Here is a 72,089-nt window from a genome sequence, read left to right as displayed (position 1 = left end):
CTCTGTAGCTCCAATGCCTAACACAATACCATACTCATAGGTGGCAGAATGAAGGAATAAATTAGCACTCTTAATAGTTTATGTTTTCCTTTTCTTTCCTTATCTTGTCATGTTTTCCTGTACCTTCTTGAACATATAGAGCATACTTATAAAAGCTGTTTTAATGTCCTTATATTCTATTTCTATCATCTCTGTGATTTCTGGGTCTGTCTTTAATGGTCAAATTTTCTTGTGGTTATAGATATATTGTCTTGCTTTTTGCTTGTCTGGCAATTTTTGATTAGATGTTGGATATTGTGCACCTTTATGTTGTTGTTTGCTGATTTTGTTTTCTTTTATGTAGTACTGGATTTTGTTTTGGCATGCAGTTAGATTACTTGGACTCAGATTGATTCTTTTGAGGTTTGCTTTTAAGTTTTTTTTTTTTTAAGGGCTAATCAAAGCATCCTTTCTTTAGCCTAAGGCTAATTTTATCCCACTACTAAGTTAATATTCTTTTGAGAATTTTACCCATTATTACACGTATTAAGAGGTCTTTCCATTCTGACTGGTGGAAACCAAATCTATACCCAGCCCCATGTGAATCCAAGAAATTTTTCAATGCACTCTTTTCTGGTAGTCCTTTTCTCCAGACTTCAGCTGTTTTCCCTCAAGCATGTGTAGATCAGTGTCCAGCCAAAGACTCAAGACCCTCTTTGTTTCATCCCACAAATTTTAGTTGCCTTGGCCTCACTCAACTCAAGGAGACTACTTAGTTCTATTTGGATTCCAACTCCCACTCTGAAGCCTGGAAAATGCCTCTAGGTAGCAAGCTAGAGCAACTGTAGGGCTCTCCTTACTTGTTTCTTTCTCTTGATGATTACAGTCCTTAGTTACCTATTGTCCAATGTCTGACAAAATGTTCTTTTAGATATATTTGTGTAGTTTCCTAGTTGTATAAGGCAGAAGGGTAAATCCACTCTTGGTTATTCCAAATTGGCTGGAATTGGGTTTAACTTTGCTGTTGCTCTGTGCATGGGCATTTCTATCTTGTAAGAGAAGTGGCTTCCCACTGCTTTCATGTTCTTGGCATCACCAGTTTTGTATCTCTCTGACACTCTGGTCAGGGTTTCTCAAATTTGACACTGTTGGCACTTTGGGCTGGGAATTTCTTTATTGTGGAGTGTTGTCCTTTGCCCAGTAGAGTGTTTCACAGCATTCATAGCCTCTATGTAGTAGATGTCAATAGCACATTCTACAGCCCAAATATGACAATCAAAATGTTGCCAGACATTGCCAAATGTCTCCTAGAGGCCTAGAAGATATTTGATAACTATTGCTCTAGGCTGTTGGTAGCAAAGCCCTCACTCATACTCCCTATGCAGCAGAGAATTTTCTATTTCCTGAATCATGAAGACATGTGCTCTTCCAGCCAAGGGTTTACCTCACCAGGCAGAGGTTTTGTTGGATAACATATTTAGCTATTTTACTATGATTTTTAATGTCTTTTGTACTAATGACTTTGGCAGAGAACAAAGAAGATGCTGATTCTGAAGAGTGAGGTTATTATTTACCCATTAGTTTAACCTGAAGAGAAGATGATTGAACGGGTTCATTTTCTCAGTAGGAATGTTTTCTCATGGGAGTTTCATAGTGGAAGCATCAATAAGTATCAAGGAATTGGCATTCCCAGTGCTTTTTGTATGTTTGGAACAACAACAACCAGTTATTGAATACTGACCCTTGCAATTTACATCTGGAAAATATGCAATTAATGCTAAGAAAAAACAGGTTTATCTCTGTATTCTGGAGGTCAGTCCTCTTTTAGAACAGATCAGTCAATATAACCATTGCTGTAAACATGAGGACAAACAGAATATTGCTACCAGTTAATAAAACTCAAGAAAATTCAAAAAGTTATTGACTATTAAATAGAAATGGATGTCTTTTTTTTAATGACCTGCCTCAAGCCTCTTCTGTGTCTTTAATCTATTGAATAGTTAAATATTTTTTTATGTTTGAAAAATCACACAATCCATTTTCACTTAGGAAAAATTAGTTCAAGAGAACAAAAAGGAAAATATATTAAAACAAATACTAGAGATAACTGTCTTATCACTATAGTATACATCCTTTTGGAGAGCCTTTTATCGGTCTCAATCTCTATACCTGTGTCTATATCCATTATCTTTTCTTTTTTTTCTTGAAATTCAGATCTTTATTTCTTTTTTTAAAGAATATTTATTTATTTATTCACACACACACACACAGAGAGAGAGAGAGAGAGAGAGAGAGAGAGAGAATGAGAGAGAGGAGGGGGGCAGAGGGAGAAGCAGGCACCATGCAGGGAGCCTGACGTGGGACTCGATCCAGGGTCTCCAGGATCATGCCCTAGGCTGCAGGTGGCGTTAAACTGCTGCACCACCAGGGCTGCCCTCCATTATCTTTTCTTAAAACAAACTTAGATACTGTCAATTTATAGGTCTTATAACCTGTTTTTTTTTCACACATGATACTATATTATAAATATCTTTCAACGTTAATAAACATAAAGCTGTATGATTTTTTAAAGAGGCACAAGTTTCCATTGAATGAATGTAACATACGTCAATCAATTTCCTACTACTAGACTTTTATGCATGTCATGAATTTTATCTCTATAAGTCAGAGAGTGATGGACATTTATTCGTATACATTCCCATATGCTTTTTTATTTCTTTAAGACATTGAAGTCTGTATCTCTGTTTATTCTCAGAGTAAGGTCTGTTTATAAGGTATACTTCTTTTAAAATAGGTTCAGTGAGTGTCAGGATGAGACTTTCTGACTTAGTGAGGGCCAGAAAGGAAGTTTGTGAAAGTGGGCCAAGAGCCAGGAGATTGAAGAGGACTCTGTCGGCTCAGAATGTCAACCAATAGCATATATTTTCTTTAATAATGCTTTATTCCAAATGGAGAACTTCAATTTTGCTCTTGGTTTGTTAGTGATACAAGTAAAACAATTTTTAAAAATAGGAAACAGCAAAGCAGGTGACTGTCACCCATTGTATTGGTCTTTAATTGGTACATCACAAATTGCCATGAACTTAGCTACAAGAACACAAACTTATTGTCTCATAGTTTTGTTGGGTCAAGACTCTGGGCACAGCTTAGCTGGACTCTGACTCAGTGTCTCTTGAGGTCACTATCAAGATGTTAAGATGTTGTCTATGCTTTGGTTCTCATTTGGTGTTTGTGGTCTTCTTTCAAGCATATTCAGGTTGTCGGCTAAACTCAGTTCCTTGTAGTTATAGTATTAAAATCCCTATTTTCTTGCTAAATGTTAGTTGGGGACTTCTCTCAGCTCCTAGAAGCCATTTATAGTTCTTTGCTACATGATCCTCTCAGGCAGTTCATAGCGTGGATATCTGCTTTCTCCCAGGCCAGCAGGAGTCTCTGACTCCCTTCATCTCCAAACTTCACATCCCTTTTAAGAGCTCACCCAATCAGATAAAGTCAGGTTCACCCAGAGTAATCTTCCTTTTGATTAATCCAACTGATTAGGGGTCTTAATTATACCTGAAAAACATCTCTCTTGCCAGATAATAGAACATAATCATAGGAGTGATATCCCTCATATTTACAGGTCCTGCCTCATGGGCAGGTGATTATGTGAGTCATGGCTCCAGGTGGTAGGATTCTTTTTTTTTTTATATAAATTAATTTTTATTGGTGTTCAATTTACCAACATACAGACTAACACCCAGTGCTCATCCAGTCAAGTGTACCCCTCAGTGCCCGTCACCCATTCACCAGCACCCCCCGCCCTCCTCCCCCTCCACCACCCCTAGTTCATTTCCCAGAGTTAGAAGTCTTTATGTTCTGTCTCCCTTTCTGATGTTTCTCACACATTTCTTCTCCCTTCCCTTATATTCCCTTTCACTATTATTCATATTCCCCAAATGAATGAGAACATACACTGTTTGTCCTTCTCCGGTTACTGTGGCCAAGTTCAAAAAGGGTGTTGCCTGAGTTCTCCTCTGGGATTTTGATGGAATCTTGTCTCACATTTAGATCTTTCATCTATTTTGAGTTTATCTTTGTGTCTGGTGCAAGAGAGTGGTCCAGTTTCATTCTTCTGCATGTGGATGTCCAATTTTCCCAGCACCATTTATTGAAGAGACTGTCTTTCTTCCAGTGGATCGTCTTTCCTCCTTTATCGTATATTAGTTGACCATAAAGTTCAGGGTCCACTTCTGGGTTCTCTGTTCTGTTCCATTGATCTATATGTCTGTTTTTGTGCCAGTACCACACTGTCTTGATGAACACAGCTTTGTAGTACAACCTGAAATCTGGCATTGTGATGCCCCCAGATATGGTTTTCTTTTTTAAAATTCCCCTGGCTGTTTGGGGTCTTTTCTGATTCCACACAAATCTTAAAATAATTTGTTCTAAGTCTCTGAAGAAAGTCCATGGTATTTTGATAGGGATTGCATTATACGTGTAAATTGCCCTGAGTAAAATTGACATTTTCACAATATTAATTCTGCCAATCCATGAGCGTGGAAAATTTTTCCATCTCTTTGTGTCTTCCTCAATTTCTTTCAGAAGTGTTCTATAGTTTTTAGGATATATTTTGAGAACCATTTGAATGGTAAATGGTTCTCCAACCTTTTATTTTCAGGTTGTAGGTGTCTTTCTGTCTAAAATGAGTCTCTTGTAGACAGCAAATAGATGGGTCCTGTTTTTTTATCCTGTCTGAAACCCTGCGCCTTTTGATGGGGTCATTAAGCCCATTCACGTTCAGAGTTACTATTGACAGATATGAGTTTAGTGTCATCATGATATCTATTTAGTCCTTGTTTTTGTGGATTGTTCCACTGAACTTCTTCTTAAAGGGGAATTTTAAGAGTCCCCCTTAAAAGTTCTTGCAGAGCTGGTTTGGAGGTCACATATTCTTTCAGTTCCTGCCTGTCTTGGAAGCTCTTTATCTCTCCTTCCATTTTGAATGAGAGCCTTGCTGGATAAAGTATTCTTGGCTGCATGTTCTTCTCATTTAGTACCCTGAATATATCCTGCCAGCCCTTTCTGGCCTGCCACGTCTCTGTGGAGAGGTCTGCTGTTACCCTAATATTCCTCCCCATGAAAGTCAGGGACTTCTTGTCTCTTGCTGCTTTAAGGATCTTCTCTTTATCTTTGGAATTTGCAAGCTTCACTATTAAATGTCGAGGTGTTGAACGGTTTTTATTGATTTTAGGGGGGGATCTCTCTATTTCCTGGATCTGAATGCCTGTTTCCCTTCCCAGATTGGGAAAGTTTTCAGCTAGGATTTGTTCAAATACATATTCTGGCCCTCTGTCCCTTTCGGCGCCCTCGGGAACCCCAATTAAACGTAGGTTTTTCTTCCTTAGAGTGTCATTTATTTCCCTTAATCTGTCTTCATGGTTCTTTAATTGTTTATCTCTTTTTTCCTCAGTTTCCCTCTTTGCCATTAACTTGTCTTCTATGTCACTCACTCGTTCTTCCACCTCGTTAACCTTCGTCGTTAGGACTTCTAGTTTGGATTGCATCTCATTCAATTGATTTTTAATTTCTGCCTGATTGGATCTAAATTCTGCAGTCATGAAGTCTCGTGAGGCCTTAATGCTTTTTTCTAGAGCCACCAGTAGCTGTATAATGGTGCTTCTGAATTGGCTTTCTGACATTGAAGTGTAATCCAGATTTTGTAACTCTGTGGGAAAGAGGGCTGTTTCTGATTCTTTCTTTTGAGGTGAGGTTTTCCTTCTAGTCATTTTGCTTAGTGCAGAGTGGCCAAAAACAAGTTGTATTGGAACACGGGGGAGTATCACTGGTCCGTCCAGCTGGTCTTCTGGGGGAGGGGCCTGTTGCGCTGATTTTCAGGTGTTAGCACTTGGGGGAGCTGCTCTGCCCCTGCCTGCTGCCGGGCTCAGCGGGGGTTATTTACCCCGTCAGGCCCCAGGAGGAACAGCAGCAGTTGCTATGGCAACTCTGGAAGCCTGGAGTCAGCCCCCGCAGGAACTACGGGGCTCGGGGCTCTCGGTTCTCCGTCCGCAGGGCCTGGAGGCTCCGGGGCGGGGCCGCTGATCTGCTCAGCTCGGGGCAGGAGCGTCCTCGCTGTCCTGGGCCCTCCGGCCTCTGCCTGTCCCGGGGGAGGCCGGATCCTGGGCTGTGTCCCGGCGCCCTGTGCTCCGGGGCCTGCGCTGGTGGATTCGCGCTCCCGCCCCGCAGCCCCCTCCGCGGAGCCGCCGCCCGAGCCCCTCCGAGCTCCTCCGGCCCCGCCGTGCGCGCTGCAGCCCTTAGGGAGCTCGGCGCACTCTCCCGGGGCGCAGGTGTCTGTTAGTGTCCCCGGGAGCCCGAGGGCATCCCCGCCCTCCTGGGTCCTGCTCCACCTCCCTGCGAGCCCCTTTCCTTCCGCCCGGGAAGGTTGGTGCAGCTCCTGCTCCTTCGGGACGGGGCTCTCCTGTCCTGGGGACACTCGCCCCGGCCTCAGCCCGGCTCCTCGCGGGGCCCCTCCCCCTCGGAGGCCTTTTGTTCCTTTATTTCTTTTTCCCCGTCTTCCTACCTTGATAGAAGCGCGGACTCTTCTCACTGTAGCGTTCCAGCTGGTCTCTCTTTACATCTCAGGCCGAATTCGTAAATTTTCAGGATGGTTTGAAGGTTATCTAGGTAAGTTGGTGGGGACAGGTGACTCAGGGACCCTGCTCTTCCGCCATCTTGCCCTCCTCTCCAGGGTAGGATTCTTGAAGGTCATCTTAGAATTCTGTCTACCACATCCATCTTAGTACCAATCTCCTAAGAAAACTCTAAGTAGTTCTTTAAAAAATTGTAATTATAGTGTTCAATCACCATCAGATCTTTTATTCTCTTCATAATGTGCCAATATGTTGCTGTAAATTTTTTTTAAAGATTTATTTACTTGAAAGAGAGAGAGAGAGTGAAATTTGGGTTGATATTTGTTAGACTAAATGTTAGTATTCCCCTAAAATTCATATATTGAAGTCCTAATCCCCAATAAAACGGTATTTGGAGATGAGGCCTTTGGGAAGTAATTAGTTTGAGATAAGGTCATGAAGGTGAAGCCTGCACCCATGATGCGATTAGTGCCCTTATGAGAAGAAGAGAAACCAGAGCTCACTCACTCTATCATGTGAAGACATAGTGGCAGGTGGCCATCTGCAGACTAGGAAGAGAATCTTCACCATGAATGGAATCTACCGGCACCTTGATCTTAGGCTTCCAACCTGTGGAACTGTAAGAACAAATACCTATTGCTTAAGCCACTCAGTCTATGGTATTTTGCTAGAGCAGCCCAAGCTAAGACAATATCATAAATGGCATTTTTCTCCTATTATATTTTCTAATTTACTTATTGTCATTGCTTGGATTTCAAGAGTTTTTCACTTGATTCCTTTGTCATCTAGTCTTCATTATGGATGTCAGGGAACATATGGGGAGTGGATTTCTATTCCTTTTTCTATTATTTTATAAAGGAGAGCTGAAGCTCTAGAACAGATGAAGAATGGCTTCTCTAACAGACTTTTTTTCACCAATGAAATATTTATGATGATGTGTTGCCTAGCAATGGTCACCAGCTCTCCCTGTGTAGGAAAGAATGACACTCAAGGGGACATTTCCCCAGGAGACACAACAAAGGGAAAAACCAGCCTAAGGAACACAGCCTGTGTTTCTTTGATGAAATCTGTACTAGTTTCAGGCAAAGAAAATGTTTATTGGGGAAATGATCATGTTGGCTGGAATAATTTAACAGTTGGGCTTGAGGAGAGACAAAAGCAGGAAGATAGTCAGGAAGCACTTATCTGTCATGTAACAAAATGTTCTATTTTTTGTCACTGCCCACTGACATGTCTTCTGACAACATTGTTCTTGTCCCTGTCATCTTGCTGGGTTCTGGCTGTCAGGCCGCTGGGCTCATTAAGGTAAGCCAGGCCTCCTGGGTTGAATTCAGGAGCAATTCTTTTTCAGGGGTGTTGACTTCCAATGGTTAGAGTGTTTCACAAAGAAGGGGCCTAGGATGGAATTTCATTTAAAATGTATTGTGTTAGAATATAATTCTTTTAAGGGAGAGGGTGTTGTTCCAAGACTATAGGTTTCCTCAGAAGTCATGTTTCTCTTCCCAGGTGTCATCATCAAACCACAGAACACCGATACTGGGAAGAAATGTTGAAATAACCATCAGAGGCTTTTTCTTTCTTCCTTCCTGCCTTTCTGCATTCCTTCTCAACTCCCATTTCCTTTCTTCTCTCAATTTGCCAAGGATATTTTCCCTCCTTCCCACAAACCTCATATTTTGAAACTAGAATCATCACATCAAGTAAATATGATTCTAGGCAAAAGCAAAAAAACTTAACACCTTATTAACATAGGTAGCCTTAACATGGATAAGTGTGCCATTTCTATTAGATATTTTGCAATATGAAAGTAGCTCAAAGACCCCTTAATTTCCTTTGTTGATGCCAAGGAGCAAAGCATTCTGAGTTGGAAATCATGAATCTATCCTCATCATTTTCCAGATGAGGAAAGTTTCTAAAACCCCTCAAATTAACATAAATTACTGGGAGGACTCATGGGTACTAAGTACACAGGATGGGGTAGCAATATCAGAGAATGATCCGAGACCACGATGGTACATTAGAATCAACTGAATGGCTTTAAAAAAAAATACCAACACCCGTATCCAGAGTTTCTGATTGGTCTGATGTGGGGCCAGGACATCTGATTTTTATGTTCAGCTGAGATTAAAGAGATCACACTTGTTTTCAAGCACTGGGAGTAATCAGTTACATGGATCTTCTATTGAAGAGAGCTAGTCTCCCCACTCTCACCCCACCATTCACTTTTCTAAGAGAAGAAGGACCTTAATTCAGAAATGAAGAAAGAGATCAGCTGGGCTTTCAAAGGGAGGAAATCCTATTGGCTTATAAAAGCCACACTGAAGACTTTTGCAGAGATATTGTAAACAGAATGTAGTTGCAGGCAGAAGCCTGCCTGAGGCTAGGAAGGATGGAATAAGGGTAGTAAATTGATATTGGAAAAGGTGTAAGCATCTCCAGAGGTCAACTTGCTCATCTGCAAAAGGAGTCTTAGGAAGTATTGGTCTTGCTAGATAAGAAGCACGTAATAGAATAGGAAACAAGGGAGACTGGCACACTCGAGACAGTACCCCGGAACGAGGACAACCCACTGTATCATTGCAAGAATAGGATCCCAGTGCCGGAAGACTGCCTAATTTTTAAAGGTAAGCCCCAAATTCAGACTTTTATGTGATATCTTCCGAATTTTACGTTTTGGCAACACATTCAAATGTTTTAAATCTACTTCTGGGGGATGGTGTTCGTTGGTAGCACTCAGCCTGTGGAGGACGGCAGTTTGTAATTTCTGACTCACGTTATTTTTAAGTTCTAGCCCTAATTTCCTAAGAGCGCTTAGTTGGGCTAGATTTGTATGAGAGTTGCATCAATCATGATAAGCCCTAAGAAACCCACTTGGAGAGTCACTGTTCTTTGATGGTTGAAAAGTTCATTTTTGTCTTGGTTCTTGTTGGCCCTAGCTACTGTAGCCTGCTTGCTGGTAAGTGCCCATAAACAGGGAGACCAGGTGCTGCTTGATCTCCTCTGGTTCTTAGCGTCTCCCTACTCTGAAATGGGAATGACAGCTGAAAACTGTGAGCAAAAGCTCTGGATGAGCATAAGCAGCACACTTACTGCAAGCTGTGACAGACGCTCCTGGAGGTAAGGGAGCACCCAGCAATCAATGCAGGGTCCTCTCCCCAGAGCTGAGGTCAGAAGATGATTTCAATAGGTTAAACTGCTTGTCATTGTACCTAAGTGCAAAACTAGATTCCCCTTTGCCCTTTCCTAGCTCGATTAGGCTTCTAAAAATACCTCCAACTACAGCATACTCTATCTGATGGGCTTGACAAGTTACAGTCATCAAAGTCAGTCCCTGCTGTTCAAGCAAGAGGAGTCTGTCCCTGGTCAAAATTTCATTTTCTTGAAATCTGTCACCTTCCCCAGGCCAGTGGAGAACTGATGGGTCTTTTGTTCGATGTAAGACCAAATGTTCAGCAATCCAGTCTGACCAAACAGCAATATATCTACCAGAGTACCTTCCTCTATTTATGATCTGGGCTTTAGTAGGGAGAGACCCCACTCTACATTTCAGTCCTTAAGCAGATCTGCGGAGAACATTGTTTTCTACCTATTGGAGAAGCCTGAAGGTGCATTCCCCAAAAGCTGTAGGGTGTGTTTATTTGTATAACACTTCTGGGAAATATTTGAATAGAAGGATCCAGATTCTTTAGGAAGTTTATATTGTGTAATATTTAGTGAAAATGTAAAATAAATCACTCACTGTTATCTATGTAATCTATTAAGTTTCAGTGGATTTCTTTCCATTCCTTAAAACTGACAATCTCTGGCTGTTAACATGACTATGTATGAATTTTAAATGCTTTATGCTTTTTCTATATTTACCAAACAGTTCAAAGCAATGTGAATTAACACACTTCTTAAATGTTTTTAATAGTTTATATCAATTAGAATTTTTAGTTTTGTGTGAAAGTTTGGGGTGAAATGTTCATAGAATTCTAAATTTTAAAAAAAATTTAAAAGATTTTATTTATTCATGAGACACAGAGAGGCAGAGACCTAGGCAGAGGGAGAAGCAGGCTCCCTGTCGGGAGCCCGATGCGGGGTTTGGTCCCAGGACTCCAGAATCACGCCCTGAGCCAAAGGCAGATGCTCAACCACTGAGCCACCCAGGTGCCCTGAGTTTAAAAATTTTAAATGCTATTTTGCTTTTGGCTGGATAACATAGTAACTTCTGATAGCAATGGATAGTTTATTCTTTAAATTATACAAAACTGCTTTAAATCCTGGGGATCAGTTCTGCAAATAATAACCTTTCTAAATATTTATACCCATTTGCTCTGGATAGTTCTACTTCTGAGAAAGTTTCCTAAATAATATTAAATATAGAAAACATTATGCATGAAGATACTCATCTCAGTATTATTTATTAAAAATGGAAACAACTTTAGTCTTTAAAGGCAGTTTAAAGTATGTCCAAAGTAAAAAATATGAAGTCATTAAAGATACTACAAAAATTTTAGTGAAGTGGAAAATTGTTGTTTTAATGTTAAAAGCAAAAACCTGGGAAACAATTGCATTTATGGTATAATCACATATGGAGATTATAAATATTACTACCTTGAATTATGATAATGTAATACTGTATTTAATCCTTACCAAAGTACTAGACACATTGTAGCCCTGAATAAATGTTAGCCCCTGAGTTTTCTATACAGGTGTGCCTGTGTATACTAAACAGACTAAAGGCAAGGTTAGCCAATAACTTAATTTTGGTGGTGTTATGGTTGATTTGCAGGAGGAGTTTCTATTTTCCTGTATTTTCCAAACACAGTAATGAACCAATATTCCTTTAAGCATGAAGAGGATAAAATTATCTAAACAAAAAGAAAATAAAGGTCATTCCATGTTTGAATTCCCCACTAAATCAACACAGTGATAGTGGGGAGGGAGAATCTTGTGATGCTTGTGCATGCCCACCTGATCCAGCTCCTGGGTTGATAGGGTGGCAGCAATGGCCACAAGCCAATGCTTAGAAAATCCAGCAAAGATTAAACACATATGGAAAGACTGAACCTTCTCCTGTGAGGACAAGAAAGGAACTGTCTGAAACACACTTAAGGACAGATCGGAAGAACCCTCCAAGGATTTGCTTCAGCCTTCAGAAGTGGCTGGGCACAGAGTAGGACCAGCCTAGATGGAGAATTATAAACTTTTCCCATTCTGGGGGTGCCTGATGTATTTTTATCTCCATAAATCAGCCAAAAGCCATCGGGTGTCAACTCCATGTCCTGTAGGATTCACCCTAATCCAATATCTAGCAAATGGCCTCTCATAGCTCTGATGGGCACCATGCAGGGATGAGTGGGAAGAAGAGGTGGTCGTGGTGAGTAGGGGCCTAATACTTATTCAGGAAAATGGATTTTTTAGAAGAAACGTCAATTTAGTGTTCTGGGGGAGGGGGTCTTCCCGCTGTGGCTTTTATCCTCCTAGCACTTCCTATCTCCTCCCCAGGTGCATGTGTACATAAACTACTTGACTCTCCGGGAGCCTAGTGCTTGGTAAAGCTTTGTTAGTTGCATCATTTTGATGGACATGTTCCATTAAATGATCTATTTCCACTGGATGAGGTAAGGTATCACGGGTGAGTCTACTTTAAAAGGCTTCTTAGGATTTTGATGGATTCTTGTCTCACATTTAGATCTCTCATCCATTTTGAGTTTATCTTTGTGTATGGTGTAAGAGAATGGTCCAGTTTCATTCTTCTGCATGTGGATTATTGGGACTTCATCAAGATAAAAAGTTTCTGCACAGCAAAAGAAAGTCAACAAAACTAAAAGACAACCTACAGAATGGGAGAAGATATTTGCAAATGACCTATCAGATAAAGGGCTAGTATCTAAGATCCATAAAGAACTTATTTAACTCAACAGCAAAGAAACAATGCAATCATGAAATGGGAAAAAGACATGAACATAAATCACAGAGGAAGACCTAGAAATGGCCAACAAGCACATGAGAAAATGCTCCGCATCACTGGCCATCAGGGAAAAAGAAATCAAAACCACAATGAGATACCACCTCACACCAGTGAGAATAGGGAAAATTAGCAAGGCAGGAAACCACAAATGTTGGAGAGGATGTGGAGAAAGGGGAACCCTCTTGCGCTGTTGGTGGGAATGTGAACTGGTGCAGCCACTCTGGAAAACTGTGTGGAGGTTCCTCAAAGAGTTAAAAATAGATCTTCCCTATGACCCAGCAATTGCACTGCTGGGGATTTACCCCAAAGATTCAGATGCAGTGAAATGCCGGGACACCTGCACCCCGATGTTTCTAGCAGCCGTGTCCACAATAGTCAAACTGTGGAAGAAGCCTCGATGTCCATCGAAAGATGAATGGATAAAGAAGATGTGGTTTATGTATACAATGGAATATTCCTCAGCCATCAGAAACGACAAATAACCACCATTTGCTTTGATGTGGATGGAACTGGAGGGTATTATGCTGAGTGAAGTAAGTCAATCAAACGAAGGACCAACATATGGTCTCATTCACTTGGGGAATATAAAAATTAGTGACAGGGATTAAAGGGGAAAGGAGAGAAAATGAGTGAAAATATCAGTGAGGGTGACAGAACATGAGAGACTCCTAACTCTGGGAAAAGAACAAGGGGTGGTGGAAAGGGAGGTGGGCGGGGGGACGGGGTGACTGGGTGACGGGCACTGAGGGGGGGGCACTTGACGGGATGAGCACTGGGTGTTATGCTGGCAAATTGAACTCCAATAAAAAAATTAAAAAACAAAAAACAAAAGGCTTCCCGGCACAGGCTTTGGGCCGAGCAAAATCTCCATGTTGCTAGCTATTTGTTACGTGATGGCCAAAGATGGAGGTCGTCTTCCTACATATCCTTTTCTGCATTGGATGTAAAGACTTGGATGGGGAAGGGCAGGTGGCAGGAGGTCTTTGCCATCCATCCAGCTACTGGCACACCCTCCTGGAAGGGTTTCTTCTCTCCAGGCACATGAGGGATGCTTTTTTTTGTACTGGGGCTGCTGGAGGTGTGTACTGCTCTGCCTTGCCTTTCTGGATAGCTTTAGGTGCTGTCTTCTGAACAAAGGCAGAGTCAGTTTCTTACTCGCCCATCTTATCTTTGTTTCCACTTGGATTCAAGGCTGAGGAACTAATTTCCTGCCTTGTTGCACGCAGAACCCGGAGGCAGTTTAACCTTTGATGACTGAGTTAAACTCTCAAATAGGCTGAATAATCATTAGGATTTAAATTAAGGATTAAACACTCCACAAGGCTCCCAGTGTGAGTGCATTCTGAGTACAGGCTGCTTCTGTGGCTGTCAGTGTAGAGGTGAAGACTGTGTGTTCAGGGTCTCTGAAGGCTCAGCTTGGGCTGGCAAACACAGATTTCATTCCTGAACTTGTAGTGTAAATTCCTTGTTCTCATAAAATCCAGGTGCTTCTATAGTAACCATGTGACAATTAGCCCAGAAATCTTGGCAGGTATTTGAAAAATCAGATCTCTACCTTGAACACCTCTATAGCTGGTCTACTGTTACTCTACTTGTCATGCTGTGGTTCTGGTTTTGTATTTGCTACTAACTTGCTGTGTGATGTTGGGCCAGTCACTCAGCTTCCCTGGGCTTGTACGATGAGACAGTTGGAGGAATGGTCTCGTTCAAACTTTGACTATTTTAAGGAGAGACATCAGAGTTCCCACTTTCTTCTTGGGTATGTTTTCATGAAATCTTAACCTTGAATGCCCACATCTGACTACATAAGAGATACAGATAAAGATATATAGGTAAAATGTCAGAAGAGCAAACTCTTTTGAACTTCTGCCATATAGGCAAAGCACTTTAGAAACTTGAAAATATGCCACAGTCTCTGCCTTCAGGAACTGTATTCTTTAGGACACTGGTTCTATAGTGAATACATTTTTTGGGAGGAAAAGATGCTTGGAGTTCAGTAAGTTTAGTTAACACTGCATCTTTTATCACCCTCTTAAAAATGTTCAGTGAACACTAGCTGTATGGTTTGAAACCTTCTGTTTAACTTAACCCACATTTTTAACCAGAATTTTCCAAACTATTCTATCATGATGATCCTTTGTCTGCTTGGCTCACAACTACTTGCCCCACTAAGCTCCCTTTACCAGAGCAGAGGCCATTTAGCAGATATTTTGGATAATGTGACTCACTGCCTAGCAACAGTGATTAGACAAGAGATGGGTTCCTCACCCATACTGAGCCAATCAGCTCCAGTGGTCTTCACCTGCAATGTGCACTGAAGTAGCAAAGCACAACAGTCTGTAGACAAGCACAAACTGAGCAGATGAGCAAAGATGATTGGAAGTCAGAGTATCTACATGGCATTCCTGATCCAGTTCATTCCTTGGGCCCAGGTGTGTGTGCGTTCATAGGATACTTCTGCTTCTTTGTAATAGGTTCTGCTTTTCTGCTCAAGTCATGGAGTAGTTTCCATAACTTAAAATGGGGGGGGGGAAGGTGATTTAAAATCTTTTAGGAATGCCTATTAGCATTTCCTTGAATCTTACAGAATAGTTTGCTATAATTTCTTCTAGAGTATCTTGGGAACTGGTGAGAGTCTGAGCCTAGAAGTGTTCTAGAAGTAAGATCAGCATAGGACAGAACTTAGCATTTAGCTGGTTGGGGTGTTAAGTTGGTAGAGTGGTTTAGGTACAAGTCTTTCTCTCAGGGCAAGTGGTTCAGAAGAATCCTTAAAAAAGGCAGAATAGTGACCGAAACCAGGGAGTAGTCGCTTTGACATGCAAGTTGTTACTCTTTTGAAGAATGCCCAGGGGCTTAAAAGTGTATTAATCATGTTTATTTTATGATTTGACATCTTTGGTGGGGGAGGAGAGGCACACAGCTTGCTTACTAGGAGGGAAAAGCCAACCCTCCCAGGACTAGCTAGTTCCTAGAGATCGTATGCAACTTGCCTTTGAACATGCCTTATATAATCAAACCAGTCAATCTCTTTTTTTTTTTTTTAAGATTTTATTTATTCATGAGAGACAGAGAGAGGCAGATACACAGGCAGAGGGAGAAGCAGGCTCCATGCAGGGAGCCCAATGTAGGACTCGATCCCGGGGCTCCAGGATCATGCCCTGGGCCGAAGGCAGGTGCCAAACCGCTGAGCCACCCAGGTGTCCCCAAATCAGTCACCTACCTCCTTTATTTAACTCTCAAAAATGAAGCCAATATTCTTTCTGCCTTAAATCATCCAGGGCCAGGTACCAGATAACTAGTCAGTCCCATGCCTCAAAGCCCACTGGAATTACTCAAACTAGCCAATCCTAAGAAGTTTACCCTGCTCTATCGTGCTGTTCCCATGGAAACCCCAATAAAATCTGTGTCCTGTACTCTCCCATTGTTCCTGCGTTTTCTTCCTAAACAACACTAGTGTTCCCCATGTGGTCCTGCATGCTATATTTCTCCTTTCTAGGGGAACTAGGAGTAATAAATTTCATTTTCAATAGTATTAATCTCTTCATGCCATCACCTTTATAAATGCAGACCCAGGCACAAATTAAAAAGCATCAGAAGGACCTAACTTATGAGCTATTTCATTTCTTTTTCATAAAACTCTGAAAGACTAGGAATGCATGTTCTTTTAATACCAAAGAAATCCAAGCTCATAAAAGTTAAGTGACTTGCCCCAAGAGTAGATAGGAAGCACTGACCCATGGAGGCAGATTCAAAATATGCCACCCAGTGCTGAAGCACACACAGTTAACCATAAGAATGGTAGAGGTTCCCTAGATTCACACTGTGCTCCTGGCAGATATGGTCTCTGTCCTTACAGAGGTTTTTAGTGAGGAGACCTAGATAAAATGAGGCTACAAATAAGGGTACACTTTGAAACCAAGAAAGTGCTAAAAGTACAAGGTTGTGGAATTTAGTGAGGTTGGAAAAAGGTGGTAGATTTTAGTTATTGAATGGAAATTAATAGGGCTGATCTTAAAAAGTAGAAAAAACACATACTGTCAATAATAGTTTATTTAACCCAATATGTCCAAAATAGGTGTTCAACATCTAATCCGTATAAAATATTAAAATGTTAGGAAAACAGAAATGTGAAATAAGTCTTCGACATCTAGATTATATTTTGCATTTACAGCACATCTCAATTTGAACTAGGTACATTTTAAGTGCTCAATAGCTGCATTTGACATGTGGCTACCCTATTGACCAACATAGTGAGAGATTATTTAGGTATTCCTAGGTTGCTAGATTTCCTTGGCCCATTGGAAATGCAATTTTGACATCTATTAATGTTAATATGAGATAGGTATTCTAATTGCTATCTATCCCTTTGTAGGCAATTTGTCTCCCCCCCCCCCTCTTCTTGAGAAAGACGGAGAATCTTAAGCAGGCTCCCTGCCCAATGTACAGACTGACTTGGATCTAGATCCCATGACCCTGAGATCATGACATGACCAGAAATTGAGCTGGATGCTTAACTGACTGAGCCACCCAGGCTTTTTAAAATGCAAATATAATAGTGTTATATTAACTTCAAGTGTATAATATGATTCAACAATTCTATACATTACTCATCACAATAAGCATTCTCTTAATTCCCTTCACTTATTTCACCCATCCCACCCACCCAATTCCCCTTTGGCAACCAACAGTTTATTCTCTATATTTGAGTCTATTTTTTTCATTTGTCTTTCTTAAATTCCCTATGTGAGTAAAATCATATGATACTTATCTATCTTTGACTTATTTCACTTAGCATTATATTTTCTATATCCAGCCATATTATTGTAAATGGCAAGATTTCATTATTTTTTATGGCTGAGTAGTATTCCACACACCATTTCCTCTTTATCCATCAATGGACATTGTGTTGCTTCTATATTCTGGCTATTGTAAATAATGCTGCAACACACACAGCAGTGGCAACAAATATAAAGGTGCATATATCATTTCAAATTAGAGTTTTTGTGTTCTTTAGACAAATATCCAGAAGTGGAATTACTGGATCATATAGTAATTCTGTTTTTAACTTCCTGAGGAAATTCCATACCATTTTCCACAGTGGCTGTACCAGTTTGCATTCCCACCAACAGTGCACAAGAGTTCTTTTCCTCCACATTTTCGCCAACACGTTTCTTGTGGTGTTGATTTTTAGCTATTCTGATAGGTATGAGGTGATAGCTCACTGTGGCTTTAATTTGCATTTCCCTGATGAGTGAGGTTGTATATCTTTTCATGTTTTCATAGGCCATTTGTAGGTCTTCTTTGGAAAAATGTCTATTCAGTTCCTTTGCCTCTTTTTTTAATTGGGTTATTTTCCTGGTGTTGACTTGTAAAAGTTCTTTATCTACTCTGGGTATTAGCCTTTATTGGATATATCATTTGCAAATATCTTTTTATTCAGTTGGTTCCTTTTTCATTTTCTTGATGATCTCCCCCTTGCTGTGCAAAAGCTTTTTATCTTCATATAGTCCCAATAGGTTAATATTGGTTTGTTTCCCTTGCTGGAGGAGACCTATCTTAAATATTTTCATGGATGACATCAAAGAAATTTTTTTTCCCTAGGACTTTAATGGTCTCAGGTCTCACATTTAGGTCTTTAATACATTTTGAGTTTTTTTGTGTATGGTGTAAGAAAGTGGGTGCAGTTTCATTCTTGTGCATGTAGCTGTCCAGTTTTTCCAATACCATTTGTTGAAGAGACTTTTTCCCATTGCATATTCTTTCCTGCCTTTTCAAAGACTTGACCATATAATTATGGTTTATTTCTGGGCTTTCTATTCTGCATTGAGCTGTGTGTCTATTTTTATGCTAGTACCATACTGTTTTGATCACTGCAACTTTGTAATATAACTTGAAGTCTGGAATTGTGATACCTCCAGTTTTTTCCTTTTTCAAGATTGATTTTGCTATTTGGGATCTTTTTGGGGTTCCATACAAATTTTAGGACTATTCTATTTCTGTGAAAAATGCTGTTGTATTTTGACAGGGATTGCATTAAATATGTAGATTACCTTGGATAGTATAGACATTTTAACAATACTCATTCTTCTAGTCCATGAGCATGGAATGTCTTTCCACTTCTTTGTGTCACATTCAGTTTCTTCCATAAATGTTTTATAGTTTAAGTATTTTAAGTTTATTGCCAAGTATCTTATTGCTGGTACAATTGTAAATGGGATTGCTTTAATTTCTTTTTCTGCTACTTCATTATTGGTGTGTGGAAACACAACAGATTTCTGTAAACTGATTTTTGTATCTTGTGACTTTACTGAATTTATCCATTCTGGTAATTTTTTGGTGGAGTCTTTAGGGTTTTCTATATATAGTATCATGTCAGCTGCATGTAGCGACAATTTTACTTTTTTCCTTACCAATTTAGATGACTTTTGTCTGCTTGCCATGTCTAGGCTTCCAGAACTATGTTGAATAAAAATGGTGACAGTGGACATTCTTGTCTTGTTCCTTCTCTTATGGGGAAAGCTCTGTTTTCCCCCATTAAGTATGATGTTAGTTGTGGGTTTATCATATTGTCTTTTTTAATGTTGAGATACATTCTTTCTAAACCTACTTTGTTGAGTGTTTTTATTGTGAATATGCTATGGCATCTTTTGAGAGGATCACATGGCTCTTATCCTTTTTGTTAATGTGATGTATCCTGTTGATTTGAAAATACTGAAACACCATTGAATCCCTGGAATCTCATATGACTGTGGTAGTATTTTTAATGTATTGTACTCGGTTTCCTAATATTTTGAGTATTTCTGCATCTATGCTAATCAGAGATATCGGCCTGTAGTTGTTTTTTGTTTTGTAGTGTCTTTTTTTTTTTTATTTACTTATGATAGTCACAGAGAGAGAGAGAGAGAGGCAGAGACATAGGCAGAGGGAGAAGCAGGCTCCATGCACCGAGAGCCCGATGTGGGATTCGATCCCGGGTCTCCAGGATCGCGCCCCAGGCCAAAGACAGGCGCCAAACCGCTGCGCCACCCAGGGATCCCTGTTTTGTAGTGTCTTTACCTGGTTTTTGTATTAAGGTAATGCTGGCCTCATAGAATGAATTTGGAATTTTTCCCTTTTTTTTTTTTTTTGAATAGTTTAAGAATTGGTATTAGCTCTTTATATATTTGGTAGATCTCACCTGTGAGGCCATCTGGTCCTGGACTTCTGTTGGAGTTTTATTTTTTTTTATTACTGATTCAGCTGCTTTGCTATTGATTGGTCTGTTGAAATTTTCTATTTTTTGTTTTTGAAGGTTATAGGTTTCTAGGAGTTTATCCATTTCCTAATTGTCCAACGTGTTGGCACATAATTGTTTATAGAATTCACTTACAGTCCTCTGTATTTCTGTGGTGTTGGTTATTTTATTTCTGACTTTGTTGACATGATTTCCCCCAACACCACCTTGCTTGCTTGCTTGCTTGCTTTCTTGCTTGCTTGCTTAAGTTTTATTAATTTTGATCGTCTCAAAGAACCAGGTCTTGGTTTCACTGATTTTTTTTTTCTCCCCCCCCCTATTTATTTTTGCTCTAATATTTCCTACCTTCTACTGGCCTTAGACTTTATTCTTTTTATATCTCCTTTAGGTATAAGAGTAGGTTGAGATTTTTCTTCTTGAGATAGGCCTGTATTTCTCTAATCTTCCCTCCTGGAACAGCTTTTGAAGCATCCCAAAGATTTTGGATATTGTGTTTTCACTTTCATTTGTCTCCCTGTGTTGTTTTTTTTTTTTTTTTTAATTTCCTCTTTGATGTCTTGGTTGACCCATTCATTGTTTAGTTCATGTATTTGTATTCTGTCCAATTTTTATTCTTGTGAATGATTTCTCATTTCATATTCTTGTGATTTTAAAAAAATGTGAGGTAGGATTTCAATCTTTTTGAATTTAAGACTTTTGTGGCTTAACATGAGATCTCTTCTAGAGAATGTTCCATGTCCACTTAAAGAGTGGGGCGCTAGTTTTCTATACGGTGGGGTTTTGTTTTGGCTTTTGTTTTGTTTTTGTTTTTTGTTTTGTTTTGTTCTTGGTATGGAACATTCTGAATATACCTGTTAGACCCATCTGGTCCAATGTACCATTTAGAGCCATGGTTTCCTTCCCCCCCCCCCATCTTGATTATCCAGTGGTGTTAAGTATACCTTGATGTAAAGATCTCTACTATTGTGTCACTATTGACTTCTTCCTTCATGTCTGTTAATAATTGCTTCATGTATTTGGGTGCTCCCATGTTACGTACATAAATTTTTACAATTGTTATACCTTGCTGGATTTTTTTCCTTTATGTAGTGTTGTTCTTGTCTTTTGTTACAGTCTTCATTTTAAAGTCTATTTTGTCCAATATAAGTATTGTTACCCCAGCTTTCTTTTTGGCTCCCATTTGCATGATAAATGCTTCTCCATCCCTTCACTTGCAATTTGAATGTGTTTTTGGGTCTGAAGTGAATTTCTTGTAGACAGCATATGGATGGGGTCCTGCTTTTAATTATTTATTTTTTAAAAAGATTTTGACAGTGTGCACAAGCAGGGGGAGTGTCAGAGGGAGAGGAAGAAGCAGGCTTCCCGCTGAGCAGGGAGCCCAACATGGGGCTTGATCCCTGCTCATGACCTGAGCTGAAGGTAGATGCTTAACTGACTGAGCCACTCAGGTGCCCCTGGGTCTTGCTTTTATATCCATCAGTCACTCTATGCCTTTTGATTGGAGCATTTAGTTCATTTACATTCAAAGTAGTTATTGATAGGTATGTACTTATTGTCATTTTGTTACTTATTTTATGGTTGTTCTGTAGTTTTTCTGTTCCTTCCCTGTGTTTGATGGCTTTAGTGATACTTTTGGATTCCTTTCTCTTTATTATTTGCATATCTATTGGTTTTTTCATTTGGGTTACCATTACGTTGATATATAACAGTCTATACATATAGCAGTCTATATCAAGTTGATGATCGCTTAAGTGTGAACCCATTTTAAAAGCACTAAATATATACTCCTGCTACATTTTTGTATATGATGTAATACTTTGCATGCTTTTGTGAATCCTTTGACAGATTTGTAAAGACATAATTGATCTTACTGCTTTTGTGTCTTAGCTTCCATACTGGATTCATAAGTGATGGATCTACTTTGATTATGTTTGACATTTATACCTGTGAAATTTTTTAACTTGCCCAATTTCCTTACTCCTGATTATAGACTTCTTTCCACTCAAAGAATTCCCTTTAACTTTTGTCTCATAAATCTGGTTCTAGGGTGATGGAAAACTCTAGCTCTTCTTCTATTCTGAATGATAACATTGCTAAGTAGACTGTTCTTGTTCAGTTTTTTCCTTTTTATCACTTTGAACATATCCTACTACTCTATTCTGGCTTGCAAGGTTTCTGCTAAAAAAAAAAAATCTGATAGCCTCATGGGGTTCCCTTGCATGTAATTGTTTTCTCTTGCTGCTTTTTAAATTCTCTTTATCATTGCTTCTTTGCCATTTTAAATATTATATGTCTTGGTGTGGACCTCCTTGGGTTGATTTTTGTTGTTGTTAAGGTAATCAGTGCCTCCTAGATCTTGATTTCTGTTTCCTTCCACAGATTCAGGAAGTTTTCAGGTATTATTTCTTCAAATAAACGTTCTGCCCCTTCTCTTTATTTCTCTCCTTCTGGGATCCCTATAATGTTAGCTTTATGCTTGATGATGTTGCTGATTTCCTTTAACCTATCTTTCCTTTAACCTATCTTTTAACCTATTCTTATTTTTTAAATTGCTAATCAGCTTGGTTACATTTTATTGTGATTTCTAGATCACTATCCATTCTGCTTCCTCTAGTCTTATTGTTGATTCACTCTAGTGTATTTTTAATTTCAGCTATTGAGTTCATCATGATTCTTTTATATTTGATAAAATATAAAATATTTGATTTGATTCTTCAAATCAAAAAATTTGATTCATCATTTGATTATTTTTATATTTTCTATCCCTTTGTTGAAGTTCTCACAGGTGTTCTAAAGTTTAGCAAGTATCTTTAGGACCATTACTTTGAATTCTCTATCAGACATATTGTTTCTCTTTATTTTATTTGGATCTCTTGCTATGCTTCTGTTTCTATTTTTAAATTTTTTACTTAAATTCAATTTAGTTAACCTATAACATTAGTCTGAAGGGTAAAATTCAGTGATTCATCAGTTGCATATAACACTTCGTGTTCATCAAATCAAGTGCCGTCCTTAATGCCCATCACCCAATTCCCTATCCCCCCACCTACCTCCCCTCCAACCACCCTGTTCATTTCCTATAGGCAAGAGTCTCTTATGGTTTGCCTCCACTTTTATTTTTCCTTCTCTTCTCTATGTTCATCTTTGTTTCTCAAATGCCACATATGAGTGAAATCATGATATTTGTCTTTCTCTGACTTATTTCTCTTAACATAGCCTCTAGTTCCATCCATGTTGCAAATGGCAAGATTTCATTCTTTTTGATGGCTAATTAATATTCTATTCTTTGTGTATGTGTATGTATATGTATATAAATGTGTGTGTGTATACACACACACACACACACACCACATCTCCTTTATCCATTCATCTATTAATAGCTGTGCTTTTTCCATAGTTTGACTATTGTGGATATTGTTGCTATAAACTTTGGGGTGCATGTGTCCCTTTTGAATCACTATTTTTATCTTTTGGGTAAATGCCTAGTAGTATAACTGTTGAGCTATAGGGTAGTTCTATTTTTAACTTTCTGAGGAATCTTTGTACTACTTTCCCAAGTGGCTACACCAGCTTCCATTTCCACCAACTGTGTAAGAGTGTTCCCCTTTCCAATTAATCTTTGCCAATGTTGGCATTTCCTGACTTGTTAATTTTAGCCATTCTGATTGGTGTGAGGTGACATCTCATTGTGATTCTGATTTTGTATTTCCCTGATGCCAAGTGACGTGGAGCACTTTGTCATGTGTCTTAGACATTTGTATGTTATCTTTAGAGAAATATGTGTTCATGTCTTCTGTCCATTTCTTAACTGGATTATTTGGGTTTCAGATGTTGAATTGGTAAGTTCTTTATAGATCTTGAATACTAGCTCTTTATCTGATATGTCATTTGTGAATATTTTCTCCCATTCCATAGGTTGCCTTTTAGTTCTGTTTATTGTTTCCTTTGCCACACAAAAGCTCTTTATCCTGATGAAGTCCTAATAGTTCATTTTTGCTTTAGTTTCCCTTGTCTTTGGAGACCTGTCTAGCAAGAAGTTGCTGCAACCAAGGTCAAAGTTCCTGCCTCTGTTCTGCTCTAGGATTTTGATAGAATCCTGTCCCATTTAGGTCTCTCATCTATTTTATTTTTGTATTTGGTGTAAGAAAGTGGTCCAATTTCATTATTTTTTGTGTAAGTGTCAAGTTTTCCAAATCCCATTTGTTAAAGAGACTGTCTTTTTTCCATTGGATATTTTCTCCTGCTTTGTCAAAGATTAGTTGACCATAGAGTTGAGAGTTCATTCCTTTCTGGGTTCTCTATTCTTCTCCATTGATCTATGTGTCTGTTTTTGTGCAGCACCATACTGTCTAGATTACAGGTTTGTAATACAGCTTGAAGTCTAGAATTGTGATTCCTCCAGCTTTGGTTTTCTTTTTCAACATTACTTTGGCTATTCAGGGTCTTTTGTGTTTCCATGCAAATTTTAGGAATTTTTTTTTTCAGCTCTGTGAAAAATACTAATGGTATTTTGATAGGGATTGCATTGAATGTGTAGATTGCTTTGGATAGCATAGACATTTAAACAATATTCTTCCAATCCATGAGCATAGAATGTTTTTTCCATTTCTTTGTGTCTTCCTCAATTTCTTAAATTTTTTTATGGTTTTCAGAGTGCAGATCCTTTACCTCTTTGGTTAGGTTTATTCCTAGGTATCTTATGGGTTTTGGTGCAATTTAAATGAGATCAAGGGATCCCTGGGTGGCGCAGCAGTTTGGCGCCTGCCTTTGGCCTGGGGCGTGATCCTGGAGACCCGGGATCGAATCCCACGTTGGGCTCCTGGTGCATGGAGCCTGCTTCTCCCTCTGCCTGTGTCTCTGCCTCTCTCTCTCTCTCTCTCTCTCTCTCTCTCTCAATCTGTGTGACTATCATAAATAAATAAAAAATTAAAAAAAATGAGATCAATTCCTTGATTTCTTCTCCATTGTTGGTGTATAGAAATGCAACTTGCTGTCCTATTCTTTTATTTGTGACCTATTACTCTATCACCTCCTTTTGTCTAAGTCTGTTTCTATATATCAAGAAAGGCAGCTCTGTCTCCTGCTGTTGAAAGTAGTGGCCTATGAAGATGTCCTATAGTGCCCTGCAGTACGATGTCCCCTATTAACCAGAATCTGGTGCTTCAGGTGAGTCTCCCATGTGTGTTGTGTACCCCCAACTCTTGTGGTTCAGCCACTTTTTGCCTTCAGTCCAGGCATCTGCAATGGTTCTCTTTGCCTTTTGTGATTACAGTTTGGTCACTGTGCTGTTAGTGGGCCAGTGTGGGACCACCTTGGGCTTGCGTTGAGTCAGACCAGGTGTTTGCCAGAAGCATGAGAGCACTGAATCATAGAATTATTTTCCCTCTGTTGTCCCTAAGAAGCTTTCATTGATGGGTGGGGCCTGCAGTTAGACCCATTGCCTGAACCTACCCCCACCCCCCTAGTCCACTGCTGTGGCTGCAATCTGACTGGTGTATATGAGTATCCTCCTTTCTCACTGGGGCAGGGGTCCCTTTGGAGTAGCACTGGTCTCTGCTGGCGCTGCTTATACACCCCCAGTCTTGTGGCACTTCTTTGGATGGGCTTTGGCTAACAGTATATCAGAGAGGGCAGGTTCACTAAAGAATGCATGTAGGGTACATGATACCAGCAAGGTCCTTGCTGGTCAGCTGCAGGAGGGGAACTGCAGCTGCTGGGAAAACTGAGGTGGACTGTGTTGGAGGGGGAAGATCCACAGAAGCACATAAGGATGAGGTGTGGTGTTAGAAATCTTGGTGGAGTGTGTTGGCACTATGCTGGTTCCTACAGGTGTCTGTATCTAGGCTGAGGAGCAGCAGAGGAAATGGTACGTGCCAGCTCTTTTGCTCTTGGAGAAGTCTCCTGACAATCTTGCCCTTCTAGCACTTCTTCTGAGGTTAGTAAACTTACCTTCCTTCCATATTCTCCACATCTTTTTCAAACTGCTGCTTCTATGCTGTATCTCAATGGGGCTGATTCTGTGCTGTCTCTTTAAGGGGAAGGACTCAGTTTCCTATTGCCTCCTGGCTCTCCCAGAGCCACATTTGCTGATTTCTAAAGTTCCAGATGTTAAGCTTGCTGACTGTAAGAACTCATGAAATTCGGCCCCTCTGGTTTTCAAAGCCAGATGTTTTGGGGATTTGTCTTCCCCATGTGGTTTCCCTATGCCTGGGGTGCTTGGTGTGATGGGCTATTTTCACTCCTCCATACTAGCTGCTCGCTTTCCTCCCTCCCAAGAAGAGTCCTGCAGGTCCGTTTAGTTCCTAACTGCATCTCTGTGCTTGGTACACTCTTTGATATAGCCTCCTTCCTATATGTAGCTGTAGAGAGTCTGATTTGCCAGATTTGGGATCATTTCCTGGGTTATTTGCACTGATGTGGGTGCTATCTAGCTGCACCTGTGGGGCAAGGTGAGCTTTGGATCCTCTTATTCCACCATCTTCATGGAAGTTTCCTTGGATCTTGTATCTTTTCTTAAACCTTTTAGTTATTCTATACCTTTTTTCTTTTTTTAATGTTTAAATTCAATTTGCCAACATAGTATAACACCCAGTGCTCATCCCATCAAGTGTATAACTTTTCATTAGAGCATTTAGGTGACTTACATTTAAAGTAATTGATGTATGTAGAATTTTGTTCATTGTTCTCTGATTCTATAGTTCTTCTCTGTTCTTGCTGCCTTCCCTTATGGCTACAATTTCGTTAAGGCTATGCTTAGATTTCTATTTTTTGTGTATTATAAGTTTTTAATTTGGTTAACATTGGGTTCATATATAAAATATATGTATAGAAGTCTACATTAAGTTGATGGTTGCTTAAGTTAGAACACATTCTAAAAGCACTAAATTTTCTCACCTTCACATTTTATGTATATGATGTCCTATTTTACATATTTTTATTTTGTGTATCCTTTGACTAATTTTTATAAGTAACATTGATCTTTTTTTATTTGACCTCCATATTAGCGAATAAATGATCACTCTACTACCTTTACTAGATGTTTGCTCTTCTTTAGTAATCTTCTTTTAGTTATGATATTTCCTTTCCACTTAATGGATTCCTCTTAACGCTTATCGCAAGTCTGGCTTAACAATAAGCTCTTTCAATTTTTGTATGGGAAACTTTTATTTATTTTTATTCTGAATGATAACCTTGCTGGATAGAGTACTCCTGGCTGCAAGCTTGGTGTTTGTGTTTTTGTTTTTGTCTTTCAACCCTTTGAATAAATTCTGCTATTCTCTTGTGGCAGCAAAATTTCTGCTGACAAATCAGCTGATTACCTTATCGGGTTTCCCTTATATTGAACTTTTTCTCTTGCTTTTCTTAACATTCTTTTGATTGTTACTTAATTTTCGTTATGTGTCTTGGTGTAGAACTCTTTGAGTTCATCTTATTAGTGGTTCTCAGTTCTTCCTGGACCTGAATGTTTCCTTCCTTAAATTGGGGAGGTTTTTAGCTATTCAAATTTTCTACTCACTTTTTCTTTCCTCTTTCTGGGATTCCTATAACACAAATGTTATATTTGAAGTCCCTTAACCTATTCTCAATTTTTATTCTTTCTTTGCTATTCAACTTGGTTACTTTCCATTCCCTGTCTTCCAGATCACTAATCTGTTCTTCTACATCTTCTAACGTGCTGTTAATTCTCTCTAGTGTATTTTGTTCAATTATTGAATTAATATGGTTCTTTCTCATATTTATTTTTGAAGATTTTATTTATTCATGAGAGAGACACACACACACACACACACACAAAGGCAGAGACACAGGCAGAGGGAGAAGCAGGCACCATGAAGGGAGCCTGATGTGGGACTTGATCCCGAGTCTCCAGGATCATGCCCTAGGCCAAATGCAGTGCTAAACCACTGAGCCACTGGGGCTTCCCTCTTTCTCATATTTTATATCTCTTTGTGGAAGATCTGAGTTTATCCATTCATTTTTCAAGTCCAGTGAGCATCTTTATGACAATTACTTTTATTTCTTTCAGCATATTACTTACCTCCAGTTTTTTTTAGCTCTTCTGCTGTCCCTCTTCTTTCCTTTGGGACATTTTCTTGTTTCCTCATTTTGTTTCTATGTATCAGGGAGGTCAGCTACATCACCTAGTCTTAAAAATAGAGGTGTCATGTAGAAGAGATCCTGCACTACCTTGTAGCATAATCCAGAACCAGGCACTTCAGGGGTGTCCCCTGTGTGGGCTGCATGCACACTCCTGTGGTGGCAGAGCCACTTTTACCTTCAACCCAACTGGCTGTAGAGACGCACTTTGTCTGATGTGAGCACACTGCACAGGATTTGGTCCATCTGTTGTTAAGAGGCTTGTCTGTGATTGCTGCAGGCTTATTGGTAGGTGGGATTGACAGTCAGGCTAGTGGTCTGCAAGTAGCCTCTCCGTCATAGTTGTGAGCATACCAAAAAGGGTTTGTCCTCTGTGCAGCCAGCTAAGGGGCTGGGCTGCTGGTATCCACTGGTATGTAGAATTATCTCCTTAACTCCCCAGGGCAGGAGTCACCTGGAAGGGTACTAGTCCTACTGAGTGTGGTGGGGCAGGAGCCAGTTTGGAGAGGCACCTGCCAAGGCAAGTGGGTTGGATGGGGCAAGTCTACAGGGGAACACTGAGAAAAGCATGCAGTCCTAACAACGTAGATAGAGTGCTAGCACTGGCTTCTGCAAGGATCTGGCTATCTAGACTGGGGGAGAAGAAGAGTCATGGTGTTAGTCAACCCTCTTGTTCCCAGAGAAATCTTTCAAACACCTCTGTCTCTATAGCACGTATTCTAAGAGTAGTCAATGTACTTTTACCTAAACACCAGATATTTTTCAAACTGCTGCTTCTGTGCTGTGTCTAGGACTGTGAGTTACTTCTAATGCTGGCTTTTTAAGGGCAGGGACTGTTTCCTATTGCCCTCTGCCTCTCTGTGTTAGGCCCACTGACTTTTCAAAGTACCCAGAGTTAAACCCCAACTGATTTTCAAAGCTCCCAAAGTTAAGCCTTAGTGACTTTCAAAGTCAGATGTTCTAGGGATTCATCTTCCTAGTGTGGGTCCTCAGTGCCAGGGGTACCTGATGTAGGGTCTGATCCTCCCACTTCTTTGCCTTTTGGTGTCCTCATTTGTGCTTGGTCTCACCAAGGGTCTGGTTCCCAACTGTGTCTCTGCTCTTACCCTTTTCATGTGACCTTCTCTCTACTATTAACTGTGAAAGGTCCGTTCTGCCAGTCTGTAGGTCATATTTAGAGTTAGTTGGTTAAATGAACCTGTTAACTCAGTGTAACTATAGGACAAGGTGGGCCCAGGATCCTCCTACTCTACCATCTTGAAGCTCCCTTCTTTATCTTGATGTAATGGCCCTCTATCACTGTATAATCTTTTTATCTTGTTATCCTTTTTTGGCTTGAAATCTATTTTGTCTGACACAAGTACTGCTATACCTGCCTATTTTCCATTTCTATTTGCTTGGAATAGCTTTTATATTTTCATTCTGAGCCTATGTAGGTCCTTAGAGATAAAATGTCAGGGGGTATTGTTGGGTCTTGGGTTTTTGTTTTTTTCCCATCTAGTTACTCTGTGCCTTTTGATTGGCAAGTTCAATCTATTTACATTTAGGGTGATTATTGATATGTAAGAATTTACTACTGCCTTGATCTCTGCCTCCTGGTTCTTTTTTCTTTTGTCTACCTTTGTAAGCTGGTGGTTTTACATGGTAATTTATTTAAGCTCCCCTTTTTAAATATTTCAGGTCTTTTCCAGAAGAGCTTTGTAGTTACCATGAAGTTTATGTAAAACATCTCATAGACAAGTTACTGTCAGCAGAAAAGGCTATCTTATCAAGATTTCTAAAGAGGTTCCATCCTTCTAATATGCCCCTTTCATATATTTGATGTCACAGATTTAGGCTGTAATTTTATTACCAACTGGAAGTGGCTTTAGTTATTTTTAATGTTCTTTTAACCATTGTAGTAAATAGTTTAATATGCTATCCTGAAAAAATTACAATATTATATATATATTCTTTTCAAGTGCAGTTGGAAAATTTTCCAGGCTAGATTACATGTTAGGTGACAAAAACAGTTTCAATAAGTTTTAAGATTGAAATCATATCAAGCATCTTTTATGATTACAATGGTTATGAACCTAGAAATCAATTACAGGGGAGAAAGCCGGAGAAAACAAACATGTGGAGACTAAATAACATGCTGCTAAAAAGCCAATGAAGATGTCAAAGAGGAAATCAAAAATACTTAGAGAAATGAAAATAGAAATATAATGGTTCAAAATCTATACATGGCAAAAGCAGTCCTAAGAGGGAAGTTTATAACAATATAGGCTTACCTCAGGAAACAAGAATCTCAGCCTTATTACAACACTAAAAGAAATAGAAAAAGAACAAGAAAGCCCAAAGTTAGAAGAAAAAGATCAGAAGCAAATGAAAATAGACATATAAAAATAGAAAAGATCAATGAAACCAGGAGCTGGTTATCTAAAAAAGATAAATTGATTAATCTTTACTTAGATACATCAAGAAAAAGAAGACTTCAAAAATCAAATGAAAGAAGATAAGTTAACACCACAGAAATACCAAGGGTAAGATCCTACTATGAACAATTATACATCAACAAATTAGGCAATCTAGAAGAAATGGACGAATTCCTGGAAACATTACAATCTTCCAAGACCAAATCAGGGAAAAATAGAAAATTTGAACACGACCCAATTACTAGTAATGAAATTGAATCAGAAAAAAACACAAACCACCTAACAAGTCCAAAATTAGATGGCCTCACAGGTGAATTCTAGCAAACATCTAAAAGAAAAATTAATACCTATTACTCTTAAAGTATTCCAAAACACAAAAGAGGAATACTTCAAAATTTATTCCATGAGGCCAGCATTGCCCTGATCCCAAACCCAAAGACACTACAAAAAAGGAAAATTACAGACCAGTATCTCTGAACATAGGTGCAAAAATTCTGGAAAAAAATTAGCAAATCAAATTCAGCAATACACTAAAAGTATCATACACCACAATTAAGTGGGATTTATTCCAGGGATCCACAAACAGTTCAATATTCATAAATCAACCAACATGATAAACCACACTAACAAAATGAAGGATTCAAATTCTGTCACTTCAATAGGTGCAGAAAAAGCATTTGAATTTGTTTTGGTTTTTATCACAAATGAATGTTGACAAAGATGTAGAGGGAATATACTTCAACATAATAAAGGGCATTATATGACAAACCCACAGATATCATCTTAATCACAAAAAACTGAAAACTTTTTCTCCAAGATCATGAACAAGACAAGGATGCTACTCTCCCCACTTTCATTTGACACAGTACTGAGAATCTTAGCTACAACAGCTAAGAAAAGGCATTTAAATTTGTAAGGAAGAAGAAAATCTGCCACATGATGGTACCTAGAAAACTCAGACTCCACCATAAAACTTAGTACTACTGAATGAGTTCAGTAAAGTTGCAATATATAAAATCATATGCAGAATTCTGTTGTATTTCTGTACACTTATAACAAAACATATTTACAATTATACCAAGAAAAAAACCACATAGGAATGAATTTAACTGAGGTAAAACACCAATACTCTGAAAACTACAAGACATTGAAAGAAATTGAAGATGATATAAATAGAAATATGTACCATGCTCATGAGTTGAACAAATATTGTTAAAATGTCCATTCTACCCAAGGGAGTCATGCAATCCCTATCAAAATACCAACAGTATTTTTCACAGAACTAGAACAAATAACCTCAAAATCTCTATAGAACCAAAAAGACCTCAAATAGCCAAAGCAATCTGGAGAAATAAAAATAGCCTGGAAGTATCACATTCCCAAATTTTAAGATCGACTACAAAGCTGTAGTAATCAAAACAGTATAGTACTGGCACAAAAATGGACACACATTCAATAGAACAGAATAGAAATAAGTCCATGGTCAAAAGCCAATAAAAGTCTTTTCCCCATGGATATTCTTGCCTATCTCTTCAACAAATGGTGATGGGAAAACTGGATGGCTTCCTGTAAAAGAATGAAACTGGACTGCTTTCTTACAATAATCCATTTTGAGTTTATTTTTATAAAGACCTAAATGTGAGACCTGAAACCACAAAACTCCTAAAAGAAAATATAGGCTGTAATCTCTTGAACATCACCCTTAGCAATATACGTATGGATGTGTCCCCTTGGGCGAGTGGAACAAGAGCAAAAAGAAACTACTAGGACTGCAACAAAATCAAGTTTTTGCACTGCAAAGGGAAACTGTAAAAGCGAAAAGGCAACCTAATTAACGGGAGAAAACATCTGAAATGATATATCCAGTAAATGGTCAATATCCAAATTATATAAAGGACTCCTACAAGTCAATGCCAAAAAACTTAATAATTTGAAAAATGGACAACCTAAATAGACATTTTTTCCAAAGAAGACCTACAGAAGGCCAACACACATAAAAATATGCTCAATATCACTAATCATCGGGGAAATGCAAATCAAAACTACAACGAACTATTCTCTCACACCAGTCAGAATTGCTATTATCAAAAAGGCAAATAACAAGTGGTGTTGAGGATGTGAAGAAAAGGGAGCCTTAATGCATTGTTGGTGGGAATATAAATTAGTGCAGTCACTATAGAACCTTATGAAGTTTCCTCCAAAAAATTAAAAGTAGAAATACCATAGGACTCAGAAATTCTACTTCTGGGTATTTATCCAAAGAAAGAAAACACTAATTCTAAAAGCTCTATGCCCTCTGATTTTTGTTGCAGCATTTATAATAGTCAAGGTATGGAAGTAACCTGAATGTGCATTGATAAATGAAAGGCTAAAGATATATATACACAATGGAATGTTACTCAGCCATACAAAAAAAATGAAAATCTTGCCATTTGTGAAAACATGGGTGGACCTAGAGGATATTATGTTACATTAAATAAGAGAAAGACAAATACTATGATTTCACCTACATGTGGAATCTACAGAACAAAAAAACCCAGAATTCTAAATACAGAGAACAAAATGGTGATTGACTGAGGGGAGGTTTGTGGGGGGTGGGGATAGACAAACTAGATGAAGTACATTAAGAAGTACAAATTTCTGACCATAAAGTAAGTCACAGGGGTAAAAAAAATATAGCAGAGATGATATAACCAGTAATGTAATAATATTTAGTGACCACACTTTGGCAAATATTTCAAAATGTGTCTAATTATAGAATCCCTATAGTGTACACATGAAACTAGTATGATAACTATCTTTCAATTAAAAATAAAGGTAAAAAATAGTATTCTGACTGTTTTATTTTAATCAGTTTCATGTACTTTCACCTTTTCAGTTCTGCTTGGAGACCTCCTCTTAAAATTCCTTATAAGGCAAGTCTAGTGGTGGTGAACTTCCTCAGCTTTTGTCTGGGAATGCCTTTATTTCTCTTTCATATCTGAAGGGTAACTTTGCTAAATAGAGTATTCTTGGCTAGCAGTTTTTGCCTTTCAATATTTTAAAAATGTCCTTCCACTCTTCCTGGTCTTTAGAGTTTCTGTTGAGAAATCTGTTGGTAGATTGATCAGAGGTACCTTTTGTAGGTTACTGTCTCCTTTACCCCTGCTGCTTTTGAAATTCTCTATCATAGGGACGCCTGGGTGGCTCAGCGGTTGAGCATCTGCCTTCAGCTTAGGGCATGATCCCGGAGTTCCCGAATAGAGTCCCACATCTCACTCCCTGCATGGAGCCTGCTTCTCTCTCTGCCTGTGTCTCTGCCTTCTCTCTGTGTCTCTCATGAGTAAATAAATTAAAATATTTAAAAAAATTCTTCATCATAGGCTTGAACATTTTTAATATAATATGTCCTAGAGAAGGTCTTTTTTTCATTGAGACAGTAACGTATTCTACTAGCTTCATAGACTTCTATACAGTTCCTTTTCCAGACTGGGGAAGGTCTCGGCTATTACTTTTTTTTTAAGATTTTGTTTATTCATGATAGACATGAAAGAGAGAGAGAGAGAGGGAGAGAGGAAGAAAGAGAGAGAGAGAGAGAGAGAGAGAGGAGAGAGAGGCAGAGGGAGAAGCAGGCTCCATGAATGGAGCCCCACGCGGGACTCGATCCCAGGACTCCAGGATCGCGCCCTGGCCCAAAGGCTGGCGCCAAACCGCTGAGCCACCCAGGAATCCCCTCAGCTATTAATTTCTTAAATAATTTTTTCTCTTCTCCTTTCTACCTTTCTAATCTTTCTGAGATACTCATTATTCTTATGCTGGCTTTGCTAATGGATTCAGGAGTTGTTCTAGGATTGCATTGCTTTAAAAATCTTAGTTCTTGCTCACCTTCCACTTGAATCATGTGTTTGTATCCATGAGCTTGCTAATTTTCTCTTTAATATGATCTGCTGTATTTCCAATGGATTCTAACACATTAATCTCATTTGAATTCTTTGGCTCCCGAATTATTATTATTTTTTTTTTTAGAATTTCAGTCTCTTTGGTAAACTACTTCTGTTTGTTGATTTTATTCCTGAGATCATTATATTGCCTTCTGAGTTTTCTTGTAGCTTGTAGAATTTCTTCATCATAGCTATTCTACATTCTTTATTGGTTATATCACAATATTCCAGGTCTGGAATTCAGCTGCTGGAAAATTATCATTTTCTTATTATGATACCATAGTACTGTGATTCCCCCCCCCCCCAGTATTTAATGAGACCTGCCTCTGATACTGCATTTGAAGTAGCAAAAACCTTTCTTATTTAGACAAGGTTTTGTTTGCTTTCGCTCTAACCATTTAACAAGTTGGTAGTAAAGAGCCGCCTTTTTGTTTTCCAAAAAGTGGCCACTTTAGCAAAAGCCTTTAGTTTCTCTTACTAGAGCTGAATATGCCCCTAAGGTTGGGAGCGAAGGCATTAAAAAACAAAAACAAAATGATGATGGCAGAGCAAGAGAGGCCTGTACTTGGTATTTAGGCTTTTGGGTGTGCACACTGCCTCTTGGGAGAAGGGTCCTCAAGTTGGGGGAGGTGTCCTTACTCCTACACTTCTTACATCACCTTCCTCATTGCATCACTTCCTGCATAGTCCAATCCACCTACTTTTGGGTGCACAGATGGATGGATCTCTAGGGTGCCCTCATACGTTGTGCAGAGGGACTTTTTCCCTTTGATTATGGGTGCCTCATTAGTTGTAGATCAAAGGGAAAATAGAAGCTTTTGCCACCTAGACGATCCGGGTGAGGTTTTCTTCCACCTTTTTTCAGTGACTACTTCTAGATTTGGCATCAAATGCATGTTTGATCTTCTATCCTTAGTCCATGTCTGCTGCACTCTCATTCATGTTATTTGGCAGTTCTTTTATAATTTCCATCTCTTTACAGTAGAGTATTTAGTGCTTTCTTCTGGTTTGTTTTCTCATTAGCTACATTTATCTAATCCACTTACCAAATAGCCACTGGGATATTTAATTTTAATAACTAAGTTTTTAATTTCTAAAAGCCATACTCCATTCCTTTAAAATATTATTTAAAATATCAGAAAGGGACACAGAACATAAAGACTTCTAACTCTGGGAAATGAACTAGGGGTGGTGGAAGGGGAGGAGGGCGGGGGGTGGGGGTGAATGGGTGACGGGCACGGAGGGGGACACTTGACGGGATGAGCACTGGGTGTTATTCTGTATGTTGGCAAATTGAACAAATTTATTATTAAAATAAAAAAAAAATTCTGATGCACTTTTTTCATTATAGTTTCTATTGCTTCATCTCCTTAATTCTTTAGCTTCTTTTATATTCCTTTCAAATTATCCTACCTCAAATTCTCCATTGATCTTTTGCAGACACATCCTCATTGTTTCATTTTCTTATTGGATTTATAATTTTGATTGTGAATTCCTTGCCACTAGAGATGGTCTCATCTATAACGAGCCATGGATAACCTATAGTGGGATTTTTCTTTGCTTTAGGAAGGGTTGTAGGAGGGTCTTCTGGTTCAGGTCTGGCATGTATTCCTTTCTTGGCCTGGGGTTTCTTCCAGTGGATGGTATAATTTTGGGCCATGTATTTGTATTTGAGTTTATTCAGTTTTTTTTTCCTTATCCCTGTCCCCAGGAGAACAAACTTCCTTGTTTTTTTTTCCCAAGCCCATGGGCAGAGTTTTATCTTGATTTTGAAGATGGTATAGATCTTTGAAGCTTCAGACTTCATGTGGGGCTTAGATCTAGCTCCTCAACTTCAAGGTTTGATGCCTCATGTGGGTGACCAAATCTTAACCCCTAGAACTTAGATTTGGGCTCAGTACCCATGGGAGCCATAGGTAATAAAATCTCCCTTACTGTGGTTGCTTACCTGTGAGTTGCCTTTTTATTTCTAGAATTTCAGGTCTTCCCTTCGTTTTTGTTGTTAGTTATAAAACTGAACTTGCAAAAATATTTGGATAACCTTTTCCATGCTATTTGTCATAGAAGGGGGGGCTTCTCTGTCTTTTCCATCTACCACTTTGCTAGAAGCCTTTTGTGCATTGCTTTTGTGATTTAAAATGTAAGAAAGACTTCCAGTTGTTCCACATACTTCATATTCCCTGTGGTAGTTTAAACAGTCTTTTCAATAAGTGATGTTGAGACAAAAAGTTTTTATAACCATGTTATGTTATGACAGGTCTGAAAAGAAAAACATTTGTAGGTTTTCTTTGCTAGGGTAGAGAAGATAAAAGAGGCTTGTGTGTGGGGTTTAGAATCAGACATGGTCCCAATTCTGGGCACTGTGTAGCTAAAGGACCATGGGCTTTGGAATATAAGCTCCATGAGAGCAGGCACTTGCCATATTACTCCCCACTAAGACCCTGTTCCTAGCACAAAGTAATCCAACAATAGTATTCATTGACTGGATGGATAAGCAAATAGCTTCAATTTTCTGAGACTTTGTATCCTTGTCTGCAAAATAAGAGTAATACTGCCAAAATTTTTAAGCTGTTGTGCTGCTTAACAGTGGTGTGTCAAGTGTCAGGCACGTTGTATCCTAAAAATACAGCATATAGCTGTAAAACCAGGAGGACCATGGTTTGATTCAGAATGAATCAAGGTAGATCATAAGAGATTTTATAAATAGACTTTCTGAGATTCCTTATATGCTTTGTGAATTTTCCAATCATTCAGATAGTTTTGTTTACCTCCACCTATCTTCTACTTTATCTAAATCTTGTCTAAGAAAGCTGTCAAGATGGAATGTAGTTCTCATGGCCTTGTGCCCAGGGCTCTTATCTCCCTGTCCTTCACGTTATGCCCTTTCATAGATTTCTTCCCTCACAATTAGTGCTTGTTGTCCTTGTCATCCTTTCATTTTATAAGGCAGCATCTAGCTTGCTGTCTGCTGTCATCCTTAGCTTTCCCTCAGCATTCTCTGAATGCTTTATAAAGGTCAATTTGGAATAAAATCTTGCCATACTTCCCACCCTCCCTCCCTTTTCCCTGTAACTACATTGTCTCTGCAACTCAAGGCCACTGCTGGAATAATTTTTATCCTTCACTGGCTTCCAAATGACGAGATACCCCTGCTATTTATCTTGACTTCTTAAAAACATAACTTTAGGTCTTTGTGTGATTTAGAAGTCTTTGTTGAGGGGAAGTGGTTTGGTTAACCATTTTAATCTATGTGTTGGCTTTTAGTTTATGAACAATTGAAGTACTCTTCCATTGTTTTGTTTTTTCCTACTATGTGTTCATGCCTGTGCCAGGTATGGTTGGGGCAAATAATAAAAGTTTTGATCTTTGAGAAGAGTACAGTTTTGTTGGGGAACAAAGCACAAGTGGCTTTATAGGAGAGTATCAAATAATGTGTAATCAAATGGGAAATTATGTGACTCAGACTATAAGTGCCCCCATGAGTTCAGAGAGGAGAGATGGAGTTTCATAGGGTAGAAAGTTCTTCAACTAGGCCTTGGAGAGAAGATTTGAACAGGCAGGAGGGGATTATAGATGTACAGCATAGGTAATCTTGAAGAATGTTGTCCACATGGGACAGAAAGGACACTCCTATTACAGAGCAGAGTTTATGCTGAGTCGTTAAAGTGGACAAATTATAGGAGGCCTTAATAAGATGTGAGGCACTTTTAGAAGAAAATATATAAAGAAAAAGATTAGAGAGGAAAAATTATCTGCCAGTTTGGATCACCTTTGGTGGTCTTCGTCTTATACCATCCACTTCACACCCACACCAGTTGTTCTGGCCTGGCCAGTGTCAGTTGTAGAGAATTCCCTCTTCCCATTCAAAACTGCTCAGCATCCATATCTTGAGTGGAAGTCTTTACCAACTGTCTCTCTGAAGGGGTTTCTACCTCTCCTTGAGCTTGTTTTTGGTTACATTTGCTTATTCCAGTCATGATAATTGTTCTGAGTGGGCCTTGTGTCCAGTCGTGTGTCCCTTGAACAATCGTGATGCTGTGAGGTATTGGGAGCACTTGTCATTTGGACTAGAGAACCTCTGCCATTGTATATGTACATGGGCTCCATGGTGTTCCCCATGAATCAAACTGACATGCCCTGGCACCACAGCAGCTCAAGGAACAGTGAAGAAAGCTGAGTTTCTAGTTGTTTACCAGTGGATTCTAAGAAGCACAGTTGTCAGTTTCTTAGATTGTTTCTTGCTTTTACTCTCCATTGTTTCCTGGATCCTTCAACCCCAACCCCTTCTCATTCTCAGGAAAGGCAAATTCTATTACTTGCTGTTAAGAACTGGTAAAGAGAAAAATAGTTGCTACCCTCAACATAAAGATATCTTCAGTGCTTTTCATGGGCAAATATCATTTTGGGTAGGAACAAGACAAGATGAATCAGCAATGCGGTACCTTTTGGAATGAATTTGACTAGCAGAATTTTGCTAAACTGCTGATATCTGTGATAGGAAGCAGTGCTTCACCCCACAGGAAGATTCCATGGGGTGTGAAGTAGCTCAAAGAGATTTTCATGAAATCCTTTGGATTTCTGTCATTATAATGTTCTAGGAGAACTGATATTAACAGCAGGGAATGGTGTGCTGAGAAAGAGTTACTCTTTTTGAGCTAAAGGAGCTAGGAAGAGGGCTGCCCTATGTTTAAGTTGATTGGTCTATGTGGTATGACACAAAGGCTCACTCACACTCACACTCACGTCTCTACCCTCATCTTGCCCTAGTACCTGGGAAAAATGGCATGATACTCAGTTGAAAGTGATACTGGGAAGATGACTCAGTAAAAATAATTCAATTAATGAATTACCAACAACATAAGCAATAATAATAAGTGCATATGTGTCTTCACCAGACCTTCCTGACCTTCGTATTCTATTTGTTATCCTAACAACTTTGTTGTTCTCTGCCCATTGTGACACAATAAATGGTCTAGTAGTGGCCAATATTACACTTGTGCTTTTGTCTAAATCTAGACCCCAGCTGACTTCATTACCTCTCCCTCAGCTGTTAGTGATTGCATGTAGAAAAGCAATTGTATCTCATGCACAAGCTGACCAATGCATTTGTGCTGGTAGCCACGTTTGGGGCTTCTCACACTTCCTTCAAGTTAAACAGAAGTTGTGAATTGGCTCCACACAATACAGTTGCCTAAACTACAGGAAACTCCCCATTAGAAAACCACTTCTGAGTTTTCACTCATGGTTGTACTCCAGGGCTAGATGCCTGACCATTGACCGTGCAATTATAGTACAGAAATGGGGGTGGCTGGCCTTGGATTTTAGCTGTTTGTGACAAGTGCCAGACTCTTGTTATCCTTTTTGTGCAATGGTTGTGATTGTTACCTTGGCCTTAGGCAAATCCTTAAGAGGAGAAATAAGCTCACAAGGTCTGAAGAGATGGGGAAAAGTAGGATATTAAGATCTGAACTTAATTTCTTAGAAACTGAGTAGGATTAGGAAAGATGACTTCTTACTGCTGTTTTTGCTTAATTCTGTTTCCTTCTAAATAGATGATCCTAGGAATGATTAATAGGTTATTTGAGCAATGCCCTTTCCTGTTCTTGTATTCCTAAATGTAGAGCCTCCTTGATCACAAACCTCTGATGCAGGAACGGACTTGTAGTGTTCCTTTTCAAATAAGTCTACCTCTCTTCATCTACTGGATATGATTATACTTTAAGGCTGGTAAAGGAAATACAAAGCTCTTTATTGAGTAATGTCATGTTGATCCAAAAAAGGCCTACTTTTGTTGGAGGAAGGATATGTATCAGGTTAGAAGAAAATGTAAAATTAGCTAGTTATGGGATCTGTGGAAGTTGGACTATTCAGTTCTGTGTGCTTTATTTACTTAAAGAGTATGTGTTGGTCTCAGTACCAACACTGTTCCAGGTGCTTGAGGTCCACCTGAGCAAAGACTTAAAAGAGGAGAGAGAATTATGCAGAGAGAAATCTGGAGAGTGTTCCAGGCAGAAGGAATAGCTAGCTAAAGACTTCAAGGCTAGAGTGTGCCTCCCATGTTTCAGGGACCCTCAGACAGCCAGCATGACTACAGTCTATACACAAGGAGCGAGTGAGATACAGAGGCAATGAAGAGTGCCAGACAACAGAAAGCCCTGTAGGCTACTGAATGTCTTCAGCTTTTACCTTGGGGGAGATGGGGAGCCATGCCAGGTTTGGGGCTGAGGAGGGATATCATCTGATTAACACTTTAAAGGGATTCCTTTGACTGCTATATTACAAATAGACTATTGTTCCCTGCTTCTCTTTGGTACTCCCCTACCCCCTCTTAGAAAGCTATTGCAGTAATCTGAGCCAGCATGGCAGCAAGGAAGCTGCAGAAATTGAACAGATTTGGGCATGTCCTAAGGGTAGAATCAACTTGGTTTTAGGGACTGGGCATGAAAAAAAGAAGGTGACTGCTTTTTTTTTTTTTTTTCATTTTTGGCCCAAGCACCTGGAATATGGAGCCAACATCACTAAGATGTGGGAAACTGAGGTAAAATTTAGATTTGTTGGGGAGGACCAGGAATTAGGTTTTGGAAATGTTGTGGGTGAACTATATATCAGACATGCAAGTGATGGTGGGATAGGAGTTGGATATACAAACCTGGAATTTGGGAGAGCAGCTAGGCAAGTTGGAGGGTCCTAAGCAAATAGATGGTATTAAATCCTTGGAAACTGATTTGGAGTGGAGAAGAGCGGATGTCTGAAGACTGGGTCCTGGGGCAGCCTGACATCAAGACATCGGAGGAAGAGGGGCAAGTTTGAAGGAGATAGTACTGAAACCAGGAATGTGATATCCTGGAAACTATATGAAGGAAGGAGTGCTACAGACCTAAGATGAGAATTGTGGAATCCGAGACAAACAAGCATCTTTGTTGGTTGAGGAGTTTTGTGTAAAGGAGAGCGAGGGAATGGGCTGGCAGCTTCATAAAAGAAGTTGGGTCAAGAAAAGGATACTTTTTGAGAAAAAAAATGCATGGTTGAATATTCAATAAATAAAAAAAATTGTTGATGTACAAGGGACTAGAAAGACTTTCTAGAATGCTATGAGTGTCCTGCTGGCCGGAATACAGATTAGATGTTTAGTTACCTAGCAGCCATCATGTGCCAGGAGGTGGCATGCTATGGAAAGCAGAATAACAAAATGGAAAGAGCCTGGATTCCTAATCATCACGGAGCTGCCAATACAAGCTCTGCACTGCCAACTTCTGGACCAACCATTTTATATCTAAGAGCAATAAACTTTGCTTCTAACATGTTCTTAAGAAAAAAGTCAAACATACAAAAAAAATTCCACAATAAACCCCCACCGTCTAGTTTCTATACAATTTTTTTCTATACTTAATCTATATATTCATCTCTTCCATTGATCCATCTTTTTGGGGGGGATTCAGGCATCTGTACATTCTACCCTGAGTCACTTCAGTGCGTATATTCCACTACCTAGGGTTCTAAATACCTGCTTACATTTCTTACGTTTTTATTTGTCAAAAATTTACATGAAATGCTCTATTTTACTGTAAGCTTTCTTAAAATTTTAATTACAGTATGGTTAACATACAAGTGTTGTTAGTTTCAAGAGGACCGTATAGTGATTCAACAATTTCATACACCATTCTGTGCTCACCATGAGAAGTGCATTCCTTCATTCCCATTACCTATTTCACCCACGGCTCTACCCCTCCTTGCCTCTGGTAACTGTTTGTTCTCAATAGTTAAGAGTATGTTTCTTGGCTTTTCTCTTTGTCCTTTGCTCATTTAAATTCCACATATGAGTGAAATCGTATGGTATGTCTTTCTCTGACTTATTTCACTTAGCATTATACTCTAGTTCCCTCCATGTCATTGCAAAGGCAAGGTTTCATTCTGCTTGAAAATATTCTTTTTTTTAAATTTTTATTTCTTTATGATAGTCACAGAGAGAGAGAGAGAGAGAGAGAGAGAGAGAGAGAGGCAGAGACACAGGCAGAGGGAGAAGCAGGCTCCATGCACCGGGAGCCCGACGTGGGATTCGATCCCGGGTCTCCAGGATCGCGCCCTGGGCCAAAGGCAGGCGCTAAACCGCTGCGCCACCCAGGGATCCCCTGCTTGAAAATATTCGTGTGTGTGTGTGTGTGTGTGTGTGTGTGTGTGTGTGTGTGTATACACCACATCTTACTGTAATATTTGACTTTGTCTCTCTTGAGGTATAATTGACATGTTACATGAGTTTCAGGTGTACAGCATAATGATTTGACATTTACATATACTGTGAAATAATCACCACAATAAGTCTAGTTAATACCCATAACCACACAGTTACAAAAATTTTGTTATAACTACAATTTAGTCTTAGCAACTTTCGAATATTCAATATAGTTGTATTAACTACAGTCATCATGTTGTATATATATCCACATGACTTACAACTAGAGGTTTGTACCTTTTGACCTATTTTGCCTATCCCTTTACCCCTCTCCTTTGGCAACCACCAGTATGTTGTCTCTATCTAGGGCAAGATCATTTGGTATTTGTCTTTCTTTCTGACTCCTTTCACATGGCATAATGCCCATCTTCCTTGTTGCAAATGGTAGGATTTCCTTTTTTTTTTTACGGCTGAACAATATTCCATTGTATATATTACATTTTTATGATCTGTTCATCCATAGATGGACCCTTGGTTTGTTTCTATATTTTAGACCTCTTAAATACTGCATTGTACATGGAAGTAGATATATCTTGAGTTAGTGTTCTCAGCTTCTTTGGATAAATACCCAAAGATAGGATTACTGGGTCATATTTTTAATTTTTTGAGGAACATCCTGTTTTTCATAGTGGCTACACAGTGCACTAACCACACGAAAGTTTCCTTTCTTCACATCCTCCCCAACACTTTTTTTTTCCTTTCTTGATAATAGCCATCCTAACAGGTGTGAAGTGATACCTCATTGTGGTTTTGATTTACATTTCCCTGATGATCAGTGATGTTGAGCAGCTTGTCATGTACTTTTTGGCTATTGATATGTCATCTTTGGAAAATGTCTATTCAGATCTTCTTGTTTTTTAATCAAAATGTTTTTACTATTGAGTTATAGAGGTTCCTTATATATTTTGGATATTCTACCTTTTTATCAGATACATGATTTAGAAAATTTTCTTGTAGATTGGCTTTTCATTTCGTGGATGGTTTTCTTTGCTGTGCAGAAGCTTTTTAGTTCAGTGTAGCCCCACTTCTATTGTTTTGCTTCTGCTGCCCTTATTTTTGATGTCAGATTCAGAAACACATCACCAAGACCAATGTCAAGCTTATTGCCTATATTCTCTTCTAGGAGTTTTATGGTTTCAGGTTTCACATTTAAGTCTTCTTGTGGGTGTTCAGAATGATCTGATCATTCTCTAGCTATGTTCAAGATGAGCATTTTTTTTCTTTAGCTGTGTTCAAGTGAGGAGACAAGTTTAGGGTTGCTCTACTTTTTTTCCATCTTACCTATTCCCCTTCACGTTTAGGTCTTTAATCTATTTTGACTTAACTTTTGAGTATGGGGTGTTAGCTATGAATGTTATGGAAGTATGATTGTTACATAAGTATAGTCACAAGTTTAATTTTGCATGTGGATGTTCAGTTTTATCAACACCACTTACTGAAGAGACTGTCCTTTCTTCATTGTATATTCTCACCTGCTTTGTAAATCAGTTTGAAGTCAGAGTGTGGTGACTTCAGCTTTGTTTTCCTTAAGATTACTTTGGCTATTAGGGCTTTTTGTTTCATACAAAATTTAGTACTACTTGTTCTAATTCTGTAAAAAAAAATGCCATTGGAATTTTGATAAAAATTACGTTGAGGGCAGCCCAGGTGGCTCAGCAGTTTAGTGCCACCTTCTGCCCAGGGCAGGATCCTGGAGACACCGGATTGAGTTGGGCTCCTGCATGGAGCCTGCTTTTCCCTCTGCCTGTTTCTCTGCCTGTGTCTCTGCCCGCCCCCCTCTCTGTGTGTGTGTCTCTCATGAATAAATAAATAAAATCTTAAAAGATTATATTGAACTGTAGATTGTTTTGGATAGTATGGACATTTTGATAAGTCTTCCAGTCCATGAGCATGGCATAGCTTTCCATTTGTGTCATTTTCAGTTTCTTTTATTGATGTTTTATAGTTTTCTGTGTAGAAGTCTTCCACCATTTTGGTTAAGTTCAATTCTAGATATTCTTATGCAAATGAGATTGGAAATGAAGTTAACTTCGTTCTCCTGATTACATTTCTAGACACCAATAACTGTTTTTCTGTATATTGATTTCTGTGTGTATCCTAGAACTTAATTAATTTATTTCTTTTTCTTTTTTTAAAAGATTTTATCTATTTGAGAGAGAGCACAAGCATGGGGAGCAGCAGGCAGAGGTAGAAGCAGGATCCCATTGAGGAGGGAGCCCAATGTGGAATTTGATCCCAGGTCATAAGATCATGCATGACCTGAGGTGAAGGCAAATGCTTAACTGACTGAGCCACCCAGGTGCCCCTCATTTATTTCTAGCAGGATTTTAGGGGTAGGGACGTGTGTGTAATCTTTATGACTTTCTCTATAGATCATCTACAAATGGTGATAAGTTTTACTTGGATGTCTTTTTTCTTGCCTAATTGCTCTGGATAGGACTTCTAAATACTATATTGAATAAAAGTAATCTTTGGTCTATTCCTTATCTTAGAGAAGAAGCTTTCTGCTCTTCACTCTTAGTATGATGTTAACTGTGGGCTTGTCAGTAAGTCTACTATGTTGAGATAGGTTTCTCCTTTACCCACTTATTTGAGACTGGGTAAAGATAATTTGATTTTTTTTTTGGCAGTTGTATACAACTGTATAACCCAAATCCTCACAAATATATAGAACAATACCATTATCCCAGAAAACTTCCTCATGTCCATTCCCAATAAACCCTTGCTTGCATTTACTTCCCCAGCAGCAACTATTGCTTTTGTTTTGACCATGTATTAGTATTCCTTATTCATTTTGACTGTGTATTAGTTTTCCCTATTCTAATACTTCAGATAGGGACACCTGGGTGGCTTAGTGGTTGAGCATCTGCCTTTCACTCAGGGCGTGATCCAGGATCGAGTTCTGCATCTGGCTCCCTGCGAGGAGTCTGCTTCTCCCTCTGCCTATGTCTCTGCCTCTCTCTCTGTGTCTGTCTCTCATGAATGAATAAATAAATATTTTAAAAATTTTTTAAAAACTTCAGAAAAATGACATCCTATCCATATATCCTTTTTAAGGTTATTTTTTTGTGCAGAAAAATATTTTCCCATTTAGCCATGCTGTGAATTTATCAATAGTTCATTCTTTTCTATTGGCAATTATTCATATAATTCATATTCTATTATATGAATATACTAAAGTTTGCTTATTTCTCTGTTGATGGACACCTGGTCTATTTGTGGGTTTTGTCTATTATAAACAAAAATAACATTCTAAGACAACTTTATAGATATTTTTTCTTGTATAGAGTTGCTGGGTCATAGAACAAGTATATTCTAGGAGACAATTTTTTCCAGAGCAGTTGTACTATTTTACATTCTTATCAACAATGTATGCAGGTTCCAGTTGCCCTACATCTTTACCCACATTTGGTGTTGCCAGTTCCTTTTGAAATGTAGACACTCTAGTGCATGTATAATGGTATTTCATTGTGGCTTTAATTTGCATTTTCCTGATACCTAATGATATATATAATCACTTTTGGGTTTTTTTTAATGTGCTTTTGGCTATACATACATCTTCCTTTGTAATGTATCTGTATCTTTTCTCTATTTGGTGTTTTGACTTTATTGAGTTTTTATTGTTGATTCATGAACTATTTGTTTTGCAGATATTGTTTTCCTATCTATGGCTTGTCCATAATTTTCTTGATATCTTTAGGATCAAAAGTTTCTAATTTTGATGAAGTCTGACCTATGAAATTTTTTTCATTTATGATCACTGCTCTGTCCGGTCTAAAATCTTTGCCCACCATCAGGTTGCAAAGATAGTATGTTTTTTTAAAAGACCTTTTATAACAGGATTATAATCCATCTTGAATTAGTGTTTGTGAATGATATGAGATAAAGAGCCAAGATTCATTGTTTTCCATATAGATATCCTTCTAGCTCCATTAGATGAAAATGGTATATTTCTTCTTAAAATTCTCTCATCAATGTTTCATAATTTTTAATATAGAGGCCTTGAATGTCTCTTATTTACAAGCTAAATACTAAGAGTTTTGTCTTGTGATGATATTGTAAATGTTTTTTATTTAGTTCCATGTTTCAATTGTTTGCACACTAGTGTATAAAATACAATTGATTTTTGCTTATTTTATACGGTCTGGTCTTGGTAAACACGTTCTAGTTTATAGATTTTTTTAAGGATTTTCTATGCAAATGTCATCTTCATATAAAGACTTTAAATTTTTCAAACCTGTTACTGCTGCAAGTAACAGGATTCAATACGATGCTTTCTATCTAATCAGAGAAGTAGCACTAGTGGAATTTGATAAAGAACCAATGTCAAACACAATGAAGCTCATTACAATATTTATAGTTTCCAAAAATGCTTCCAACTAAATGTTCAATAGAGGATTTGTTCAATAAATTTATGGTACATAAATTTGTAATAAAATATGGAGCCATTAAACTTGTTCTTGGATAATTAAGAGTATGGGAAAATAATGATATACAGGGGCTGAAAACCAGGATACAAAGTAATCAGAATAGACGGTTATGTTGTATTCAAAAAGATTTCAAATTCTTGGTGTGGAAACAGTTTATGCCTCACGGGGATTAATCACTCAGGAATCCAGGGTGATTATGCCTCATCATCTTTTTAAAAATTTAAAAAGTATATTCTAAGTTTCAGGTGTACATATAGTAATTTGACCCTTATTGTGGGGATCAATTCATAATGTACATCTAGTTACATCTATCACCATACATAATTACCGCAATATTACTTACTGTATTTTCTATCCTGTATATTACATCTCTGTGACTTACTTATTATGTAACTAGAGGTTTGTACTGTGTAATTCCCTTCACCTATTTTGCTCATCCCCACACCACCCTTGCCCTCACAAGTGCCAGTTTGTTTTCTGTATTTGAGTCTGTTCTGTTTTGGGTTTTGATTCCACATTTAAGTAAAGTCATATGGTATTTACCTTTTGGACTTATTTTAATTAGCATAATACCCTCATGTCACAAATGGCAAGATTTCAGTATTTTTTAAAAGATTATATTTAAAGAGTATGCATGAGCAGGAAGAGGAGCAGAGGGAGAGAGAGAATCTCAAGGAGACTCCATGGTGAGCACAGATCTTGTCCATGGCTCTGAGATCATCTGAGATCATGACCTGAGTCAAAATCAGTTAAAGGCTTAACCAACTGAACAGCCCAGGCACCCTGAGATATTATTTTTTAAGAGTACTATTCCACTGTGTGTTTGTAATAGGTCTGTCTTACCCATTTATCTATTGATAGTCAAGATAAGGAAGCAGTGCAAATGTCTACTGTAAATAATGTTACAATGAACATAGGGGTGCATACATCTTTTCAGATTACTATTTTTGTTTTCTTCAGATAAATACCTAGAAGTGGAATTGCTGTACTGCATGGTATTATACTTCTAATTTTTGAGGGACCTCCCTACTACTTTTCATAGTGGCTGCACAAATATACATTCTCACTAACAGCGCATAAAGGTTCCTTTTTCTCCACATCCTCAACAGCACTTGTTATTTCTAGTCTTTTTGATACTAGCCATTCTGAGAGGTGTCAGATATCTCACTGTGGTTTCAGTTTGTATTTCCATGATCATTATGATTAGTGACATTAAGCATCATTTTATGAGTCCATTGGTCATCTGTATGTCATCTTTGGAGAAATATCTACCCAGGTCCTCTACCCACATTTTAAATCAAATTTTGATGTCTTGGTGTTGAGTTGTTAGGAGTTCTTCATATATTTTGGATATTAACCCCTCATTGGGTATATACTTTGCAAACAGCTTCTCCCATTCAGTAGGTTGCTTTTTTTGTTGTGTTGATTTCCTCTGTTGTGCAGAAGCTTTTAATTTTAGTGTGGTCCCAATAGTTTATCTTTGCTTTTGTTTCCCTTGCCTAAGGAGACCGATCCAAAAAATTATTGCTAAGTCTGATGTCCAAGGATTTATTTCCTGTTTTCTTTTGTTTTATGGTTTGGAGCTTCATGGTATAGAGTTTTATGGTTTCAGGTATTACATTTAGATCTTTAATCCATTTTATTTATTTTTGTATATGATGTAATAAAGTGGTCCAGTTTCCAACACTATTTATTGAAAAGATTTCCTTTTTATCATTGTATTTTCTTGTCTCCTTTGTTATAGTATAATCATGTAAGTGTTCATTTATTTCTGGGCTCTATATTTTGTTCCACTGATATGTTTGTTTTTTGTGCTAGAACCATACTGTTTTGATTAGTATCGCTTTGTTTGAAATAAGGGAGCATGATACCTCCAGCTTCATTCTTTCTAAAGATTGTTTTGGCTATTTGGGCATTTTGTAGCTCCATACAAGTCTTAGGATTATTCTAGTTCTGTGAAAAATACTAGTATTTTGGTACAGATTGTGTTGACTCTGTAGATTGCTTTGTGTAGTATGGACATTTTAATAATAATCCAATTCATGAGCATGGTATCTCTCTCTCTCTCTCTCTCTCTCTTTTGGTATTCATCCTTAATTTCTTTCATCAATGTCTTACAGTTTTCATAGTACAGGCCTTTCAATTTCTTGGTTAAATTTATTTCTAGGTATTTTATTCTTTTGATGCAGAAATGGTATAGTTTTCTTATGTTCTTTCTGATAGTTCATTATTAGTGTATGGAAATATAACAGATTTCTGCAAATTAATTTTGTATTCTGCAACTTTACTGAATTTATTCTAATTTTTAGGTAGGGTCCATAAATTTTCCTATATATATATATAAAGTCCTCTTCAAATAGTGACCATTTTACTTTTTTCTTAACCATTTAGATATCTTTTATTCCTTGTCTTATTGCTGGGCCAGGGCTTTTAGAACAATGTTCAGTAAAAGAGGTAAGAGTGGGCATCATTGTCTTGTTCCTGATCTTAGAGAAAGCTTTTTTTTCCCCCTAAGTTTTTCACCATTAAGTATGTTGGCTATGGGATTATTATGTATGGCCTTTATTATGTTAAAATGTGTTCCCACTTATACTCACTTTATTGACTGTTTTTATAAAAAATGGATATTGAATTTTGTCAATTGTTTTTCCCACATCAATTGAGATAATAAAAATTTTTATGCTTCATTTTGTTATTGTGTTGGATCATTTTGATTTATGGATATTGGGAGCTTTTCGATTACTGATTTAATTACTAGTAATCAATCTCTTCAGATTTTATATTTTCTCCGGATTAAGTCTTAGATGATTGTATGCTTCTAGAAATTTATCCATTTCTTCTTGGTTGTCTAATCTGTTGGCTTATTTTTTGTAGAAATCTATTAAAATTCATTGTAACTCCTCTCTGATTTTGGGTTCTTTTTTCTTCAAGAATCTGGTTAAAGGTTTATTGATTCTGTTTATATTTTCAAAGAACCAGCTCTTAGTTTCATTACTCTTTTTTTAAAAAAATATTTTTATTTATTCTTTCATGACAGATACACAGAGAGAGGCAAGAGACACGGCAGAAGGAGAAGCAGGCTCCCTCTGGGGAGCCCGATATGGTACTACATCCAGGGACTCCAGGATGATGCCCTGAGCCAAAGGCAAACACTCAACCACTGAGCTACCCAGGTGTCCCTCATTGATCTTTTCTATTGTGTGTTTAGTCTCTTTTATTTATTCCTACTCTGATATTTCTTTTTTTTTTACTCACTTTGGGTTGTGCTTGTTCTTCTCTTTCCAGTTCCTTTAGCTGTAAGCCTAGATTATTTGATAAATTTTGTTTCTGAATGTAGGCTTGTATTTTATAGCCTCCCTCTTAGAAACTCCTTCTGTTGCATCCCATAAATTTTGGAATGTTTTGCTTCCATTTTTGTCTCAGGTATTCTCTATTTCCTTCTTAATTTCTTCATCTACTCATTGGATGTTTAGTGGCATGTTGTTTAGCCTCTATGTTTGTGTTTTTTCCAGTTTTTAAAATTTGTTTTGTAATTTTAGTCTGATACCATTGTGGTCATTAAAGATACTTGATATGATTTCAATCTTAAATTCATTTTGTGGCCTAACATGTGATCTATCATGGAGAATGTTCTACATGCATTTTTTAAAAGATCTTATTTGACAGAGAATGAACAAATGGAGAGGGAGAAACTGGCTTCCTGCTGAACAGAGAATCCCATGTGGGGTTCAGTCTCAGGACCCTCTGATCATGACCTTAGCCAAAGGTAGGTACTTAATTGACTGAACCACCCAGGTGCCCCATTTCATGTGCATTTAAAAAGATCGTGTATTCTGCTGTTTTGGGATAGAATATTCTGTATATATGTTAATGTGTTCTTGAAGGTCCCTGTTTCTTTATTATGTCTGTATGCTCTATCCATTGATGATAGTAAGAAAACTCTGACATCGTACTGACAATTTCTCTTTGTCAATTTTTGCTTTATATATTTAGGTGTTCCCTTTTTGGGTGTATAGATCCTTACACTTATTATATCTTCTTGTTCCTTTATCATTATGTAGTGTCTTTGTCAGTCTTTGTTGTATTGCTAACTCAGATTTCTTTTTGTTTTCATTTGCATGGAATAATATCCTATCTTTCTCTACTTCTTAACTTTGGTTCTGAATGTGTCTTTAGGTCTGAAGTAAGTCTATTGCAGGTAGCATATAGACTTTTTTTCCCCATTCAGTTACCCTATATCTTTTGATTGGAGCATTTAATCCATGTACATTTAAGGTAATTATTAATAGGTATGTATTTATTGCCATTATCATTTGTTTTTTGTTCCTTCTCTTTTGGGTTGATTTTTTTTGTTTTGAGTGTTCTTGGATTCCTTGATCTTGATTTTTTTTTTTTTTTTGGTGGCTCTATTACAGGTTTTTTTTTTTTTTTGTCTAAGGTTATCATAAGATTCATATATAATACTCTGTATATTATATATATGCTCTATGTATATAACAATCTATTTTAAGATGACTGTCACTTAATTTTGATAATTCTAAAAGGACATTTTTACTCTGCACCCCGTATTTTATGTTGTCATATTTTACATATTGCTGGTATATCTCTTATGTATACAGTTGACTTTACTACTTTTGTCTTTTAATATTTATGATAGCTCTATAATGGTTGATTTATTATATGTTTGCTTTTACCAGTGGGATTTTTTCTTTCCTAATTTTCTCCTATTGTCTTTTCCATTTAGAGTTTTTTTTTTTAAGATTTTATTTATTCATTCATCAGAGACGGAGAGAGAGAGGCAGAGACCTAGGCAGAGGGAGAAGCAAGCTCCATGCAGGGAACCAGATGTGGGACTTGATCCTGAGACTTCAGGATCATGCCCTGAGTCGAAGGCAGATGCTTAACTGCAGGCGTCCCCCCATTTAGAGTTTGTTTTTTTTTTTTTTAAACATTGCTTATAAGGCTGGTGAAGCAGTTCAAAACTTTTTAAACTTTTTATCTGGGAAATTCTTTCTCTCCAATTCTGAGTGATAATCTTGCTAGGTAGATTTTTTTTTTATTATAGGGTGTGTGTGTGTGTGTGTGGTGTGTGTGTGTGTTTCCTTTCAGCACTTTGCAGGCCAGTAAGGAGTGGCATAATATACTCAAAGTTTCTGCTGACAAGTCAACTGATAGTCTTATGGGATTTCCCTTATATGTAATTGATTTTCTTTTGATGCTTTTAAGATTTTCTTTAACTTTTGCCATTTTAATTATTTCTTGGAGAGGAGTTCTTCGGGTTTGTCTTGTTTGGGCTCTATGAATCTTGGGCTTTAATGTCTGTTTCCTTCCCCAGATTGGGGAAGCTTTCAGCTATTATTCCTTCAGATAAATTTCCCTCCTCATTCTCTTTTGTCCTTCTGGGATCTCTATAATAAAACCATTAATACACTTGGTGGTGTCCCAGAGGTCCCTTAAACTATCTCAATATTTTAAATTGTTGTTAAACTTGGATGTTTTCCACTACCCTGTTTTCCATATCACTAATCCATTCTGCACATCTAACCATCTGTTGATACCCACTAGTGTATGTGTATTTTTCATTTCAGTTATTGTATCTTCGCTCTGATTAGTTCATTTTCTATCTCTTTGTTGGGGTTCACTATATTTATCCATTATTTTTCTGAGTTCATTGAACATCTTTGTGACCATTTATCAGGTAGATTGCCTAGCTCCTTTGTGCCTGCTTTTTCTGGGGATTTTATCTTCTTTCATTTGCAACATATTCCTTTGTGTAATTTGTCTGTTTTATGTATTAGATAGATCAGCTACACGTAGTCTTGAAGTGGCCTTATTTGGAAGGCATCCTGTGGTGCCTAGAAACTCAATCACCACTGGTAATCAGAACCAGGTGCCCCATGATATGCGGGCTGCATGTTCCCTTTTTTTGGCTGGTCACAATTGCTGTAGGTATGCTGGTGGGAGGTGCTGACCCCTGGCCTGGCTGACTGTAATACCTCATCTGGACTGCTGTGAGTACACAAGTGGGCAGGGCTGGCCTCCACAGCTAGCTGAGAGGCTCAATTGCAGCTCCTGAAGGCATGCTAGAGGTGGGGTGCAGCCCTCCTGTGGATGGCTATGAGACCCAGCTGCTACTGTTGTGTACTGGTGAGCAAGGCTCATCTCTTTCTTCATCTACCACTGGGCAGGAGCCATTTTGGAGGGGCATTGGTCCCAGTTGAGGCTGCATGCTGGGTATGGCAAGCCACTTTGGAATGCACACACTATGCCATAATACCTTGTGACTCTAGCATCTGAGATGAATGGCTCCTATAGTTCTGCTGCTGGGTAATAGAGACTTGAGACTAGCCAGGAAGTGGTATAACTAACTTTTCATATTTCATTGCTCAAACCTAGTCCCATGATCCTTTCAAACTGCAAATGGCTGAGATAATCACCTTTGTTATCAGAAGAGAAAAAGAGTTCAATATTGGTGAACATCAGTCATGTCTTCTACAAGATGATTTCAAACTTTCTTTCAAATGGAAAAAATTAATGCACGGGACAGAAACTATGTGTGACCACATTTGCGCAACAGTCCACAAGCCTGACACTTCTGGCCTTAGCTGCAGAAATTTTCATCTAAAATCAGTTTTAAACACAAAAATTAGAGCTTAAACAAAAGTTCTTTGAAATTATAGAAACTGTAAAAGAAAAACATCCTGAGATAGGGGGGACAGAAAAGTCTCCTATCCATAGGCTAGACACTTTATAAAATTTCTAAAAAGACTAAGTAGATTTTGGACTGATGGACAATCTCAATACTGACCACTAACCTGAAAGTTAGTACAAGGATAGGAGGTAGCTGTATGGAAGTAAGTGATGGATGAATATTTCTTATGCTATTTGCCAGCATTTTCAGCTTAAAGCACATGTGGAGATGAAAAGTGCCTAAAAAGAAGGTACCTGCAAGGACTTTAGGAGCCAAGTAACCAGGGTTTTGTACTCCATGCTAGTAGCCCTAACTCTTACTCATGACAGCACACAAACAAGAGGGCCTATCTGCAGTGGATCTAGAAGATGTGCAACAAGGCCATGGAGTGGTGAACCAGAACCTTAGCTGACCCCAGGTAACCGTTGCCAGTTTGGAAGGGGAAACTCACCAGCACAACAACGGATTCTTACATGACCCAAATCTCACCTCTAGTGCTTCCACCCTCCTTCTTTTTTACTTGGCAACTGCTGCTGATTTCCTTAATTTTTCTAGAGTAAATATTTATTGAATTCCTACTGAAGGCCAAGCGGTGTGACACGATGAGCAGGTTAAACACAGCTTCCTCTAAGACTCCACCAGCATTCCTGGCCTGCTATGCCTGAAAGAAAGTTTATCCTGTGAGCTACCAATGCCCATACATCTACAATTCTAGTAAGCCAAAATGACCTAAGCTCCCAGATGGAGTTCATACCATATCTCTCTACTGTTCATATCAGTCTGCTGGTTTTTGATGTGGGATGAGGAAGCATATCAGAATCACCTGGGTAGGTGTTTTGTTTTCTAAACCCTTCTCTATATACCTTTTCCTGGAGATATACTTTTGTTGGGATTTGGGATGAGTGGCACTGAAGGATGGAAAAGGAAACTAGGATAGTACATCTTAAACACTTATAAGTACTTATAGTATAATATGCAAACCTTCAAACCACTGATAATCAATTTTGCTTTGTAAAATGAACTTATAATATGCAAATCTTCAAACCACTCAATTTTGGTTGGTTTTTCAAACCAATCAATTTTGCTTTGTAAAATGAACAAACCAGCAGTTTGAAGAAGTGAATCAAGGTTGAGTGGCCAGAAAATGGTAAAGAATCCAAAAATGTGTTTGCCATAAAACTGGAGAGGATATCACACTCACTTATAAAACAAGAGAGGACTGCTATGAGGAAGAATAATCCTATTTATTTATTTATTTATTTATTTATTTATTTATTTATTTATAATTTTATTTTAAGACAAGGAATACTTTATTCAAACCCATCAGAGAAATGGACAGCTTGGATCTGTAACAAAGCATTGTGTTTTAAAGCATAGGTCAGTAATTGTATATGAGAGTATACACTGCTACATACAAATTAACTGATCAGAGCACAACTTTTCAATGTGCAAAACAGAATAAGCTTCCCTGTAAAAGCAGCACCTTTGTGACATTTTTAACTTTAGTATTCCTCTCCTTCTTCACCCTCTCCTTCAACAGAATCCACACCAACCTCCTCATAATCCTTCTCCAGGGCAGCCATGTCCTCACGGGCCTCAGAAAACTCCTTCCTCCATGCCATTACCCACATACCAGTGAACAAAGACATGCTTGACATACATCAGGTCAAACTTGTGGTCCAGGTGAGCCCAGGCCTCAGCAATGGCTATGGTGTTGCTCAGCATGCACACAGCTCGCTGTACTTTGGCCAGGTCTCCACCGGGTACCACAGTGGGAGGCTGGTAGTTAATGCCCACTTTGAAGCCAGTGGGGCACCAGTCCACAAACTGGGTGGTACACTTGGTCTTGATGGTAGCAATGGCAGCATTGACATCTTTGGGAACCACATCAACACGGTACAACAGGCAGCAAGCCATGTATTTACCATTATGAGGGTCACATTTCACCATCTGGTTGGCTGGCTCAAAGCATGCATTGGTGATCTCTGCTACAAAAAGCTGTTCATGGTAGGCTTTCTCAGCAGAGATGACAGGAGCATATGTGGCCAGAGGGAAGTGGATGCGGGGATAGGGCACCAGGTTGGTCTGGAACTCCGTCAGATCCACATTCAGGGCTGCATCAAATCTGAGGGAAGCAGTGATGGAGGACACAATTTGACCTATCAACCTGTTGAGTGTAGGTTGGGCGCTCAATATCGAGGTTTCTATGACAGATGTCATAGATGGCCTCGTGGTCTACCATGAAGGCACAATCAGAGTGCTCCAGGGTGGTGTGGGTGGTGTGGATGGAGTTGTAGGGCTCTACTACAGCTGTGGACACCTCGGGGGCAGGGTAGATGGAGAACTCTAGCTTGGACTTCTTGCCATAATCGACAGAGATGTTCCATCAGCAGGGAGGTGAACCCAGAACCGGTTCCCTCTCCAAAGCTGTGGAAAACCAAGAAGCCCTGAAGACCCATGTACTGGTCAGCCAGTTTCCGAATTCAGTCCAAGACAAGGTCAATGATCTTGCCAATTGTGTAGTGCAGTGCCCTCGGGCATAGTTATTGGCAGCATCTTCCTTGCCTGTGATGAGCTGCTCAGGGTGGAAGAGCTGGCAGTAGGTGCCAGTGCGAACTTCATCAATGACTTTGGGCTTGCCAGCACCCGTCTCACTGAAGGAGGTGTTGAAGGAGTCCTCTCCTCCCCCAATGGTCTTGTCACTTAGCATCTGGCCACTGAATGCCATGTTCCAGGCAATAGAGCTCCCAGCAGGCATTGCCAACGTGGATAGAGATACACTCACGCATGGTTGCTGCTTGGCGGCTGCCGGGCGGATGGCGGAGAAGAAGAGAGGTTGTTACTTCTTACAGCGCGACCTAATCCTAATAATTTAAAAGAGATCTTAGAAACCATAATTTCTGCAACACAAATAGAATAAACATGACAATGAATACTTAAAACTACATTAGAAATCAGACCAAAAAATGTCACCCTCTGAAACACAAAAGTCAGAGGTAGGAATTGTAGGCAAAAATAGGAGGACCTCATGAAATAGAACCAGGAACTCAATATCTGTAGAACCAGAAGTATTAGGAAGAGAAACTAAAGAAGACCAAGAAGTGTTAAAAATATGATCTCAACTAATAACTACAATTGTATTATCACATGAAACCTCACATGCTCTGAGTTGAGACTGTAAGGGGTGAAGCATGAGGAACAATGACTATACATTAACTATAGCAGCTATTCCACTCTCTGCTTCTATAACTGGTCAATAGCACCAAATTAATAACCATAACTTTTTTCACCACCACTTCCTTGTTCTCTCACATTTCTGCTAGGGTAGATGGGATTCTATTATGTTGAAATAGTGCCCACTGTCATTTTCACAAGATCAAGTTCTTTGTGGACTGCTGCAACTTTCCCCCAATACAGTAAATGTCTCTCTCCCAGAGATAGTCCCATTTGCTCTTATTGCATAGCAGCAACCCAATTTCCCTTGGATTATTCACCCCAGTCAGTAGAACCACTCTTTCTCTACCTGTCAGTTTGGGGGCATGGGGAGTTAAAAATGGCCAGGGTTTAATGTCCGTCTATTACATTGAAATGTCTGATTCCTTGTGGAAGCCTTTTCTTGGAGTTACTAGTGTTCCAAATTAAATCCAAGGTCCTAGCAGAATAAAGCAAAGTTTCTTCTATGAATTTTTTAATAAAACAAAGACAAGTCCGCTTCCATATTTTCCCAGACCCATGCATCCTGGTAACTAGAGTGCCCCCATATACTGGCTGCTGATTTAAGGAATATACTACAACATATAAGGCAGCTCCAAACCTTACTGAATGTGGTCTTTCTACTGGTTCTGCAAGTAAGCCTTCACTATTTTATCAAGCCAGCTGCTTCTTTTTAATAGGGTACATTGTAATTTCATGGACTTGAACCCATTACTATATTTTTTTGCCATAAAATGATTGGTTTTGGAGAGATGTTTGGGATACTGCAGTGGTAGACAAGGCATCAATCATGATACTGGCAGAAGTACTTATAGGCAAGAAAGCAAACCCATTAATAGAATGTACATTTATCCTGGTGAGGTCAAATTGTAGCCCTCTCTATAATGGAAGGAAGAATGTAATCAACTTGCCCCAGGTGGCTGTCTGGTATACCCAGGGATTAGGGCTATATTGAGTGCTATTTGTCATCGGCAGGTAAAGGACTCAGTGGTAGCAGGAAGTAAATGAGTCTCATGAGGGGGAAGTCCTTGCTTTTGAGTCCATCCTCCAACCACTAAGCAAGCACTGCATTTGCTAGGTAAAGAGGATGACCACACACTGCTCTGTAGTATGAATGCCTTCTGGTGGGCATTTGTATAAGAAACTGAATCTTCTCTGCATATTCTGAGAAAAGTCCACACATCTCTAACCTTATCCTTATCACCAGTTCCTTATAACCAGTTTTCCAATCTTGATTTCTAGTTTCCTAACCAGCCACCCAGCTTTAACCACTGCTAATGACTTCCTGTGGAGCCTCAGTTTTGTCTTTTCTTTGCAAAGGACACAGTCAGATGTACTATCCAAAGTACATCCTTCATGGCCCTTTTGAAGCCACCCCCCAGTTAAGCTGTATATCCTGCAGACCCATTCATAAACTGTGCCAATATCTTTCCTCTGCTAACTAGTGATCAGAAATTCCCAACCAAGACATTCAGTATGGGTAAGAGAAAAAGCAGGGAAGCATTAGAAAGAGATGCCTTGGGAGGAGTGAGCGATGTACTCATTGCCATTTACTTGTGCCTTCTGGGCCTACTTAATCCCAGTATCATTTAGATCATTTACATTTAATAATGGATGCTGTGTCCAACTCTATAATTTGATGAATCCTATACCATCCAGTTCATGAGTAGTTTTCCTCATGTGCAATTACTACATTGTCACCAAAGTAATGGCCTACCATGATCTGTGAGATATTAAAGTTCTCAAGTTCCCTAAATATTATAATCTAAAAGATTAACATAGTCTTGAGATAAGACATGTGAAGGCAAACCCCTTCTAATTGTTCTTATCAATAGAAGTCAGAGAAATCACTAGGTTGCTGTATACTCATGGCCAGGGACTATGGTATTTCTAAGTAATTTACTGCATTTGGAACGAAAGGTAAAATTGGCTTGTGATCATTTGTAAGTTGGTGATAATGTACAATTATTCTGCACATCCATCTGGGTTTTGTATAGGCCAAATAGGCTAGGTAAATGGGGCTGTGGCAAGAACTACCACCCCTGTGTCTCATAAGTCTTTGGTTGTGGCTAAAACTGGACAAGTAAATCATGATAGGTCCTTCTATACTAAGAGGTGAATCAACCCTCCAATCCATCTATCTTCCATAAGTCACCACTCAAACCGTAGACCATGGTGACAATTCACTCTTCCGGGCTTGATATCTGTTCAGAGGTGAAATCTTATAATCTCTTCGGAATATCTGGGTATTCTTTCCCTAATGTACATCTACTCTCCAAATAGGTGCTGGTCCCTATAGGGAAAGCCTGGAGGAAGATTTGTAGTTTATACCTGTGACACTGTATTATAGGGTCCTTCCTCAAAGGATGCAGCCTACCCTGAGGCTGTGAATCAGCTTATGACTTGGAAATGGATAAAAGGCCATGGAAACTCATGATAGTGAATTATGTTAGGATTCTGTCGGTCAGAGCCAGAATGTTAAGTATATTTGAGCTCAGTCTAAGAATTTTATTTCTAGGGATCCCATAATTAAATTAGCAAATGTCACAGATCAAAATACTTCCATTTTCACAAAAGACACCATTGCTGATTTTAGAAATTGTGTCCATTTTCTCTGGTGGCTAAGTGCTGCCACCATATCCCTTGTCCCTCAAGATCTGAAAGACAAGGAGAGGGAGTGGCTTCTAGAACCTGGAGAGGAGACATCTAATATAAGCTGTGAGTTTGGGTAAAGAAATGCACCTATTAACAAGGTGCTGGGGAGGCAGCCAGGGGCATATACAGAGCTGCTTCCTTCTCCCTCTACCAAAACCTCTTGGGATTTTTTTAAAAGGTACTTCTCATTGGCTAAACCCCACCCACATCCAGAAGGCAAGGAAGACCCTTCCACACTGAACAGGCTGGGGAAAAGGTAGAGAGTGGATTCAAGGGCCCAGTGGAAAACAGACTGAGCACACAGGAAGATAACTCATGGGATAAAATCCATCAAATATTCAAGAACAAAACTACTAACTGAATAAAAAAATTGAGCACACTAACTTGAGTCAAGTACAACTAATAGAAAACAAAAGTAAAAATTGTAGCTATTTATGAAACATTAGAAGAATTCTCACTCAGAAATATCAATGTGTATACACATTCCTAAGAACTTATATTGCCCATTTGTGGGTCAAATTGTCTTCAATACTTTATTTTAAAGTAATAATCCATCAACAAAATTGATAGTACACTTACATTCATTGTAGGATTCTTTTAATTAAAAAATGCTGGAAGTGTTCAATAATGGGAGGTTTAAAAAAATGAGAGGCTTATTAAAGTATGGTATGCTATGGAAAAAATTAATTTTTTTTCAGGTTTAAATACTATTAGCCTTTCTTGTGCACCCAATTATAGATCAAGTATGCAATCACTTTCTGAAAGTTAATTTATTCCTGTTTAACATTAGGCATGTGGTTTAACATTAGGCATGTTTTTCAATTAAAACACTTTCATAAAAGGCCTCATCTTTGGAAGACTTCTTCATAGTTGTCATAGTGTGTACAAGTGATCAAGATATATTCTCCTCAGTGGGTGCCTAGGTGGCTCAGTTGGTTGTGTCCAACTCTTAATTTCAGTTCAAGTCATGATCTCAGAATTCTTGGATGAGCCCCGCATTTGGCTCTGTGCTCAGTGGGGAGTCAGGATTCTTTTTCTCCTCCTGCTCATGTTCACTTTCTCTCTAAAATAATCTTATCAATAAGGAACTTCCAGCTGGATAAGGTGAAGAAGACACATGTAGTATATAGCATGCAATGTGGTTTATAGGGAACAATAAAGAAAAGCACTCCAACTTATCCAAAGGAAAGGAACACACTAACTTGAAAGGATACCTGCAGGCATCCCATGTTCATTACAGCAATATTTACAATAGTCAAGACCCGGAAACAACCTAAGTGTCCATCAACAGATGATACAGCTCAGAATACTATTCAGCCAAAAAGACAAAATTCTTGTCATTTATGACAGACAATATGGATGGACCTCAAGGGCATTATGCTAAGCAAAGTAAGCCAGAGAAAGAAAAATACCATATGATCTCACTTCTATGTGAAATCTTTTTAAAAAGAAGAAAAAAAACCTGAACTCAGAGATACAGAGAACAGATAAGTAGTTGAGAGAGGTGGGGATATGGGTGGTAAAGGGTGTCAGAAGGTACAAACTTCAAGTTCTAAAAGAAGTCACTGGTAGGTAATATACAGCATGGGAACTGGAATTAATACTGTATTATGTCCTTGAAAGTTGTTAGATCTTAAAGTTGTAAGGAAAATTGTAACTGATGGATGCTAACTAGATGTATCATGATCATTTTGCAATATGTACAAATATTAAATCATTTTGTAATACTGAAACTAATGCTGTATGTTAATTGTATCTTTAAAAAAAATTCCAGGACCATATACGGAGAATGCTTTCTTTTGTCTGAGGATGTTAGGTAAGATTCATAGAGCTAAAGATATCTGTTCTGAGTACTGATAATGAAGTAGGATTTGATAGGTAGGCATCTATGGAGGGCATCCAGGGAAAGAGGAAGGAAAGCAAACTGTGTTCTAGAACAGTGAGTGGTATGGTTTAACAGTCATGTTCTTCAGTGTAATTATGGACGAGTAAGATTTTATTGACTCACCTCAGACCTTAACCATAATTGTTTATCAAAAGGAAATGTTCTTTTTTATATAATTCACTTTCAAGTGAAAATCTCTACAGAAATCAGGACTTAAAAAAGTCTGAGTCTTTTGTGAGCACAGCTTAAATCTGCCAATAGTATTGATTTTCTTCAACATCCTACTTCCTGTTAGATTTCATTGACTGATTTTTAGATTTGGTTACAGAATGTATGCTTCTCTCTGGAATCATCCCCCTGGGGCCAATGATTCCTTATCAGCAATGTATCATTTTATTTGGGGTTGATTATATGTGTTTAACAAGGCATTCAGTTGGAAATATATCTCATAATTTTAATTGTCAATCACCACTTCTGGCGGAGGGCCTTCCTTTCACCATATGGAATATAGATATGAAAAGGATTGACAGGGGGCAGAAAAAATGATCTTCAGTCAGGACTGTTTGGGCCTGGGGGAGGGGGAGAGATACTTAAGTGTTATCTAGATGAATCAATATGATTTCTACTGGCCATCAGCTAGTTAGGCAATAAACACTGGGACATGGTAACATGATGGAATGAAAAGTTCTTTGGGAAAAATATTTGGATTGTGGCTTGTTCATACAAGCACACATGGGTTACTTTTACTCTTTCTCAGCAGAAAGGGGTGTGGAGAGCACGTAGAAGATGCAGAAATGAAGCAGGTGCTGCTTTTCCACAGCTGTTATGCTAATTCTGCCAAGCAGAGGCCAGGGGTGCAGCTGCCTTTCATAATTAGTCATCCCAGAGCTGCTCTGTTGCAGGTGTGCTGCAGTTCTGAGTGCTGGATCTTAATTGTATCTTTTGCCACATTGCGTGGGATGGGTCAACCCTGGGGAGTATGGCCGCAGTTTTCTGGAATGCGGTAAGGAGAGAGGGGCCAGATGTGGCTACCAAAGATGGAAATAGAACAATTGTTCTTTAACGTACTTGGTGGGAGGCCTGGCACTCCCTCACACAGCACCAAAAGTGCAAATTTGTGCAAAGCTGGCAGTTGTATTTCTTCGAAACCATTTTTACCCGCTATATCTGGTCCAACTGTAGTCCTCAGGTGCCCCCAGTCAGAGCAGGTTAGAAGAGGTATATATGAAAGGCTGGCCCTCTGGACCTGCCTTCACTTGATTCCAGTGGAATCTTCCAGCTGCCCTTCTTTGGTTCTGACATTTGACACATCTCTTATGCAATCCAACAGAACTGCTCTCTTCATGTTTCCTTCCTCCTTACCCTGGCTCATTCTATTCCCTTTAATCCAGAATGCAAATCATACTCTCCCTCACATGTCCCTTCCTCCATGAAGCCTTCTAGAACTTTTCCACCTGGGAAGGGAGGGGTGCTTTTTCAAGTTTTTACATCTCTTGGCTCTTCTTGTGCATGTATTTCAAAGCACCAATCACGTCATTTGTGTGGACTTCTCTCCCAATCAGACTCACAGCTTCCCAAGGGCGAAGTATAAGCCTTTGCACAATGCCTACCAAAGAATAGGCCTTAACTGTGCTCAGGATACGATTACCTGTCTTCCCTCCCCCCAAATATTGATACCTGTTATTCTCTTTAGCTGTAATCCACAAGAGGGGTCCTAATCTCCAAAACTGACGTTAACTGGCCAGGTTTTTGTGAAGTTTAGAGCTCAGTGATGGAGAGGGAGGAAGAATGCATTTACTAAGCATCTGCTTTCGGGCAAATTCTAGTATCATCTCATTGTCACAATCACTCCCCAACAAAGGTTTAAGCAACCCTTCAACTTTTATATATTCAAATTCCATAAAGCCCACTATTTTGTACACTGACTCCCTTAACTGCCTTTTATGCATCCGGTTTTATGTGTTATCCGACAAATATTTGTAGCTCTCCTGTGAGGTCAGGCAATCAACCAAAGTTCCCTGAGAAGAGAGTTGGCAGGCATAGGGGTCTGAGGTTGCCTCCTTTCCCTTGGGTTCCACCCTCATTCACATTCTGCCTTCAGAGGACAAGGACCTTCTAGAATAGGAGACAGTTCTGGGTGCCCCTCAGACACTAGATGCTCTGAGGGGGAAAAAAGGATTCAGGAGCGAAAAGGCAGATTCCAAAAAAGATTCCAATGAGCAGAATGGCAAACAGTCAAGCCCGAGAGAATATGCCAACAGGCTGGACCATTTAGCTCATTGCATTTACAGGAAAGGCTCCACACCAATTAATCTGTCCCAGATGTGTCCTGGGATCTGACCCACATCCTCTCCTCCTCTCCCTTCCTCTCCCACCCCCAGGATTAGCAGGTAGGGGAGGCAGGCAGCTTTGAAACATGCTGCCATGACAACATGGCTTATAAAGCTTTCATGACCCCTGCCCACCTCTGTTTACTTCCTGAACTATCTTTTATCACTTTGCTCTTGAACTCTGGTTTGTCATGATATGGTACTAAAAGGTCTCATGAACAGATCATGTTCTTGTTTTTCTAGGCTTTTGGCCTTGCTCTTTCTAGAATGTTCTTCCCTTTCCCATGTCCCCCGCCTCCCCTTTGTCAGGTTAACTGCTACCAGTGCTTGCCTTCACAGGTTAGACATCCTTTCCTCCAGCAAGGCTTCTGTTTCCAGGCCCTCTGGATCTCTCAAATTCCTTACATTGACCTCTTAGAGAGCCTTATCTATTGAAAATGTGTCTCCTTTTGTCTCTGAATCTAGACTTTGAGCTCTTTGAGGATGGCTACTGTGTCTTATGCACCACTTTATCTACAGCACCCAGCATGCTGTTTGCACACAGAAGGCACATAAAGAATATTTGAATGAATAGGCGCAGGAATGAGTTCTTGGCCCTCATGCATACTTTCAATAAATGATTTGCCATGTGGCATCATGAACCATTGGAGACAGTTATCTGGAGAATGGTGTGAACACATTCTAACATCTCTGTGGGGCTCATAACATGAGAAAGAGTTGAATTTTCCCAAGATTATTGGCAAAATTCCTAGAACTTTAGGACTTAGGGTGAAAGAACCTTTTGTTTTTGAGTAAAGCCTTACAAAGAGTTGTCAGATGAGATCTTTACTGTTAAACACAGGAGGGCCTACTTTGGCATAGTTGGTTAAAAGTAGTCCTGTTTTCTACCTTCTGCTCTTATCCTGAGCCCCTGATATGTGGTCACATGTCACATGAAGTTGGTATGTTACATAGCTGATGGGCACAAAGCCGTGCCATATTGGTTAATGGTCATGGGAGTAGGGCTGCCAGGGACTTAGCCTGGCCTCTGAGTCAGGGGACAGGATTCTGGTTCACAGGTTTGTGACCACTTCTGAAGCTCTGAGAAGTGAGGCATGCTCCTCTGCTAGGCTCACATCCAAGTGAGAAGAACAATGAGCTGCTTGTCCACATTATTCTCATGTGGGAGCACAGGCTCAGGCATAGGGATGGTCAGGAGATGCTTGGATGTGGCCTATGAGCTCTTCAGTGAGAGATGCCAAAAAGCAAGCTGTTGTTTACGTTTTATTTTAAATAAACTGCAAATCTACTCAGAGAAACAGTCTCTTCCCCATTACATTTTACATCTACTTCATTCTAAACTACACTGAATGTATTTGACGACCAGAGAACCACCCCTTGCCTCCCCCTACTGTACTGCCCTAAGTCTCAATAAGAGCAATCACTATTAATGCATTGAATTCTATTTATCATGTAGATATTTTAGCATAACTCTAATTAGAGTTAAAATTTCTTACCTTTTTACTCTTAACGTTATCAACATTAAAATAACAATTTAAAAGGCATAATTTTGATAACTCATCTTTCATTATAAATTTTTGTGCAGACTTACTAAACAGATTAGGGGAAAACAAGTTTTGAAAGTGTACTCCTATACTGCAAACACAACTGATGTGCCTACATTTTGCAATGTTTTCTTTCAGGTGTTGCTTGGGCTCAGAATCTTAAAAATATAGTTATAATTAAGCCCTAGATGCTTTTGTATTCTTTTAATTTAAAAATGTTGCCATAATACCATAATTATCAGTTGGTTTCACAGACTTATTAGTGACTATATAGTATTCTTATGGACTAAGTGCTGGGCAGTAAGGTATCTACAGTCTGTCACTTTTATAACTGTATCTTATTTTCTCAGAATGGATTCTATAAGATTTTTAAACTATCATTTGGACTTATTTGATCCCCTAATTCTGAGGTATCAACTCTTCAAGAGTTGGGGTGGCTGCCCTCCAAAGTACCACAAACCTGGGATCCCTGGGTGGCGCAGCGGTTTAGCACCTGCCTTTGGCCCAGGGCGCGATCCTGGAGACCCGGGATCAAATCCCACGTCGGGCTCCCGGTGCGTGGAGCCTGCTTCTCCCTCTGTCTGTGTCTCTGCCTCTCTCTCTCTGTGTGACTATCATAAAAAAAAAACCAAAGTACCACAAACCTTTTATTGAACATCGGCAGGGTTGCATGAGCCGAGGGTATGTTAGGGCCTTCTTAAATCTGAGGGGGAAGTTTGCATTGAAGTGCTAGGACCATTGGCACTGGACTTGCTAGGGCTTGCACAATCTGTGCTCAGTAGGGACAGCTGCCTCTCTGCACTTGGCTCACAGCTCTGCTGCCAACAAAGGGCAATGATGGTGATTCCTGGTATTGTTCATCCAGCACCATGGCAACTAAATATTCCAAAATTTGCTACCTTGAGGTTGATAAAGCTGAGATGCATTTAAAAAATATTTTTAAAAACCTTTTAGGAACATACTGGCACCTAAATAACAAAACAAATAGTGGATACTATGGACACATCCATCTTGCTGAATCTGTGAGGATGTCCAGCCTTCAGCATGTTTGCCCATTTTTTCATTTATGCCTACAGTTTTAATCATTGCCTCCCCTGTGCTTCTCAATATTCTCCCCTTTTCATTCCAAATAAGCCTATTTATCTCTAAAGGTTGGTAGCCTATTGGGTAACTGGGAAAGGTCAGAGCTCAAAGGAGCTGCTGCTGCTGCTGCTGCTTCTTCTGGAACTGCAAACTAGGAAGGAAGAAGTGGTTTGATAGGGGGACAATCTTTTACTGCCAATTACCATTGGTAAATAGAGAACATAAAAGAACTTCTACTTCTCCAATTTCATAAAAGAATTTCTACTCTACATCTTCTAGGTTTCATAACAAATAGATTGTAACTAAAAATCATACAGTATTGGATACCTGGGGGGTTCAGTCAGTTAAGTGTCTGCCTTCAGCTCAAGTCATGATCCTACTGTCCTGTGATCCAGCTCTGCATGGGGCTCCTTGCTCAACAGGGAGTCTGTTTTTCCCTCCTCCCTTCCACCTCACCCCCAAGCCCCAGTTGCTCATGCATGCTTGCATGCGCTCTTTCTCACAAAAAATAAATTTAAAAAATTTCAATCAAATAGTGTTTATCTTGTTTTTCCTTATTCTGCCATAATCTTTGGTAGTTTTCCACTCAAGTCTGTAGGCCAATGATGTTCAAATGTGATTCCTGGACCAGCAGTATCAATACGACCTGGGAACTTGTTGGAAATGCAAACTGTGGGTCTTCACAGACCTATTGAATTAGAAACCCCGGAGATGGGGTTGATCTATCCATGATTGAAGAGCCTTCTAGGTGGTCTTGATGCACCAAGTTTGAAAACTTTGTAGGCTATTAAACATTATTTAAATCCTGCTACCCAAAGTATGGTCCCTGGATGATCCGCTGGGTGAGCTTGTTAGGAATGTAGAATCTCAGGCCATCTCCAGACCTGCCTGAATCAGAATCTGCATTTTAAGAGTGATGCGAATTACTGGAGTCCTGCTAAAATGCAGATTCTGATTGGATTTGGAGTGAGGTCTCAGAGTGCATTTCTAATGAACTTTCAGGTGATGCAGCTGTTGCTGGTTTGTGGCCCACATATTGAATAACGAGGCTCCATTGGGCATTTAAAAATACTTTTAAAAAACGTGAGCTTTAAAAAATATCAGGTTCTTTACATAAGTATCATGTAAGTTATACACTAATAGCTCCCTTTTATAGATGAGAAAAAATAAGGCCAAAAAAAATAAACCCCTTGCTCAAGGTTGCATGATTCATTTCTGTAAAAGCCAGGAAAATAGGCATATGGTTCTTCGCTTGCCTCCTACTATATGGTTTTCAGTGTTGAATAAATCTAAAACACGTTCAAAATAATAATGAAGCAAGCTAAAATCCAATTTTCTAGTGCCATTATTTTCTATTATTTTAACATACTTAGCATTTGTATTTCTAGCTGATTTTTTTGACTGTATTAATCTTCATATTGACTATATGTTTAGATTATAGCAATAGAGGATATCATCGATGTCTACAGATAAGTTTGTAACTAATCACATTTCATGTACCATTTGTACCAGAGACAGAGATGTTCTAGGTCTATTTTTTGAGCTTTGCTAATGTTCTTATTTTACAATTACAACTTCTTAAATATGTGAATTTAAAACTATTAGCTGTCTTACGAAGTGTGACTTCATCTTCAATGTGGAAATTTCCAACCTCACCTCTCCACTTCAATGTGGAGATTACATTTCCAGCCTCACCTGGTGCTGCCAATTCCTGCTGTTCTATCCCTGGAGGGATAACAAACACACCTGAAACTGTGAGTTTATCTGGCATCTTTGGGTCAGAATCAGCTGCTACATTTCTGAGTCCTGGAAGGAAAGCATACTATTTTCTAAAGTGGATGAGGGAAGGGAAAGGGAAAGGAATGTGGTTTGAGCTGATGCTTGGTGTCTCATTTTGGAGTTAGCTTACTATGCATGTATTTTAAAACTCTTTGCTGTGAACCTGGTTTTGTGTGAAGCTAAAGTAATGTATCCCGAACCTTTTGGGAGATGAGCTCAAGGCACAGGCAAAGTCTTCAAAGACTCACGCCATTTCTGCTTTCTGCCCAGCTCTCTCAGCGGACCCTCATTTTCTGAAAGGAATAGGTTTCATTTTGTACCTGTTACTGATGTGTCAGTCAGCTGCACATAGAGTCTGAAGCTATTACCAAGGGAGGGGAAAAGAAAAAAAAACCCATTGCACTTTTAAATTACATTTCATGTTAAACGATCTCATTACTTTGAAAGGAGGATAAAATGCAATATAATGTTAGCATGTCTTGGCAGCCTCTTCCTTTTCAATAGGGTGTGTTGGTGCTTGGGAGATGATGGATAAGGGGAGAAGAAGAGAGACCCAGCTTTGCTCCATGCCATCAAGATCTCAGTCAATATACAGTGATAAACATAAATAGATCACCTCACCACCTCTGAGGCAGGTTGGTACATTTATCCAGACTGATAGATGAGGGAATTCACAATAAAGGCAATTTGAAGATCAAGCTGAAGAGATGCATAAGAGGATTCCGTCTGGCATACTCTGCATCAGTAACCTGCTGCTTGTCTGGTAGAAAGGCTGGTATATTCCTTCCTTGGAGCTCATTGCCCAGCAAAGGTATATCCATCCTCAATTGGACATTGCACTCTGAGCCACAACCATGTAAATTTCTGTGGTCTGTACTTCAAATATAGGGTCCATGGGACTTGTGGCTACAGATCTCTAGTAGTTAGTCCTATAAAAGGGAAAGTGTATATCCTGAGAACTGGCAGTGACTGCTCTACTGGCTTTATACTACGTAATTACCACTCAAACTTCTAGTGTGCTGAGCAAGGCAGAAATTTATGATCTGCCTTTGTACTTTCATTTGGACACTTGACTAGTTATTCACACCAATTTTAACCAAATAAGGAAACCACACTCTAAAGACATGTCTCAGGGATGCTGGAAAAGTGCCCTGTTGCTTTACCCTGCCTCCATGATTATGTTCTTTAACTCTGACTGGATTGTGAATCACTAAGGTAGAGATCATATGTTGAGTCTTTTTTTTTTTTTGTACCCTCACCTCATAGACACACATGCAGTGTCTTGTTCATGGTAAATGCTCAAGAATAATTATTTAAATCTTAAAACTCTGGTCATCTAATGTTTACTCAATAATCCTCAATGGCTTCTTATATTCTAAAGAATAAAGATAACTCTTACATATATCATCCTAACTCCATGCTGTGATCCCAATTTTTCTCACCTACCTTTTTCTCCTGTGGATGAGTCAACCCCAAAAAGTCAGTGTTTCAAAAGCTTTGTAGTGTCCCCATTATTTTTCCCTCTGTAGAGAATGTACATGGTCTCATCTATCAGAATTCTACCTACTTCTCAAAGTCCTGTTCTAATGCTGCCTTCTGCCCAAAGCCTTGCCTTAACCCCAAGCCAGGATTCCTATCCCCCTTATTTGTTTCCTCTGGTGGGCCCTCTTTGTTTCATGATTCCTAGCATCTAGCATTATTTGTTCCCTCTGTCCAACACAGTCTGTGCTGGAGCTGCCAGTACCACTTTACACACTCTGAGGATGCCAAGGGCAAATTTGTAAAAGGAAGGCAGGCAAACTGAGAAGGTGTTACTTTCTGCAGTGGCAGTGGGGTGTAGGAATTTGTGTTTTGAGAGTTTTCTGCAAAGAAGGGGAGGCAGTAGTAGCGATCTGAAACCAGCATATGAAGATAGACCTTATCTGAAGTGAGAGAACTTCACATCAGCTGTGTGAGAGGCTCCTAGAAATTGCATGGCAAGGTTATGACAATAGTTTGTTTTCTTCCATTTTATGAAGCTCATTATGTAAAACGTAATATATTTAATGTTTTAAATTTTGAGGCATAATCATGAAATATACTCATAAATTCACTTCCCAACTTAAACCCAAGCATTGCAAAAACCATTCAGGCTCTTTATTGTTCTTCTCTAATCCCACCACCCTGTCTGACCCTACTACCTCCATCCCCCACCCTGCCTCACCAACTAAAGTAACTACTATTCTGAAATCTTTGTCATTCCCTTGCTTTCATCATAGTTTTGTCACATACACATGTATGTTTCAAAGTATCTTTATTTCATTTTTCCTTGTTTTGTACTTTGTATAAAATGGTATCATATATTTATATTCTTCTGTGATTTCTTTTCACTTAAATTATATTTCAAAGATTCAACCAGGCTTGTGAGTATAGTTATAATTATTTGTATCTCTGAATATTCCTTTCTATAAACCACACTTACCTGTCCATTCTTTTATTGTTGGGTACTTGGATTATTTCTGCCTTATTATCATGAACAATGTGCCTATTAATCTTTCACATATCTATCTGAGCATAAGTGCAAGAGTCCTTATTGTACCTGAATTTGATTTTAGTATATGGTGTGAAGTGGGGTTGAATTCCTTCTTGTTCCCAGATTGGTAGTAAATCCTAGCACTGTTTACTAAATAATTATCCTATCCCCAGAGGTGTTAAATTTGTATAGACATTTGATATGTTTCTTAGTTTTTTGTTTTCCTGTTTACCAAAATCATAGATTGTCTTAATTACTATTATTTTTAATAAGCTTTGACATCTAGTGGGAAAGTCTACCTTTATGGAGATTCTTCTTTAAGAATATACTTGCTACTCTGGTTTTTTCATAGTCACTTAAAATTTGGTATGTCAAAAGCATGATGGAAGAAAAAGGATTAGATTTATTCTCCCACCTAATACAGAAAATGGGTCATACTAACAATGTAATGATGATATTCAGATATTGGACAGAGGAGTTTTCTTCTGAGTGATCCCTGAGAACAAGGGGCGAGGGGGAAGTTAGCCCCTTAAGTGCCGTAGTTGACTGCCTAATATTTTCAGACCACAGTACAAGGAAGGGAAAGGCAAATAGAGTCTAGCAATTTGGCTAAGTTTATAATTCAGAAGAGTCAAGGAAGTTAGAATTTGTGGAGCAAAATCCTGGAGAGAAGGAAAATGAAAAGAGAAAAAAGCCCTAAAGCTCTTCTGATCCCCTTGAGTTGTTGGCTGAATATTGATCTGTAAATCCACATGAAGAAACTACTGAGACTAGGGAAAGAACCACCAGAATGGAATAGGAATGTCAATTTTCATAGCTTACGCAGGGGCAAAAAATAGTTTTCATTTCCATCATCTAAAGTGGAAAGACTTCCTAAGAGGCATGACAAATAGTAGCATTAGGAAAAGGATAGTGCCTCAGTACTTAAAAACAAAAATGGATAAAATTGATCACAGATTTTACAGCATCCCAAAGTCCAATAATATTTAATGGAACACTACAGAATCTGCCCCAAATAAAGTGAAAAAGTCTTAACATCTAGCATTTAATAAAAAATTACTGGGCATTCCAAAAAAAAGTAGGACTCAAAAGTGGGAGAAAAGTTCATCTCAAGCAATTTAAACAGACCCAGCAATGAAACAAATTATAGCTGTTTCAATGTATTTGTCTATTATTCTATTAGAAATATACCTCATATGTTAAGAAGATAGAGGAAAGAATCCATCTATTAAGAAAAGAAGTAGAAGATTTCCAAAAAAGACCTGAAATGGATTTCTAAAGATTAAAAAAACAAGAGCTGAAATAAATACTGGGTGGAATTAACAGCAGCTTAGATAATGGAGAGCACAAGATAAACAAGCTTAAAAACATAGCAATAGAAACTACCCAAAATGAAAGAGAAAAAAATACAAAAGAATATGATTTCACTCTTGTGGAAGTTAAGAAACAAGACAAAGGATCATAGAGGAAAGAAGGGACAAATAAAATCAGATGAAATCTGAGAG

General features: G+C 38.8%; 1 pseudogene; it reads right to left on the bottom strand.

The window, feature by feature from the left end:
• Window positions 1-54,953: 54,953 nt before the first annotated feature.
• On the bottom strand, window positions 54,954-56,372 carry LOC129510383 (tubulin alpha-1A chain-like; annotated as a pseudogene).
• Between the last annotated feature and the right edge of the window lie 15,717 nt (window positions 56,373-72,089).

The sequence above is a fragment of the Nyctereutes procyonoides genome, unplaced genomic scaffold, assembly GCF_905146905.1.
Source record: "Nyctereutes procyonoides isolate TBG_1078 unplaced genomic scaffold, NYPRO_anot_genome, whole genome shotgun sequence".
Lineage (NCBI taxonomy): Eukaryota > Metazoa > Chordata > Mammalia > Carnivora > Canidae > Nyctereutes > Nyctereutes procyonoides.
The sequence above is the reverse complement of the archived record's forward strand: the minus strand, read 5'-3'. Positions and strand labels throughout refer to the sequence as shown.